Source organism: Oncorhynchus nerka, linkage group LG9b, assembly GCF_034236695.1.
Source record: "Oncorhynchus nerka isolate Pitt River linkage group LG9b, Oner_Uvic_2.0, whole genome shotgun sequence".
Classification (NCBI taxonomy): Eukaryota; Metazoa; Chordata; class Actinopteri; order Salmoniformes; family Salmonidae; genus Oncorhynchus; species Oncorhynchus nerka.
The window spans coordinates 53,540,681-53,601,628 of NC_088424.1; the positions used below are offsets into that span (position 1 = coordinate 53,540,681).

At 49.3% G+C, this 60,948-nt stretch overlaps 2 protein-coding genes across 2 annotated transcripts in view; one reads left to right on the forward strand and one right to left on the reverse strand.

The window, feature by feature from the left end:
• Positions 1–1,303, forward strand: part of zgc:162816 (uncharacterized protein LOC571260 homolog) — a 43,560-nt gene extending 42,257 nt beyond the window's left edge. Inside the window, exon 10 of the mRNA XM_065013856.1 lies at positions 79–1,303. Within this exon, the coding sequence (XP_064869928.1) occupies positions 79–168 (90 nt within the window). The 3' untranslated portion in view covers positions 169–1,303. The remainder of the gene's footprint in view (positions 1–78) is intronic.
• A 21,641-nt stretch (positions 1,304–22,944) lies between these two features.
• orc2 (origin recognition complex, subunit 2) lies at positions 22,945–60,650 on the reverse strand. Its single transcript, XM_065013857.1, has 16 exons — positions 60,481–60,650; positions 60,003–60,073; positions 58,995–59,114; positions 57,277–57,360; positions 52,707–52,735; positions 52,540–52,597; positions 50,876–51,114; positions 43,302–43,400; positions 42,900–43,009; positions 38,048–38,180; positions 37,532–37,628; positions 36,665–36,811; positions 27,024–27,195; positions 26,553–26,614; positions 23,237–23,355; positions 22,945–23,155 (listed from the first exon to the last, which is right to left on the reverse strand). Exons 2-16 carry the CDS (start codon positions 60,070–60,072, stop codon positions 23,075–23,077), a joined length of 1,620 nt encoding a protein of 539 aa, XP_064869929.1. The 5' UTR covers position 60,073; positions 60,481–60,650; the 3' UTR covers positions 22,945–23,074.
• Positions 60,651–60,948: the final 298 nt, after the last annotated feature.

Below are 60,948 nucleotides of genomic sequence, written 5' to 3' on the forward strand. Positions count from 1 at the left end.
CACGTTAGTATCTTTAAGTTGTCATTGTACACTACCTGTTCTGCATGTCAGAGGTCTAATAGAGGTGTGTTCATCCAGGCTTGTGCAACAGCCATGATGCATTCTGTGTACTACGTCCACTCTGGAGGTCGGCTGGTGGGAAAGTGGACACCCACACGCGGCTGGTGATCAAAGGAGCATCATGGGAAATGTAGTACTGTGTGGGTGTGTAGTCCTGGAGGGAATCAGCCTGAGCAAAGAGCTGGACAGAATCACTAATCACCTTGAAGCTCAAATTACTTATTATGTGATGTTGGGAAATGTCCTTCCTATCTTTCGTGATGTCATGGTTTCTACTGTTGTCCGTCCTGCATTGGGGCGGCACTATACAGCCGTCACTGACACTAAACCATGTTTTACACTAATAAATTAACCACTTTCCTTAAACCTTTTGTATTCTCCAAAACTGGATGGTCATTGTTAGTAATAGCAAATATACACTGTACAAAACATTAGGAACACCTGCTCCTTCCATGACAGACTGACCAGGTGAAAGACATGATCCCTTATTGATGTCACTTGTTAAATCCTCTTCTATCAGTGTAGATGAAGGGGAGGAGACGGGTTAAATAAGGATTTAAGCCTTGAGATGATTCTGTGTGCCATTGAGGGAGAATTGGCAAAACAAAAGATTGAAGTGCCTTTGAACCACAGCAGACTGGTGATTGGAGGACGCCTCATAATGGCTGGAACGGCATGAAAACCACGTGTTTGATACCTTTCCCCTCTAGCCATTACCACGAGCCTCCCCAGTTCTAGGCGCACCAGTTTGAGTCAAGAACTGCAATGCTGCTGGGTTTTTCACGCTCAACAGTTTCCGGTGTGTATCCAGAATGGTCCACCACCCAAAGGACATCCAGCCAACTTGACACAACTGTGGGGAAGCATTGGAGTCGACATGGACCAGCATCCCTGTGGAGTCCATGTCCTGATGAATGGAGGCTGGCATGAGGACAAAAGTTAGTGCAACTCAATATTAGGAAGGTGTTCTTAATGTTTTGTACACTCCGTGTGTGTTTTCCCCTAATGTTATGTTAGTTCTGGGCTCCCAAGTGGCACAGCAGTCTAAGGCACTGTATCTCAGTGCTAGAGGCATCACTACAGACACCCTGGTTCGATTCCAGGCTGTATCACTACCGGCTGTGATTGGGAGTCCCATAAGGCGGCGTACAATTGGCCCAGCATCGTCTAGGCCGTCATTGTAAATATGAATGTGTTCTTAACAGACTTGACTAGTTAAATTTAAATAAAAATAGTTGATTAATTTGTTTGGTATTCATGTTCTTGGTTGGTCCGCCATGATTGACAGTCGAAAGCCTTGGCCAGATCGATGAAGACGGCTGCACAGAACTGTCTTTTATCGATGGCGGTTATGATGTCGTTTAGGACCTTGAACGTGGCTGAGGTGCACCCATGACCAGCTCAGAAACCCGGATTCCACAGCGGAGAAGGTACGGTGAGATACGAAATGTTCAGTGATCTGTTTATTAACTTGGCTTTTGAAGACTTTAGAAAGACAGAGCAGGATGGATATAGGTCTGGAACAGTTTGGGTCTAGAGGCAGGATGGATATAGGTCTGTAACAGTTTGGGTCTAGAGGCAGGGCAGGATGGATATAGGTCTGTAACAGTTTGGGTCTAGAGGCAGGGCAGGATGGATATAGGTCTGTAACAGTTTGGGTCTAGAGGCAGGGCAGGATGGATATAGGTCTGTAACAGTTTGGGTCTAGAGGCAGGGCAGGATGGATATAGGTCTGTAACAGTTTGGGTCTAGAGGCAGGATGGATATAGATCTGTAACAGTTTGGGTCTAGAGGCAGGATGGATATAGGTCTGTAACAGTTTGGGTCTAGAGGCAGAGCAGGATGGATATAGGTCTGTAACAGTTTGGGTCTAGAGGCAGGGCAGGATGGATATAGGTCTGTAACAGTTTGGGTCTAGAGGCAGGGCAGGATGGATATAGGTCTATAACAGTTTGGGTCTAGAGGCAGGGCAGGGCAGGATGGATGTAGGTCTGTAACAGTTTGGGTCTAGAGGCAGGGCAGGGTAGGATGGATGTAGGTCTATAACAGTTTGGGTCTAGAGGCAGGGCAGGGCAGGATGGATGTAGGTCTGTAACAGTTTGGGTCTAGAGGCAGAGCAGGATGGATATAGGTCTGTAACAGTTTGGGTCTAGAGGCAGGATGGATATAGATCTGTAACAGTTTGGGTCTAGAGGCAGGATGGATATAGGTCTGTAACAGTTTGGGTCTAGAGGCAGAGCAGGATGGATATAGGTCTGTAACAGTTTGGGTCTAGAGGCAGGGCAGGATGGATATAGGTCTATAACAGTTTGGGTCTAGAGGCAGGGCAGGATGGATATAGGTCTATAACAGTTTGGGTCTAGAGGCAGGGCAGGGCAGGATGGATGTAGGTCTGTAACAGTTTGGGTCTAGAGGCAGGGCAGGGTAGGATGGATGTAGGTCTATAACAGTTTGGGTCTAGAGGCAGGGCAGGGCAGGATGGATGTAGGTCTGTAACAGTTTGGGTCTAGAGGCAGAGCAGGATGGATATAGGTCTGTAACAGTTTGGGTCTAGAGGCAGGATGGATATAGGTCTGTAACAGTTTGGGTCTAGAGGCAGGATGGATATAGGTCTGTAACAGTTTGGGTCTAGAGGCAGGATGGATATAGATCTGTAACAGTTTGGGTCTAGAGGCAGGATGGATATAGGTCTGTAACAGTTTGGGTCTAGAGGCAGAGCAGGATGGATATAGGTCTGTAACAGTTTGGGTCTAGAGGCAGGGCAGGATGGATATAGGTCTATAACAGTTTGGGTCTAGAGGCAGGGCAGGATGGATATAGGTCTGTAACAGTTTGGGTCTAGAGGCAGGATGGATATAGATCTGTAACAGTTTGGGGAGGCAGGATGGATATAGGTCTGTAACAGTTTGGGTCTAGAGGCAGAGCAGGATGGATATAGGTCTGTAACAGTTTGGGTCTAGAGGCAGGGCAGGATGGATATAGGTCTATAACAGTTTGGGTCTAGAGGCAGGGCAGGATGGATTAGGTCTATAACAGTTTGGGTCTAGAGGCAGGGCAGGATGGATATAGGTCTATAACAGTTTGGGTCTAGAGGCAGGGCAGGGCAGGATGGATATAGGTCTATAACAGTTTGGGTCTAGAGGCAGGGCAGGGCAGGATGGATATAGGTCTGTAACAGTTTGGGTCTAGAGGCAGAGCAGGATGGATATAGGTCTATAACAGTTTGGGTCTAGAGGCAGGGCAGGATGGATATAGGTCTGTAACAGTTTGGGTCTAGAGGCAGGGCAGGATGGATATAGGTCTGTAACAGTTTGGGTCTAGAGGCAGGGCAGGATGGATATAGGTCTGTAACAGTTTGGGTCTAGAGGCAGGGCAGGATGGATATAGGTCTGTAACAGTTAGGGTCTAGAGGCAGGGCAGGATGGATATAGGTCTGTAACAGTTTGGGTCTAGAGGCAGGGCAGGGCAGGATGGATATAGGTCTGTAACAGTTTGGGTCTAGAGGCAGGGCAGGATGGATATAGGTCTGTAACAGTTTGGGTCTAGAGGCAGAGCAGGATGGATATAGGTCTGTAACAGTTTGGGTCTAGAGGCAGGGCAGGATGGATATAGATCTGTAACAGTTTGGGTCTAGAGGCAGGATGGATATAGGTCTGTAACAGTTTGGGTCTAGAGGCAGGGCAGGATGGATATAGATCTGTAACAGTTTGGGTCTAGAGGCAGGACAGGGCAGGATGGATATAGATCTGTAACAGTTTGGGTCTAGAGGCAGGGCAGGATGGATATAGGTCTGTAACAGTTTGGGTCTAGAGGCAGGGCAGGGCAGGATGGATATAGGTCTGTAACAGTTTGGGTCTAGAGGCAGGGCAGGATGGATATAGATCTGTAACAGTTTGGGTCTAGAGGCAGGGCAGGATGGATATAGGTCTGTAACAGTTTGGGTCTAGAGGCAGGGCAGGATGGATATAGGTCTGTAGCAGTTTGGGTCTAGAGGCAGGGCAGGATGGATATAGGTCTATAACAGTTTGGGTCTAGAGACAGGGCAGGATGGATATAGGTCTGTAACAGTTTGGGTCTAGAGGCAGGGCAGGATGGATATAGGTCTGTAACAGTTTGGGTCTAGAGGCAGGGCAGGATGGATATAGGTCTGTAACAGTTTGGGTCTAGAGGCAGGGCAGGATGGATATAGGTCTGTAACAGTTTGGGTCTAGAGGCAGGGCAGGGCAGGATGGATATAGGTCTGTAACAGTTTGGGTCTAGAGGCAGGGCAGGATGGATATAGGTCTGTAACAGTTTGGGTCTAGAGGCAGGGCAGGATGGATATAGGTCTGTAACAGTTTGGGTCTAGAGGCAGGGCAGGGCAGGATGGATATAGGTCTGTAACAGTTTGGGTCTAGAGGCAGGGCAGGATGGATATAGGTCTGTAACAGTTTGGGTCTAGAGGCAGGGCAGGATGGATATAGGTCTATAACAGTTTGGGTCTAGAGGCAGGGCAGGATGGATATAGGTCTGTAACAGTTTGGGTCTAGAGGCAGGGCAGGGTAGGATGGATATAGATCTGTAACAGTTTGGGTCTAGAGGCAGGGCAGGGCAGGATGGATATAGGTCTGTAACAGTTTGGGTCTAGAGGCAGGGCAGGATGGATATAGGTCTGTAACAGTTTGGGTCTAGAGGCAGGGCAGGATGGATATAGGTCTGTAGCAGTTTGGGTCTAGAGGCAGGGCAGGATGGATATAGGTCTGTAACAGTTAGGGTCTAGAGGCAGGGCAGGATGGATATAGGTCTGTAACAGTTTGGGTCTAGAGGCAGGGCAGGGCAGGATGGATATAGGTCTGTAACAGTTTGGGTCTAGAGGCAGGGCAGGATGGATATAGGTCTGTAACAGTTTGGGTCTAGAGGCAGGGCAGGATGGATATAGGTCTGTAACAGTTTGGGTCTAGAGGCAGGGCAGGATGGATATAGGTCTGTAACAGTTTGGGTCTAGAGGCAGGGCAGGATGGATATAGGTCTGTAACAGTTGGGTCTAGAGGCAGGGCAGGATGGATATAGGTCTGTAACAGTTTGGGTCTAGAGGCAGGGCAGGGCAGGATGGATATAGGTCTGTAACAGTTTGGGTCTAGAGGCAGGGCAGGATGGATATAGGTCTGTAACAGTTTGGGTCTAGAGGCAGAGCAGGATGGATATAGGTCTGTAACAGTTTGGGTCTAGAGGCAGGGCAGGATGGATATAGATCTGTAACAGTTTGGGTCTAGAGGCAGGATGGATATAGGTCTGTAACAGTTTGGGTCTAGAGGCAGGGCAGGATGGATATAGATCTGTAACAGTTTGGGTCTAGAGGCAGGACAGGGCAGGATGGATATAGATCTGTAACAGTTTGGGTCTAGAGGCAGGGCAGGGCAGGATGGATATAGGTCTGTAATAGTTTGGGTCTAGAGGCAGGGCAGGGTAGGATGGATATAGGTCTGTAACAGTTTGGGTCTAGAGGCAGGGCAGGATGGATATAGATCTGTAACAGTTTGGGTCTAGAGGCAGGGCAGGATGGATATAGGTCTGTAACAGTTTGGGTCTAGAGGCAGGGCAGGGTAGGATGGATATAGGTCTGTAGCAGTTTGGGTCTAGAGGCAGGGCAGGATGGATATAGGTCTATAACAGTTTGGGTCTAGAGACAGGGCAGGATGGATATAGGTCTGTAACAGTTTGGGTCTAGAGGCAGGGCAGGATGGATATAGGTCTGTAACAGTTTGGGTCTAGAGGCAGGGCAGGATGGATATAGGTCTGTAACAGTTTGGGTCTAGAGGCAGGGCAGGATGGATATAGGTCTGTAACAGTTTGGGTCTAGAGGCAGGGCAGGGCAGGATGGATATAGGTCTGTAACAGTTTGGGTCTAGAGGCAGGGCAGGATGGATATAGGTCTGTAACAGTTTGGGTCTAGAGGCAGGGCAGGATGGATATAGGTCTGTAACAGTTTGGGTCTAGAGGCAGGGCAGGGCAGGATGGATATAGGTCTGTAACAGTTTGGGTCTAGAGGCAGGGCAGGATGGATATAGGTCTGTAACAGTTTGGGTCTAGAGGCAGGGCAGGATGGATATAGGTCTATAACAGTTTGGGTCTAGAGGCAGGGCAGGATGGATATAGGTCTGTAACAGTTTGGGTCTAGAGGCAGGGCAGGGTAGGATGGATATAGATCTGTAACAGTTTGGGTCTAGAGGCAGGGCAGGGCAGGATGGATATAGGTCTGTAACAGTTTGGGTCTAGAGGCAGGGCAGGATGGATATAGGTCTGTAACAGTTTGGGTCTAGAGGCAGGGCAGGGCAGGATGGATATAGGTCTGTAACAGTTTGGGTCTAGAGGCAGGGCAGGGCAGGATGGATATAGGTCTGTAACAGTTTGGGTCTAGAGGCAGGGCAGGATGGATATAGGTCTGTAACAGTTTGGGTCTAGAGGCAGGGCAGGGCAGGATGGATATAGGTCTATAACAGTTTGGGTCTAGAGGCAGGGCAGGGCAGGATGGATATAGATCTGTAACAGTTTGGGTCTAGAGGCAGGGCAGGATGGATATAGGTCTGTAACAGTTTGGGTCTAGAGGCAGGACAGGGCAGGATGGATACAGGTCTGTAACAGTTTGGGTCTAGAGGCAGGGCAGGATGGATATAGGTCTATAACAGTTTGGGTCTAGAGGCAGGCAGGGCAGGATGGATGTAGGTCTGTAACAGTTTGGGTCTAGAGGCAGGGCAGGGTAGGATGGATGTAGGTCTATAACAGTTTGGGTCTAGAGGCAGGGCAGGGCAGGATGGATGTAGGTCTGTAACAGTTTGGGTCTAGAGGCAGAGCAGGATGGATATAGGTCTGTAACAGTTTGGGTCTAGAGGCAGGGCAGGATGGATATAGGTCTGTAACAGTTTGGGTCTAGAGGCAGGATGGATATAGATCTGTAACAGTTTGGGTCTAGAGACAGGATGGATATAGGTCTGTAACAGTTTGGGTCTAGAGGCAGGGCAGGATGGATATAGGTCTGTAACAGTTTGGGTCTAGAGGCAGGGCAGGATGGATATAGGTCTGTAACAGTTTGGGTCTAGAGGCAGGGCAGGATGGATATAGGTCTGTAACAGTTTGGGTCTAGAGGCAGGGCAGGATGGATACAGGTCTGTAACAGTTTGGGTCTAGAGGCAGGGCAGGATGGATATAGGTCTGTAACAGTTTGGGTCTAGAGGCAGGGCAGGATGGATATAGGTCTGTAACAGTTTGGGTCTAGAGGCAGGGCAGGATGGATATAGGTCTGTAACAGTTTGGGTCTAGAGGCAGGGCAGGATGGATATAGGTCTGTAACAGTTTGGGTCTAGAGGCAGGGCAGGATGGATATAGGTCTGTAACAGTTTGGGTCTAGAGGCAGGATGGATATAGATCTGTAACAGTTTGGGTCTAGAGGCAGGATGGATATAGGTCTGTAACAGTTTGGGTCTAGAGGCAGAGCAGGATGGATATAGGTCTGTAACAGTTTGGGTCTAGAGGCAGGGCAGGATGGATATAGGTCTATAACAGTTTGGGTCTAGAGGCAGGGCAGGATGGATATAGGTCTATAACAGTTTGGGTCTAGAGGCAGGGCAGGGCAGGATGGATGTAGGTCTGTAACAGTTTGGGTCTAGAGGCAGGGCAGGGTAGGATGGATGTAGGTCTATAACAGTTTGGGTCTAGAGGCAGGGCAGGGCAGGATGGATGTAGGTCTGTAACAGTTTGGGTCTAGAGGCAGAGCAGGATGGATATAGGTCTGTAACAGTTTGGGTCTAGAGGCAGGGCAGGATGGATATAGGTCTGTAACAGTTTGGGTCTAGAGGCAGGATGGATATAGATCTGTAACAGTTTGGGTCTAGAGGCAGGATGGATATAGGTCTGTAACAGTTTGGGTCTAGAGGCAGAGCAGGATGGATATAGGTCTGTAACAGTTTGGGTCTAGAGGCAGAGCAGGATGGATATAGGTCTGTAACAGTTTGGGTCTAGAGGCAGGGCAGGATGGATATAGGTCTATAACAGTTTGGGTCTAGAGGCAGGGCAGGATGGATATAGGTCTATAACAGTTTGGGTCTAGAGGCAGGGCAGGATGGATGTAGGTCTGTAACAGTTTGGGTCTAGAGGCAGGGCAGGGTAGGATGGATGTAGGTCTATAACAGTTTGGGTCTAGAGGCAGGGCAGGATGGATGTAGGTCTGTAACAGTTTGGGTCTAGAGGCAGAGCAGGATGGATATAGGTCTGTAACAGTTTGGGTCTAGAGGCAGGGCAGGATGGATATAGGTCTGTAACAGTTTGGGTCTAGAGGCAGGGCAGGATGGATATAGGTCTGTAACAGTTTGGGTCTAGAGGCAGGGCAGGATGGATATAGGTCTGTAGCAGTTTGGGTCTAGAGGCAGGGCAGGATGGATATAGGTCTGTAACAGTTAGGGTCTAGAGGCAGGGCAGGATGGATATAGGTCTGTAACAGTTTGGGTCTAGAGGCAGGGCAGGGCAGGATGGATATAGGTCTGTAACAGTTTGGGTCTAGAGGCAGGGCAGGATGGATATAGGTCTGTAACAGTTTGGGTCTAGAGGCAGAGCAGGATGGATATAGGTCTGTAACAGTTTGGGTCTAGAGGCAGGGCAGGATGGATATAGATCTGTAACAGTTTGGGTCTAGAGGCAGGATGGATATAGGTCTGTAACAGTTTGGGTCTAGAGGCAGGGCAGGATGGATATAGATCTGTAACAGTTTGGGTCTAGAGGCAGGACAGGGCAGGATGGATATAGATCTGTAACAGTTTGGGTCTAGAGGCAGGGCAGGATGGATATAGGTCTGTAACAGTTTGGGTCTAGAGGCAGGGCAGGGTAGGATGGATATAGGTCTGTAACAGTTTGGGTCTAGAGGCAGGGCAGGATGGATATAGGTCTATAACAGTTTGGGTCTAGAGGCAGGGCAGGATGGATATAGGTCTGTAACAGTTTGGGTCTAGAGGCAGGGCAGGGTAGGATGGATATAGATCTGTAACAGTTTGGGTCTAGAGGCAGGGCAGGGCAGGATGGATATAGGTCTGTAACAGTTTGGGTCTAGAGGCAGGGCAGGATGGATATAGGTCTGTAACAGTTTGGGTCTAGAGGCAGGGCAGGGCAGGATGGATATAGGTCTGTAACAGTTTGGGTCTAGAGGCAGGGCAGGGCAGGATGGATATAGGTCTGTAACAGTTTGGGTCTAGAGGCAGGGCAGGATGGATATAGGTCTGTAACAGTTTGGGTCTAGAGGCAGGGCAGGGCAGGATGGATATAGGTCTATAACAGTTTGGGTCTAGAGGCAGGGCAGGGCAGGATGGATATAGATCTGTAACAGTTTGGGTCTAGAGGCAGGGCAGGATGGATATAGGTCTGTAACAGTTTGGGTCTAGAGGCAGGACAGGGCAGGATGGATACAGGTCTGTAACAGTTTGGGTCTAGAGGCAGGGCAGGATGGATATAGGTCTATAACAGTTTGGGTCTAGAGGCAGGGCAGGGCAGGATGGATGTAGGTCTGTAACAGTTTGGGTCTAGAGGCAGGGCAGGGTAGGATGGATGTAGGTCTATAACAGTTTGGGTCTAGAGGCAGGGCAGGGCAGGATGGATGTAGGTCTGTAACAGTTTGGGTCTAGAGGCAGAGCAGGATGGATATAGGTCTGTAACAGTTTGGGTCTAGAGGCAGGGCAGGATGGATATAGGTCTGTAACAGTTTGGGTCTAGAGGCAGGATGGATATAGATCTGTAACAGTTTGGGTCTAGAGACAGGATGGATATAGGTCTGTAACAGTTTGGGTCTAGAGGCAGGGCAGGATGGATATAGGTCTGTAACAGTTTGGGTCTAGAGGCAGGGCAGGATGGATATAGGTCTGTAACAGTTTGGGTCTAGAGGCAGGGCAGGATGGATATAGGTCTGTAACAGTTTGGGTCTAGAGGCAGGGCAGGATGGATACAGGTCTGTAACAGTTTGGGTCTAGAGGCAGGGCAGGATGGATATAGGTCTGTAACAGTTTGGGTCTAGAGGCAGGGCAGGATGGATATAGGTCTGTAACAGTTTGGGTCTAGAGGCAGGGCAGGATGGATATAGGTCTGTAACAGTTTGGGTCTAGAGGCAGGGCAGGATGGATATAGGTCTGTAACAGTTTGGGTCTAGAGGCAGGGCAGGATGGATATAGGTCTGTAACAGTTTGGGTCTAGAGGCAGGATGGATATAGATCTGTAACAGTTTGGGTCTAGAGGCAGGATGGATATAGGTCTGTAACAGTTTGGGTCTAGAGGCAGAGCAGGATGGATATAGGTCTGTAACAGTTTGGGTCTAGAGGCAGGGCAGGATGGATATAGGTCTATAACAGTTTGGGTCTAGAGGCAGGGCAGGATGGATATAGGTCTATAACAGTTTGGGTCTAGAGGCAGGGCAGGGCAGGATGGATGTAGGTCTGTAACAGTTTGGGTCTAGAGGCAGGGCAGGGTAGGATGGATGTAGGTCTATAACAGTTTGGGTCTAGAGGCAGGGCAGGGCAGGATGGATGTAGGTCTGTAACAGTTTGGGTCTAGAGGCAGAGCAGGATGGATATAGGTCTGTAACAGTTTGGGTCTAGAGGCAGGGCAGGATGGATATAGGTCTGTAACAGTTTGGGTCTAGAGGCAGGATGGATATAGATCTGTAACAGTTTGGGTCTAGAGGCAGGATGGATATAGGTCTGTAACAGTTTGGGTCTAGAGGCAGAGCAGGATGGATATAGGTCTGTAACAGTTTGGGTCTAGAGGCAGAGCAGGATGGATATAGGTCTGTAACAGTTTGGGTCTAGAGGCAGGGCAGGATGGATATAGGTCTGTAGCAGTTTGGGTCTAGAGGCAGGGCAGGATGGATATAGGTCTGTAACAGTTAGGGTCTAGAGGCAGGGCAGGATGGATATAGGTCTGTAACAGTTTGGGTCTAGAGGCAGGGCAGGGCAGGATGGATATAGGTCTGTAACAGTTTGGGTCTAGAGGCAGGGCAGGATGGATATAGGTCTGTAACAGTTTGGGTCTAGAGGCAGAGCAGGATGGATATAGGTCTGTAACAGTTTGGGTCTAGAGGCAGGGCAGGATGGATATAGATCTGTAACAGTTTGGGTCTAGAGGCAGGATGGATATAGGTCTGTAACAGTTTGGGTCTAGAGGCAGGGCAGGATGGATATAGATCTGTAACAGTTTGGGTCTAGAGGCAGGACAGGGCAGGATGGATATAGATCTGTAACAGTTTGGGTCTAGAGGCAGGGCAGGATGGATATAGGTCTGTAACAGTTTGGGTCTAGAGGCAGGGCAGGGTAGGATGGATATAGGTCTGTAACAGTTTGGGTCTAGAGGCAGGGCAGGATGGATATAGGTCTATAACAGTTTGGGTCTAGAGGCAGGGCAGGATGGATATAGGTCTGTAACAGTTTGGGTCTAGAGGCAGGGCAGGGTAGGATGGATATAGATCTGTAACAGTTTGGGTCTAGAGGCAGGGCAGGGCAGGATGGATATAGGTCTGTAACAGTTTGGGTCTAGAGGCAGGGCAGGATGGATATAGGTCTGTAACAGTTTGGGTCTAGAGGCAGGGCAGGGCAGGATGGATATAGGTCTGTAACAGTTTGGGTCTAGAGGCAGGGCAGGGCAGGATGGATATAGGTCTGTAACAGTTTGGGTCTAGAGGCAGGGCAGGATGGATATAGGTCTGTAACAGTTTGGGTCTAGAGGCAGGGCAGGGCAGGATGGATATAGGTCTATAACAGTTTGGGTCTAGAGGCAGGGCAGGGCAGGATGGATATAGATCTGTAACAGTTTGGGTCTAGAGGCAGGGCAGGATGGATATAGGTCTGTAACAGTTTGGGTCTAGAGGCAGGACAGGGCAGGATGGATACAGGTCTGTAACAGTTTGGGTCTAGAGGCAGGGCAGGATGGATATAGGTCTATAACAGTTTGGGTCTAGAGGCAGGGCAGGGCAGGATGGATGTAGGTCTGTAACAGTTTGGGTCTAGAGGCAGGGCAGGGTAGGATGGATGTAGGTCTATAACAGTTTGGGTCTAGAGGCAGGGCAGGGCAGGATGGATGTAGGTCTGTAACAGTTTGGGTCTAGAGGCAGAGCAGGATGGATATAGGTCTGTAACAGTTTGGGTCTAGAGGCAGGGCAGGATGGATATAGGTCTGTAACAGTTTGGGTCTAGAGGCAGGATGGATATAGATCTGTAACAGTTTGGGTCTAGAGACAGGATGGATATAGGTCTGTAACAGTTTGGGTCTAGAGGCAGGGCAGGATGGATATAGGTCTGTAACAGTTTGGGTCTAGAGGCAGGGCAGGATGGATATAGGTCTGTAACAGTTTGGGTCTAGAGGCAGGGCAGGATGGATATAGGTCTGTAACAGTTTGGGTCTAGAGGCAGGGCAGGATGGATACAGGTCTGTAACAGTTTGGGTCTAGAGGCAGGGCAGGATGGATATAGGTCTGTAACAGTTTGGGTCTAGAGGCAGGGCAGGATGGATATAGGTCTGTAACAGTTTGGGTCTAGAGGCAGGGCAGGATGGATATAGGTCTGTAACAGTTTGGGTCTAGAGGCAGGGCAGGATGGATATAGGTCTGTAACAGTTTGGGTCTAGAGGCAGGGCAGGATGGATATAGGTCTGTAACAGTTTGGGTCTAGAGGCAGGATGGATATAGATCTGTAACAGTTTGGGTCTAGAGGCAGGATGGATATAGGTCTGTAACAGTTTGGGTCTAGAGGCAGAGCAGGATGGATATAGGTCTGTAACAGTTTGGGTCTAGAGGCAGGGCAGGATGGATATAGGTCTATAACAGTTTGGGTCTAGAGGCAGGGCAGGATGGATACAGGTCTATAACAGTTTGGGTCTAGAGGCAGGGCAGGGCAGGATGGATGTAGGTCTGTAACAGTTTGGGTCTAGAGGCAGGGCAGGGTAGGATGGATAGGTCTATAACAGTTTGGGTCTAGAGGCAGGGCAGGGCAGGATGGATGTAGGTCTGTAACAGTTTGGGTCTAGAGGCAGAGCAGGATGGATATAGGTCTGTAACAGTTTGGGTCTAGAGGCAGGGCAGGATGGATATAGGTCTGTAACAGTTTGGGTCTAGAGGCAGGATGGATATAGATCTGTAACAGTTTGGGTCTAGAGGCAGGATGGATATAGGTCTGTAACAGTTTGGGTCTAGAGGCAGAGCAGGATGGATATAGGTCTGTAACAGTTTGGGTCTAGAGGCAGAGCAGGATGGATATAGGTCTGTAACAGTTTGGGTCTAGAGGCAGGGCAGGATGGATATAGGTCTATAACAGTTTGGGTCTAGAGGCAGGGCAGGATGGATATAGGTCTATAACAGTTTGGGTCTAGAGGCAGGGCAGGATGGATGTAGGTCTGTAACAGTTTGGGTCTAGAGGCAGGGCAGGGTAGGATGGATGTAGGTCTATAACAGTTTGGGTCTAGAGGCAGGGCAGGATGGATGTAGGTCTGTAACAGTTTGGGTCTAGAGGCAGAGCAGGATGGATATAGGTCTGTAACAGTTTGGGTCTAGAGGCAGGGCAGGATGGATATAGGTCTGTAACAGTTTGGGTCTAGAGGCAGGGCAGGATGGATATAGGTCTGTAACAGTTTGGGTCTAGAGGCAGGGCAGGATGGATATAGGTCTGTAGCAGTTTGGGTCTAGAGGCAGGGCAGGATGGATATAGGTCTGTAACAGTTAGGGTCTAGAGGCAGGGCAGGATGGATATAGGTCTGTAACAGTTTGGGTCTAGAGGCAGGGCAGGGCAGGATGGATATAGGTCTGTAACAGTTTGGGTCTAGAGGCAGGGCAGGAGGATGGATATAGGTCTGTAACAGTTTGGGTCTAGAGGCAGAGCAGGATGGATATAGGTCTGTAACAGTTTGGGTCTAGAGGCAGGGCAGGATGGATATAGATCTGTAACAGTTTGGGTCTAGAGGCAGGATGGATATAGGTCTGTAACAGTTTGGGTCTAGAGGCAGGGCAGGATGGATATAGATCTGTAACAGTTTGGGTCTAGAGGCAGGACAGGGCAGGATGGATATAGATCTGTAACAGTTTGGGTCTAGAGGCAGGGCAGGATGGATATAGGTCTGTAACAGTTTGGGTCTAGAGGCAGGGCAGGGTAGGATGGATATAGGTCTGTAACAGTTTGGGTCTAGAGGCAGGGCAGGATGGATATAGATCTGTAACAGTTTGGGTCTAGAGGCAGGGCAGGATGGATATAGGTCTGTAACAGTTTGGGTCTAGAGGCAGGGTAGGATGGATATAGGTCTGTAGCAGTTTGGGTCTAGAGGCAGGGCAGGATGGATATAGGTCTATAACAGTTTGGGTCTAGAGACAGGGCAGGATGGATATAGGTCTGTAACAGTTTGGGTCTAGAGGCAGGGCAGGATGGATATAGGTCTGTAACAGTTTGGGTCTAGAGGCAGGGCAGGATGGATATAGGTCTGTAACAGTTTGGGTCTAGAGGCAGGGCAGGATGGATATAGGTCTGTAACAGTTTGGGTCTAGAGGCAGGGCAGGGCAGGATGGATATAGGTCTGTAACAGTTTGGGTCTAGAGGCAGGGCAGGATGGATATAGGTCTGTAACAGTTTGGGTCTAGAGGCAGGGCAGGATGGATATAGGTCTGTAACAGTTTGGGTCTAGAGGCAGGGCAGGGCAGGATGGATATAGGTCTGTAACAGTTTGGGTCTAGAGGCAGGGCAGGATGGATATAGGTCTGTAACAGTTTGGGTCTAGAGGCAGGGCAGGGCAGGATGGATATAGGTCTATAACAGTTTGGGTCTAGAGGCAGGGCAGGATGGATATAGGTCTGTAACAGTTTGGGTCTAGAGGCAGGGCAGGGTAGGATGGATATAGATCTGTAACAGTTTGGGTCTAGAGGCAGGGCAGGGCAGGATGGATATAGGTCTGTAACAGTTTGGGTCTAGAGGCAGGGCAGGATGGATATAGGTCTGTAACAGTTTGGGTCTAGAGGCAGGGCAGGATGGATATAGGTCTGTAGCAGTTTGGGTCTAGAGGCAGGGCAGGATGGATATAGGTCTGTAACAGTTAGGGTCTAGAGGCAGGGCAGGATGGATATAGGTCTGTAACAGTTTGGGTCTAGAGGCAGGGCAGGGCAGGGCAGGATGGATATAGGTCTGTAACAGTTTGGGTCTAGAGGCAGGGCAGGATGGATATAGGTCTGTAACAGTTTGGGTCTAGAGGCAGGGCAGGATGGATATAGGTCTGTAACAGTTTGGGTCTAGAGGCAGGGCAGGATGGATATAGGTCTGTAACAGTTTGGGTCTAGAGGCAGGGCAGGATGGATATAGGTCTGTAGCAGTTTGGGTCTAGAGGCAGGGCAGGATGGATATAGGTCTGTAACAGTTAGGGTCTAGAGGCAGGGCAGGATGGATATAGGTCTGTAACAGTTTGGGTCTAGAGGCAGGGCAGGGCAGGATGGATATAGGTCTGTAACAGTTTGGGTCTAGAGGCAGGGCAGGATGGATATAGGTCTGTAACAGTTTGGGTCTAGAGGCAGAGCAGGATGGATATAGGTCTGTAACAGTTTGGGTCTAGAGGCAGAGCAGGATGGATATAGGTCTGTAACAGTTTGGGTCTAGAGGCAGGGCAGGATGGATATAGATCTGTAACAGTTTGGGTCTAGAGGCAGGATGGATATAGGTCTGTAACAGTTTGGGTCTAGAGGCAGGGCAGGATGGATATAGATCTGTAACAGTTTGGGTCTAGAGGCAGGACAGGGCAGGATGGATATAGATCTGTAACAGTTTGGGTCTAGAGGCAGGGCAGGGCAGGATGGATATAGGTCTGTAATAGTTTGGGTCTAGAGGCAGGGCAGGGTAGGATGGATATAGGTCTGTAACAGTTTGGGTCTAGAGGCAGGGCAGGATGGATATAGATCTGTAACAGTTTGGGTCTAGAGGCAGGGCAGGATGGATATAGGTCTGTAACAGTTTGGGTCTAGAGGCAGGGCAGGGTAGGATGGATATAGGTCTGTAGCAGTTTGGGTCAGAGGCAGGGCAGGATGGATATAGGTCTATAACAGTTTGGGTCTAGAGACAGGGCAGGATGGATATAGGTCTGTAACAGTTTGGGTCTAGAGGCAGGGCAGGATGGATATAGGTCTGTAACAGTTTGGGTCTAGAGGCAGGGCAGGATGGATATAGGTCTGTAACAGTTTGGGTCTAGAGGCAGGGCAGGATGGATATAGGTCTGTAACAGTTTGGGTCTAGAGGCAGGGCAGGGCAGGATGGATATAGGTCTGTAACAGTTTGGGTCTAGAGGCAGGGCAGGATGGATATAGGTCTGTAACAGTTTGGGTCTAGAGGCAGGGCAGGATGGATATAGGTCTGTAACAGTTTGGGTCTAGAGGCAGGGCAGGGCAGGATGGATATAGGTCTGTAACAGTTTGGGTCTAGAGGCAGGGCAGGATGGATATAGGTCTGTAACAGTTTGGGTCTAGAGGCAGGGCAGGATGGATATAGGTCTATAACAGTTTGGGTCTAGAGGCAGGGCAGGATGGATATAGGTCTGTAACAGTTTGGGTCTAGAGGCAGGGCAGGGTAGGATGGATATAGATCTGTAACAGTTTGGGTCTAGAGGCAGGGCAGGGCAGGATGGATATAGGTCTGTAACAGTTTGGGTCTAGAGGCAGGGCAGGATGGATATAGGTCTGTAACAGTTTGGGTCTAGAGGCAGGGCAGGGCAGGATGGATATAGGTCTGTAACAGTTTGGGTCTAGAGGCAGGGCAGGGCAGGATGGATATAGGTCTGTAACAGTTTGGGTCTAGAGGCAGGGCAGGGCAGGATGGATATAGGTCTGTAACAGTTTGGGTCTAGAGGCAGGGCAGGATGGATATAGGTCTATAACAGTTTGGGTCTAGAGGCAGGGCAGGGCAGGATGGATATAGATCTGTAACAGTTTGGGTCTAGAGGCAGGACAGGATGGTTATAGGTCTGTAACAGTTTGGGTCTAGAGGCAGGGCAGGATGGATATAGGTCTATAACAGTTTGGGTCTAGAGGCAGGGCAGGGCAGGATGGATATAGATCTGTAACAGTTTGGGTCTAGAGGCAGGGCAGGATGGATATAGGTCTGTAACAGTTTGGGTCTAGAGGCAGGACAGGGCAGGATGGATACAGGTCTATAACAGTTTGGGTCTAGAGGCAGGGCAGGGTAGGATGGATATAGATCTGTAACAGTTTGGGTCTAGAGGCAGGGCAGGATGGATATAGGTCTGTAACAGTTTGGGTCTAGAGGCAGGGCAGGATGGATATAGGTCTGTAACAGTTTGGGTCTAGAGGCAGGGCAGGATGGATATAGGTCTGTAACAGATAGGGTCTAGAGGCAGGGCAGGATGGTTATAGGTCTATAACAGTTTGGGTCTAGAGGCAGGGCAGGATGGATATAGGTCTGTAACAGTTTGGGTCTAGAGGCAGGGCAGGATGGATATAGGTCTGTAACAGTTTGGGTCTAGAGGCAGGGCAGGATGGATATAGGTCTGTAACAGTTTGGGTCTAGAGGCAGGGCAGGATGGATATAGGTCTGTAACAGTTTGGGTCTAGAGGCAGGGCAGGATGGATATAGGTCTGTAACAGTTTGGGTCTAGAGGCAGGGCAGGGCAGGATGGATATAGGTCTGTAACAGTTTGGGTCTAGAGGCAGGGCAGGGCAGGATGGATATAGGTCTATAACAGTTTGGGTCTAGAGGCAGGGCAGGATGGATATAGGTCTGTAACAGTTTGGGTCTAGAGGCAGGGCAGGGTAGGATGGATATAGATCTGTAACAGTTTGGGTCTAGAGGCAGGGCAGGATGGATATAGGTCTGTAACAGTTTGGGTCTAGAGGCAGGGCAGGATGGATATAGGTCTGTAACAGTTTGGGTCTAGAGGCAGGGCAGGGCAGGATGGATATAGGTCTGTAACAGTTTGGGTCTAGAGGCAGGGCAGGATGGATATAGGTCTATAACAGTTTGGGTCTAGAGGCAGGGCAGGGCAGGATGGATATAGATCTGTAACAGTTTGGGTCTAGAGGCAGGACAGGATGGTTATAGGTCTGTAACAGTTTGGGTCTAGAGGCAGGGCAGGATGGATATAGGTCTGTAACAGTTTGGGTCTAGAGGCAGGGCAGGATGGATATAGGTCTATAGCAGTTTGGGTCTAGAGGCAGGGCAGGGCAGGATGGATATAGATCTGTAACAGTTTGGGTCTAGAGGCAGGACAGGGCAGGATGGATACAGGTCTATAACAGTTTGGGTCTAGAGGCAGGGCAGGGTAGGATGGATATAGATCTGTAACAGTTTGGGTCTAGAGGCAGGGCAGGATGGATATAGGTCTGTAACAGTTTGGGTCTAGAGGCAGGGCAGGATGGATATAGGTCTGTAACAGTTTGGGTCTAGAGGCAGGGCAGGATGGATATAGGTCTGTAACAGATAGGGTCTAGAGGCAGGGCAGGATGGATATAGGTCTGTAACAGTTTGGGTCTAGAGGCAGGGCAGGATGGATATAGGTCTGTAACAGTTTGGGTCTAGAGGCAGGGCAGGATGGTTATAGGTCTAACAGTTTGGGTCTAGAGGCAGGACAGGGCAGGATGGATATAGGTCTGTAGCAGTTTGGGTCTAGAGGCAGGGTAGGGCAGGATGGATATAGGTCTGTAACAGTTTGGGTCTAGAGGCAGGGCAGGGTAGGATGGATATAGGTCTGTAGCAGTTTGGGTCTAGAGGCAGGGCAGGGCAGGATGGATATAGGTCTGTAACAGTTTGGGTCTAGAGGCAGGGCAGGGTAGGATGGATATAGGTCTGTAACAGTTTGGGTCTAGAGGCAGGGCAGGATGGTTATAGGTCTGTAGCAGTTTGGGTCTAGAGGCAGGGCAGGGCAGGATGGATATAGGTCTGTAGCAGTTTGGGTCTAGAGGCAGGGCAGGATGGATATAGGTCTGTAACAGTTTGGGTCTAGAGGCAGGGCAGGATGGATATAGGTCTGTAACAGTTTGGGTCTAGAGGCAGGGCAGGATGGTTATAGGTCTGTAACAGTTTGGGTCTAGAGGCAGGACAGGGCAGGATGGATACAGGTCTGTAGCAGTTTGGGTCTAGAGGCAGGGCAGGGCAGGATGGATATAGGTCTGTAACAGTTTGGGTCTAGAGGCAGGGCAGGGTAGGATGGATATGGGTCTGTAACAGTTTGGGTCTAGAGGCAGGATGGATATGGGTCTGTAACAGTTTGGGTCTAGAGGCAGGACAGGGCAGGATAGATATAGGTCTGTAACAGTTTGGGTCTAGAGGCAGGGCAGGATGGGTTTAGGTCTGTAACAGTATGGGTCTAGAGGCAGGGCAGGATGGGTATAGGTCTGTAACAGTTTGGGTCTAGAGGCAGGACAGGATGGATATAGGTCTAACAGTTTGGGTCTAAAGGCAGGGTAGGATGGATATAGGTCTGTAACAGTTTGGGTCTAGAGGCAGGGCAGGATGGATATAGGTCTGGAACAGTTTGGGTCTAGAGGCAGGACAGGATGGATATAGGTCTGTAACAGTTTGGGTCTAGAGGCAGGGCAGGATGGATATAGTCCCTCCTGTCTCAGCCTCCAGTATTTATGCTGCATTAGTTTATGTGTCGGGGGGCTAGGGTCAGTTTGTTATATCTGGAGTACTTCTCCTGTCCTATTCGGTGTCCTGTGTGAATCTAAGTGTGCGTTCTCTAATTCTCTCCTTCTCTCTTTCTTTCTCTCTCTCGGAGGACCTGAGCCCTAGGACCATGCCCCAGGACTACCTGACATGATGACTCCTTGCTGTCCCCAGTCCACCTGGCCATGCTGCTGCTCCAGTTTCAACTGGCCTGGGCCCTAGGACCATGTCCCAGGACTACCTGACATGATGACTCCTTGCTGTCCCCAGTCCACCTGGCCATGCTGCTGCTCCAGTTTCAACTGTTCTGCCTTACTATTATTCAACCATGCTGGTCATTTATGAACATTTGAACATCTTGGCCACGTTCTGTTATAATCTCCACCCGGCACAGCCAGAAGAGGACTGGCCACCCCACATATGCTCTCTCTAATTCTCTCTTTCTTTCTCTCTCTCGGAGGACCTGAGCCCTAGGACCGTGCCCCAGGACTACCTGACATGATGACTCCTTGCTGTCCCCAGTCCACCTGACTGTGCTGCTGCTCCAGTTTCAACTGTTCTGCCTTATTATTATTCGACCATGCTGGTCATTTATGAACATTTGAACATCTTGGTCATGTTCTGTTATAATCTCTACCCGGCACAGCCAGAAGAGGACTGGCCACCCCACATAGCCTGGTTTCTTCCTAGGTTTTGGCCTTTCTAGGGAGTTTTTCCTAGCCACCGTGCTTTTACACCTGCATTGTTTGCTGTTTGGGGTTTTAGGCTGGGTTTCTGTACAGCACTTTGAGATATCAGCTGATGTACGAAGGGCTATATAAATAAATTTGATTTGATATAGGTCTGGAACAGTTTGGGTCTAGAGGCAGGACAGGATGGATATAGGTCTGTAACAGTTTGGGTCTAGAGGCAGGGCAGGATGGTTATAGGTCTGTAACAGTTTGGGTCTAGAGGCAGGGCAGGATAGATATAGGTCTGTAACAGATAGGGTCTAGAGGCAGGGCAGGATGGATATAGGTCTGTAACAGTTTGGGTCTAGAGTGTCTCCCCCTTTGAAGAGGGGTATAACCGCGGCAGCTTCCCAATCTTTAGGGATCTCAGACGATACGAAAGAGATGTTGAACAGACTAGCGGCGGATCATTTTAGAAAGTGTCCAGACGAGTGCATGGCCATTAAGGCCTCAAGATGAGCAAATATTAAATCAGAGGACGCAACAGGTCAGCACAAACTGTCAGTTGGCTTTTCATAGCTGAGTATTCAGATGCGGGAGGGAGATGGTCGAAAACAGCAGGTCAAGGACAAGGCAGCACAACTGGTGAACAGGTCCAGGACAAGGCAGCACATCTGGTGAACAGGTCCAGGACAAGGCAGCCCATCTGGTGAACAGGTCCAGGACAAGGCAGCCCATCTGGTGAACAGGTCCAGGACAAGGCAGCCCATTTGGTGAACAGGTCCAGGACAAGGCAGCACATCTGGTGAACAGGTCCAGGACAAGGCAGCCCATCTGGTGAACAGGTCCAGGACAAGGTAGCCCATCTGGTGAACAGGTCCAGGACAAGGCAGCCCATTTGGTGAACAGGTCCAGGACAAGGCAGCACATCTGGTGAACAGGTCCAGGACAAGGCAGCACATCTGGTGAACAGGTCATTAAAACAGCAGGTCCAGGGACAAGGCAGCACATCTGGTGAACAGGTCCAGGGACAAGGCAGCACATCTGGTGAACAGGTCCAGGTCAAGGCAGCACATCTGGTGAACAGGTCTAGGACAAGGCAGCACAACTGGTGAACAGGTCCAGGTCAAGGCAGCACATCTGGTGAACAGGTCCAGGACAAGGCAGCACAACTGGTGAACAGGTCCAGGACAAGGCAGCACATCTGGTGAACAGGTCATTAAAACAGCAGGTCCAGGACAAGGCAGCACATCTGGTGAACAGGTCCGGGTTCAAGAGCCAGAAACTGGTTCAGCAAATATAAAAGGTACTCCTTAAATATAAAGTTGACCTTTGACACAAATTAAAACGTGTCAGTTTCATGGGAGGTTGGAGCAACAACGTTCAGCTACGTCAGACATTGGCTCCCATCTAGATAGTGCCTTTTAGATGAACCAAGGTAGATTTTATTCACAAATCTCATCGACTTCTGAAACCCCAAACCTGGTCTGTTGGTTCCGTTTCACAGAGAGATCCTGGAAGTCTCACGATGTTGAGCCTCTGAGAAACTCTCTGGTCTGAAGCTGTAAAACCAGCACGTATTCAGTCTGCCTTTTCGATAACTGCTGTGTAAATAAAGATGATGAAATACATTTTTTTGAATGTTTTTTTTTATTGAATGTGAAGAGTTGACAACAGTGCTACAGATTTCCAAAGAGGTGGTCAAATAAGACTAAACAAATGTCATCAAAAACACGAACAGGGAATGTGTACATCCTCTGCACTGAGAAGGCCAGGTCAAGGCAACATAGTGGAAATTGACTTTGGCCTAAAGAGCAGATGAGGCTAACTACAGGCAGTGTTTCTGAACCCACACTGGGCCCTCTGGTAATTAGTTAATGTGATCACGGCCCGTATTCTTAACTCGTCTCAGAGCTGATCTAGGATCAGGTCGTCCCTGTAATCATTATGATCTAAAAGGAAAAACGACTCCGAGACCTGTTATCAATACCGCCCAGTTCTCTGACCCTACGAGACCTGTTATCAATACCGCCCAGTTCTCTGACCCTACGAGACCAGTTATCAATACCGCCCAGTTATCTGACCCTACGAGACCTGTAATCAATACCGCCCAGTTATCAATACCGACCAGTTATCAATACCGACCAGTTATCAATACCGACCAGTTATCAATACCGCCCAGTTATCTGACCCTACGAGACCTGTTATCAATACCGCCCAGTTATCTGACCCTACGAGACCTGTTATCAATACCGCCCAGTTCTCTGACCCTACGAGACCTGTTATCAATACCGCCCAGTTATCTGACCCTACGAGACCTGTTATCAATACCGCCCAGTTATCTGACCCTACGAGACCTGTTATCAATACCGCCCAGTTATCTGACCCTACGAGACCAGTTATCAATACCGCCCAGTTATCTGACCCTACGAGACCAGTTATCAATACCGCCCAGTTATCTGACCCTACGAGACCTGTAATCAATACCGCCCAGTTATCAATACCGCCCAGTTATCAATACCGACCAGTTATCAATACCGACCAGTTATCAATACCGACCAGTTATCAATACCGACCAGTTATCAATACCGCCCAGTTATCTGACCCTACGAGACCTGTTATCAATACCGCCCAGTTATCTGACCCTACGAGACCTGTTATCAATACCGCCCAGTTGTCTGACCCAGTAAGGCCCAGTTCTCCTCACTCTACTTCTTTCTCCAGGAAGTCAGTCAGCGTGCTGGTCTCCACAGCAACCAGCAGGTACTCCACTCCATCAGCACCCTGAGGGATCATGGGAAAAATTTGTCAATTTCAGGTTGAAGCTGTGTGTGTGCGCGCCCGTGCGTGTGTGCGTGAGTGTACCTTGCGTGTGCGGATGAGTTTGTGGTCTCTGAACTCTGTGAGCTGGGTACGCAGGGTGAGGTCAGAGTTCACCAGGAAGGCTTCTCGACAACGCTGGTAGAAGTCCTGGAATGACAAGCCTACACACACACACACACACACACACTTTATAACAATCACTGTGAAGGGTTGGAGGGGTAGTGGGTGTGTGTACCTGTGTAGGAGGGGTAGTGGGTGGGTACCTGTGTAGGAGGGGTAGTGGGTGTGTACCTGTGTAGGAGGGGTAGTGGGTGGGTGTGTACCTGTGTAGGAGGGGTAGTGGGTGTGTGTGTACCTGTGTAGGAGGGGTAGTGGGTGGGTGTGTACCTGTGTAGGAGGGGTAGTGGGTGTGTGTGTACCTGTGTAGGAGGGGTAGTGGGTGTGTACCTGTGTAGGAGGGGTAGTGGGTGGGTACCTGTGTAGGAGGGTAGTGGGTGTGTACCTGTGTAGGAGGGGTAGTGGGTGGGTGGTACCTGTGTAGGAGGGGTAGTGGGGTGTGTACCTGTGTAGGAGGGGTAGTGGGTGGGTGTGTACCTGTGTAGGAGGGGTAGTGGGTGTGTGTGTACCTGTGTAGGAGGGGTAGTGGGTGTGTACCTGTGTAGGAGGGGTAGTGGGTGTGTGTACCTGTGTAGGAGGGGTAGTGTGTGTGTACCTGTGTAGGAGGGGTAGTGGGTGTGTACCTGTGTAGGAGGGGTAGTGTGTGTGTACCTGTGTAGGAGGGGTAGTGGGTGTGTGTACCTGTGTAGGAGGGGTAGTGTGTGTGTGTACCTGTGTAGGAGGGGTAGTGTGGTGTGTACCTGTGTAGGAGGGGGTAGTGGGTGTGTGTACCTGTGTAGGAGGGGTAGTGTGTGTGTGTACCTGTGTAGGAGGGGTAGTGGGTGTGTACCTGTGTAGGAGGGGTAGTGGTGTGTGTACCTGTGTAGGAGGGGTAGTGGGTGTGTACCTGTGTAGGAGGGGTAGTGGGGTGTACCTGTGTAGGAGGGTAGTGGGTGTGTGTACCTGTGTAGGAGGGGTAGTGGTGTGTGTACCTGTGTAGGAGGGGTAGGAGGGGTACCTGTGTAGGAGGGGTGTGTGTACCTGTGTAGGAGGGGTAGTGTGTGTGTACCTGTGTAGGAGGGGTAGTGGTGTGTGTACCTGTGTAGGAGGGGTAGTGGGTGTGTGTACCTGTGTAGGAGGGGTAGTGGTGTGTGTACCTGTGTAGGAGGGGTAGTGGGTGTGTGTACCTGTGTAGGAGGGGTAGTGTGTGTGTGTACCTGTGTAGGAGGGGTAGTGTGGTGTGTGTACCTGTGTAGGAGGGGTAGTGGGTGTGTGTACCTGTGTAGGAGGGGTAGTGTGTGTGTGTGTACCTGTGTAGGAGGGGTAGTGGGAGGGGTAGTGGGTGTGTGTACCTGTGTAGGAGGGGTAGTGGGTGTGTGTGTACCTGTGTAGGAGGGGTAGTGGGTGTGTGTGTACCTGTGTAGGAGGGGTAGTGGGTGTGTACCTGTGTAGGAGGGGTAGTGGGTGTGTACCTGTGTAGGAGGGGTAGTGGGGGGTGTGTACCTGTGTAGGAGGGTAGTGGGTGTGTACCTGTGTAGGAGGGGTAGTGGGTGTGTACCTGTGTAGGAGGGGTAGTGGGTGTGTACCTGTTGTAGGAGGGGTAGTGGGTGTGTACCTGTGTAGGAGGGGTAGTGGGTGGGAGGGGTAGGAGGGGGTGTGTACCTGTGTAGGAGGGGTAGTGGGTGTGTGTGTACCTGTTGTAGGAGGGGTAGTGGGTGTGTGTGTACCTGTGTAGGAGGGGTAGTGGGTGTGTACCTGTGTAGGAGGGGTAGTGGGTGTGTACCTGTGTAGGAGGGGTAGTGGGTGTGTGTGTGTATGAAGGGTTGTAGGAGGGGTAGTGGGTGTGTACCTGTGTAGGAGGGGTAGTGGGTGTGTACCTGTGTAGGAGGGGTAGTGTGTGTGTGTACCCTGTGTAGGAGGGGTAGTGTGTGTGTACCTGTGTAGGAGGGGGGGAGTAGTGGTGTGTGTACCTGTGTAGGAGGGGTAGTGGGTGTGTACCTGTGTAGGAGGGGTAGGGTGGGTGTGTACCTGTGTAGGAGGGGTAGTGGGTGTGTACCTGTGTAGGAGGGGTAGTGGGTGTGTACCTGTGTAGGAGGGGTAGTGGGTGTGTGTGTGTATGAAGGGTTGTAGGAGGGGTAGTGGGTGTGTACCTGTGTAGGAGGGGTAGTGGGTGTGTACCTGTGTAGGAGGGGTAGTGGGTGTGTACCTGTGTAGGAGGGGTAGTGGGTGTGTACCTGTGTAGGAGGGGTAGTGGGTGTGTACCTGTGTAGGAGGGGTAGTGGGTGTGTACCTGTGTAGGAGGGGTAGTGGGTGTGTACCTGTGTAGGAGGGGTAGTGGGTGTGTACCTGTGTAGGAGGGGTAGTGGGTGTGTACCTGTGTAGGAGGGGTAGTGGGTGGGTGTGTACCTGTGTAGGAGGGGTAGTGTGTGTGTACCTGTGTAGGAGGGGTAGTGGGTGGGTGTGTACCTGTGTAGGAGGGGTAGTGGGTGTGTACCTGTGTAGGAGGGGTAGTGGGTGTGTGTGTGTGTATGAAGGGTTGTAGGAGGGGTAGTGGGTGTGTACCTGTGTAGGAGGGGTAGTGGGTGTGTACCTGTGTAGGAGGGGTAGTGGGTGGGTGTGTACCTGTGTAGGAGGGGTAGTGGGTGGGTGTGTACCTGTGTAGGAGGGGTAGTGGGTGTGTACCTGTGTAGGAGGGGTAGTGGGTGGGTGTGTACCTGTGTAGGAGGGGTAGTGGGTGTGTACCTGTGTAGGAGGGGTAGTGGGTGTGTACCTGTGTGTGTAGGAGGGGTAGTGTGTGTGTAGGTAGGAGGGGTAGTGGGTGTGTACCTGTGTAGGAGGGGTAGTGGGTGTGTACCTGTGTAGGAGGGGTAGTGTGTGTGTACCTGTGTATGAAGGGTTGTAGGAGGGGTAGTGTGTGTGTGTGTGTGTACTTGTGTATGAAGGGGTAGTGGGTGTGTGTGTGTACTTGTGTATGAAGGGGTAGTGGGTGTGTGTGTGTACTTGTGTATGAAGGGTTGTAGGAGGTGGGTGTGTGTGTGTGGTGTGTGTGTGTGTGTGTGTACCTGTGTATGAAGGGTTGTAGGAGGGGTAGTGTGTGTGTGTGTGTGTGTGTGTGTACCTGTGTATGAAGGGTTGTAGGAGGGGTAGTGTGTGTGTGTGTACCTGTGTATGAAGGGTTGTAGGAGGGGTAGTGTGTGTGTGTGTGTGTGTACCTGTGTATGAAGGGTTGTAGGAGGGGTAGTGTGTGTGTGTGTGTGTGTACCTGTGTATGAAGGGTTGTCTTTGTTCTCCAGTTGAAACTCCACCAGCAGTTTAAAGATGCCCCTGTAGACCAATCACACACCACCATTACACAACCAAATCAAACCTTCTCCAAACAGGTGTGCACCTGGCGTTAGCCGTAGCGTGTGTACCTGGCGTTAGCCGTAGCGTGTGTACCTGGCGTTAGCCGTAGTGTGTGTACCTGGCGTTAGCCGTAGCGTGTGTACCTGGCGTTAGCCGTAAGGCGTTAGCCGTAGCGTGTGTACCTGGCGTTAGCTGTAAGGCGTTAGCCGTAGCGTGTGTACCTGGCGTTAGCCGTAGCGTGTGTACCTGGCGTTAGCTGTAAGGCGTTAGCCGTAGTGTGTGTACCTGGCGTTAGCTGTAGTGTGTGTACCTGGCGTTAGCTGTAAGGCGTTAGCCGTAGTGTGTGTACCTGGCGTTAGCCGTAAGGCGTTAGCCGTAGCGTGCGTACCTGGCGTTAGCCGTAAGGCTGCGCAGGACGTGTGTCAGGGAGGAGAGGGCGAGGGCTCCAGTCTGTTGAACTAGTAGAGAGTTCTCATAGGACGTCTCCTCCACATAACGCTGGAAACACACGCACTCCCACCACAACCAGTTAAACTGACTCAGTTTACACTGGTCCCACACTGCAGGGAGAGACACACCTTCATCAACATCTGTGGTAAGACCAAGTAATACAGGACGAATAGACTGTACCGTACCGAGTAATACAGGACGAATAGACTGTACCGTACCGAGTAATACAGGACGAATAGACTGTACCGTACCGAGTAATACAGGACGAATAGACTGTACCGTACCGAGTAATACAGGACGAATAGACTGCTCCGTACCGAGTAATACAGGACGAATAGACTGCTCCGTACCGAGTAATACAGGACGAATAGACACACTGTACCGTACCGAGTAATACAGGACGAATAGACAAACTGTACCGTACCGAGTAATACAGGACGAATGGACAAACTGTTCCGTACCGAGTAATACAGGACGAATAGACTGTACCGTACCGAGTAATACAGGACGAATGGACAAACTGTACCGAGTAATACAGGACGAATAGACAAACTGTTCCGTACCGAGTAATACAGGACGAATAGACTGTACCGTACCGAGTAATACAGGACGAATAGACTGTACCGTACCGAGTAATACAGGACGAATGGACAAACTGTACCGTACCGAGTAATACAGGACGAATAGACAAACTGTACCGTACCGAGGAATACAGGACGAATAGACTGTACCGTACCGAGTAATACAGGACGAATAGACAAACTCTACCGTACCGAGTAATACAGGACGAATAGACTGTACCGTACCGAGTAATACAGGACGAATAGACAAACTGTACCGTACTGAGTAATACAGGACGAATAGACAAACTGTACCGTACCGAGTAATACAGGACGAATAGACAAACTGTACCGTACCGAGTAATACAGGACGAATAGACAAACTGTACCGTACCGAGTAATACAGGACGAATAGACAAACTGTACCGTACCGAGTAATACAGGACGAATAGACAAACTGTACCGTACCGAGTAATACAGGACGAATAGACAAACTGTACCGTACCGAGGAATACAGGACGAATAGACTGTACCGAGTAATACAGGACGAATAGACTGTACCGTACCGAGTAATACAGGACGAATGGACTGTACCGTACCGAGTAATACAGGACGAATAGACTGTACCGTACCGAGTAATACAGGACGAATAGACTGTACCGTACCGAGTAATACAGGACGAATAGACTGTACCGTACCGAGTAATACAGGACGAATGGACAAACTGTACCGTACCGAGTAATACAGGACGAATGGACAAACTGTACCGTACCGAGGAATACAGGACGAATGGACAAACTGTACCGTACCGAGTAATACAGGACGAATAGACTGTACCGTACCGAGTAATACAGGACGAATAGACTGTACCGTACCGAGTAATACACGACGAATAGACTGTACCGTACCGAGTAATACAGGACGAATAGACTGTACCGTACCGAGTAATACAGGACGAATGGACAAACTGTACCGTACCGAGTAATACAGGACGAATAGACTGTACCGTACCGAGTAATACAGGACAAATAGACTGTACCGTACCGAGGAATACAGGACGAATAGACTGTACCGTACCGAGTAATACAGGACGAATAGACAAACTGTACCGAGTAATACAGGACGAATGGACAAACTGTACCGAGTAATACAGGACGAATAGACAAACTGTTCCGTACCGAGTAATACAGGACGAATAGACTGTACCGTACCGAGTAATACAGGACGAATAGACTGTACCGTACCGAGTAATACAGGACGAATAGAGACTAATACCGTAATACAGGACGAATACCACCGAGAGACGAATAATACAGGACAAATAGACAAACAGGACGAATAGACAAACTGTACCGTACCGAGTAATACAGGACGAATAGACAAACTGTACCGACGAATGGACCGAGTAATACAGGACGAATAGACAAACTGTACCGTACCGAGTAATACAGGACGAATAGACAAACCGAGTAATACAGGACGAATAGCAATACTGAATAGACTGTACCGTACCGAGAATAATACAGGACGAATAGACAAACTGTACCGTACCGAGTAATACAGGACGAATAGACAAACTGTACCGTGCCGAGTAATACAGGACAAATAGACTGTAACGCATCGAGTAACAATAGGACGAAAGACAAACTGTACCATACCGAGGAATACAGGACGAATAGACTGTACCGACCGAGTAATACAGGACGAATAGACTGTACCGTACCGAGTAATACAGGACAAACGAATGGAATAGACCGTACCGAGTAATACAGGACGAATAGACAAACTGTACCGCACCGAGTAATACAGGACGAATAGACAGACTGTACCGTACCGAGTAATACAGGACGAATAGACTGTACCGCACCGAGTAATACAGGACTGAATAGACAACTGACTGTACCATACCGAGTAATACAGGACGAATGGACAAACTGTACAGGACGAATGGACAAACCGTGCATCGAGTAATACAGGACGAATAGACAAACTGTACCGTACCGAGTAATACAGGACGAATAGACAAACTGTACCGACCGAGTAATACAGGACGAATAGACTGTACCGTGCCGAGTAATACAGGACGACGATAGACTGTACCGTACCGAGTAATACAGGACGAATAGACTGTACCGTACCGAGTAATACAGGACGAATGGACAAACTGTACCGTACCGAGTAATACAGGACGAATAGACTGTACCGTACCGAGTAATACAGGACAAATAGACTGTACCGTACCGAGGAATACAGGACGAATAGACTGTACCGTACCGAGTAATACAGGACGAATAGACAAACTGTACCGAGTAATACAGGACGAATGGACAAACTGTACCGAGTAATACAGGACGAATAGACAAACTGTTCCGTACCGAGTAATACAGGACGAATAGACTGTACCGTACCGAGTAATACAGGACGAATAGACTGTACCGTACCGAGTAATACAGGACGAATAGACTGTACCGTACCAAGTAATACAGGACGAATAGACTGTACCGTACCGAGTAATACAGGACGAATAGACAAACTGTACCGAGTAATACAGGACGAATAGACAAACTGTACCGTACCGAGTAATACAGGACGAATAGACAAACTGTACCGTACCGAGTAATACAGGACGAATAGACAAACTGTACCGAGTAATACAGGACGAATAGACAAACTGTACCGTACCGAGGAATACAGGACGAATAGACTGTACCGTACCGAGTAATACAGGACGAATAGACTGTACCGTACCGAGTAATACAGGACGAATGGACTGTACCGTACCGAGTAATACAGGACGAATAGACTGTACCGTACCGAGTAATACAGGACGAATAGACTGTACCGTACCGAGTAATACAGGACGAATAGACTGTACCGTACCGAGTAATACAGGACGAATAGACTGTACCGTACCGAGTAATACAGGACGAATGGACAAACTGTTCCGTACCGAGTAATACAGGACGAATAGACTGTACCGTACCGAGTAATACAGGACGAATAGACAAACTGTACCGAGTAATACAGGACAAATGGACAAACTGTACCGAGTAATACAGGACGAATAGACAAACTGTTCCGTACCGAGTAATACAGGACGAATAGACTGTACCGTACCGAGTAATACAGGACGAATAGACTGTACCGTACCGAGTAATACAGGACGAATAGACTGTACCGTACCGAGGAATACAGGACGAATAGACAAACTGTACCGTACCGAGTAATACAGGACGAATAGACAAACTGTACCGTACCGAGTAATACAGGACGAATAGACAAACTGTTCCGTACCGAGGAATACAGGACGAATAGACTGTACCGTACCGAGGAATACAGGACAAATAGACTGTACCGTACCGAGGAATACAGGACAAATAGACTGTAACGTACCGAGTAATACAGGACGAATAGACAAACTGTACCATACCGAGGAATACAGGACGAATAGACTGTACCGTACCGAGTAATACAGGACGAATAGACTGTACCGTACCGAGTAATACAGGACGAATGGACTGTACCGTACCGAGTAATACAGGACGAATAGACTGTACCGTACCGAGTAATACAGGACGAATAGACTGTACCGTACCGAGTAATACAGGACGAATGGACAAACTGTTCCGTACCGAGTAATACAGGACGAATGGACAAACTGTTCCGTACCGAGTAATACAGGACGAATAGACTGTACCGTACCGAGTAATACAGGACGAATAGACAAACTGTACCGTACCGAGTAATACAGGACGAATAGACAAACTGTACCGTACCGAGTAATACAGGACGAATAGACAAACTGTACCGTACCGAGTAATACAGGACAAATAGACAAACTGTACCGTACCGAGTAATACAGGACGAAGACTGTTCCGTACCGAGTAATACAGGACGAATAGACTGTTCCGTACCGAGTAATACAGGACGAATAGACTGTTCCGTACCGAGTAATACAGGACGAATAGACTGTTCCGTACCGAATAATACAGGACGAATAGACTGTACCGTACCGAGTAATACAGGACGAATGGACAAACTGTACCGTACCGAGTAATACAGGACGAATAGACTGTTCCGTACAGAGTAATACAGGACGAATAGACTGTTCCGTACCGAGTAATACAGGACGAATAGACTGTTCCGTACCGAGTAATACAGGACGAATAGACTGTACCGTACCGAGGAATACAGGACGAATAGACTGTACCGTACCGAGTAATACAGGACGAATGGACTGTACCGTACCGAGTAATACAGGACGAATGGACTGTACCGTACCGAGGAATACAGGACGAATAGACTGTACCGTACCGAGTAATACAGGACGAATAGACTGTACCGTACCGAGTAATACAGGACGAATAGACTGTACCGTACCGAGTAATACAGGACGAATAGACAAACTGTACCGTACCGAGTAATACAGGACGAATAGACAAACTGTTCCGTACCGAGTAATACAGGACGAATAGACAAACTGTTCCGTACCGAGGAATACAGGACGAATAGACTGTACCGTACCGAGGAATACAGGACAAATAATAGACTGTACCGTACCGAGGAATACAGGACAAATAGACTGTACCGTACCGAGGAATACAGGACAAATAGACTGTACCGTACCGAGGAATACAGGACAAATAGACTGTACCGTACCGAGGAATACAGGACAAATAGACTGTACCGTACTGAGTAATACAGGACGAATAGACTGTACCGTACCGAGTAATACAGGACGAATAGACTGTACCGTACCAAGTAATACAGGACGAATGGACAAACTGTAATACAGGACGAATGGACAAACTGTTCCGTACCGGTAATACAGGACGACTAGACTGTACCGTACCGAGTAATACAGGACGAATAGACAAACTGTTCCGTACCGAGTAATACAGGACGAATAGACAAACTGTTCCGTACCGAGTAATACAGGACGAATGGACAAACTGTTCCGTACCGAGTAATACAGGACGAATAGACTGTACCGTACCGAGTAATACAGGACGAATAGACTGTACCGTACCGAGTAATACAGGACGAATAGACTGTACCGTACCGAGTAATACAGGACGAATAGACTGTACCGTACCGAGTAATACAGGACGAATAGACAAACTGTACCGTACCGAGTAATACAGGACGAATAGACAAACTGTACCGTACCGAGTAATACAGGACGAATAGACAAACTGTTCCGTACCGAGTAATACAGGACGAATAGACAAACTGTACCGTACCGAGTAATACAGGACGAATAGACAAACTGTTCCGTACCGAGGAATACAGGACGAATAGACTGTACCGTACCGAGGAATACAGGACAAATAGACTGTACCGTACCGAGGAATACAGGACAAATAGACTGTACCGTACCGAGTAATACAGGACGAATAGACAAACTGTACCGTACCGAGGAATACAGGACGAATAGACTGTACCGTACCGAGTAATACAGGACGAATAGACTGTACCGTACCGAGTAATACAGGACGAATGGACTGTACCGTACCGAGTAATACAGGACGAATAGACTGTACCGTACCGAGTAATACAGGACGAATAGACTGTACCGTACCGAGTAATACAGGACGAATGGACAAACTGTACCGTACCGAGTAATACAGGACGAATAGACTGTACCGTACCGAGTAATACAGGACGAATAGACAAACTGTACCGTACCGAGTAATACAGGACGAATAGACAAACTGTACCGTACTGAGTAATACAGGACGAATAGACTGTACCGTACCGAGTAATACAGGACGAATAGACAAACTGTACCGTACCGAGTAATACAGGACGAATAGACAAACTGTACCGTACCGAGTAATACAGGACGAATAGACAAAACCTGTAATACCGAATAGACTGTACCGTACCGAGTAATACAGGACGAATAGACTGTACCGTACCGAGTAATACAGGACGAATAGACAAACTGTACCGTACCGAGTAATACAGGACGAATAGACAAACTGTACCGTACCGAGTAATACAGGACGAATAGACAAACTGTACCGTACCGAGTAATACAGGACGAATGGACAAACTGTTCCGTACCGAGTAATACAGGACGAATGGACAAACTGTACCGTACCGAGTAATACAGGACGAATGGACAAACTGTACCGTACCGAGTAATACAGGACGAATAGACAAACTGTACCGTACCGAGTAATACAGGACGAATAGACAAACTGTACCGTACCGAGTAATACAGGACGAATAGACTGTACCGTACCGAGTAATACAGGACGAATAGACTGTACCGTACCGAGTAATACAGGACGAATAGACAAACTGTACCGTACCGAGTAATACAGGACGAATAGACAAACTGTACCGTACCGAGTAATACAGGACGAATGGACAAACTGTTCCGTACCGAGTAATACAGGACGAATGGACAAACTGTACCGTACCGAGTAATACAGGACGAATGGACAAACTGTACCGTACCGAGTAATACAGGACGAATGGACTGTACCGTACCGAGTAATACAGGACGAATAGACTGTACCGTACCGAGTAATACAGGACGAATAGACTGTACCGTACCGAGTAATACAGGACGAATGGACAAACTGTTCCGTACCGAGTAATACAGGACGAATGGACAAACTGTACCGTACAGAGTAATACAGGACGAATAGACTGTACCGTACCGAGTAATACAGGACGAATAGACTGTACCGTACCAAGTAATACAGGACGAATAGACTGTACCGTACCGAGTAATACAGGACGAATGGACAAACTGTTCCGTACCGAGTAATACAGGACGAATAGACTGTACCGTACCGAGTAATACAGGACGAATAGACAAACTGTACCGTACCGAGTAATACAGGACGAATAGACAAACTGTTCCGTACCGAGTAATACAGGACGAATAGACAAACTGTTCCGTACCGAGTAATACAGGACGAATGGACAAACTGTTCCGTACCGAGGAATACAGGACGAATGGACAAACTGTACCGTACCGAGTAATACAGGACGAATGGACAAACTGTACCGTACCGAGTAATACAGGACGAATGGACAAACTGTTCCGTACCGAGGAATACAGGACGAATAAACAAACTGTTCCGTACCGAGGAATACAGGACGAATAGACAAACTGTACCGTACCGAGTAATACAGGACGAATAGACAAACTGTACCGTACCGAGTAATACAGGACGAATAGACAAACTGTACCGTACCGAGGAATACAGGACGAATAGACTGTTCCGTACCGAGTAATACAGGACGAATAGACTGTACCGTACCGAGGAATACAGGACGAATGGACAAACTGTACCGTACCGAGTAATACAGGACGAATAGACTGTACCGTACCGAGTAATACAGGACAAATAGACAAACTGTACCGTACCGAGTAATACAGGACGAAGACTGTTCCGTACCGAGTAATACAGGACGAATAGACTGTTCCGTACCGAGTAATACAGGTAATAGACTGGACCGAATAATACAGGACGAATAGACTGTACCGAGTAATACAGGACGAATGGACAAACTGTTCCGTACCGAGTAATACAGGACGAATGGACAAACTGTACCGTACCGAGTAATACAGGACGAATGGACTGTTCCGTACCGAGTAATACAGGACGAATAGACTGTTCCGTACCGAGTAATACAGGACGAATAGACTGTTCCGTACCGAGTAATACAGGACGAATAGACTGTACCGTACCGAGTAATACAGGACGAATGGACAAACTGTACCGTACCGAGTAATACAGGACGAATAGACTGTTCCGTACCGAGTAATACAGGACGAATAGACTGTACCGTACCGAGGAATACAGGACGAATGGACAAACTGTACCGTACCGAGTAATACAGGACGAATAGACTGTACCGTACCGAGTAATACAGGACAAATAGACAAACTGTACCGTACCGAGTAATACAGGACGAAGACTGTTCCGTACCGAGTAATACAGGACGAATAGACTGTTCCGTACCGAGTAATACAGGACGAATAGACTGTACCGTACCGAGTAATACAGGACGAATGGACAAACTGTACCGTACCGAGTAATACAGGACGAATAGACTGTTCCGTACCGAGTAATACAGGACGAATAGACTGTTCCGTACCGAGTAATACAGGACGAATAGACTGTTCCGTACCGAGTAATACAGGACGAATAGACTACCGTACCGAGGAATACAGGACGAATAGACTGTACCGTACCGAGGAATACAGGACGAATAGACTGTACCGTACCGAGGAATACAGGACGAATAGACTGTACCGTACCGAGTAATACAGGACGAATGGACTGTACCGTACCGAGGAATACAGGACGAATAGACTGTACCGTACCGAGTAATACAGGACGAATAGACTGTACCGTACCGAGTAATACAGGACGAATAGACTGTACCGTACCGAGTAATACAGGACGAATAGACAAACTGTACCGTACCGAGTAATACAGGACGAATAGACAAACTGTTCCGTACCGAGTAATACAGGACGAATAGACAAACTGTACCGTACCGAGTAATACAGGACGAATAGACAAACTGTTCCGTACCGAGGAATACAGGACGAATAGACTGTACCGTACCGAGGAATACAGGACAAATAATAGACTGTACCGTACCGAGGAATACAGGACAAATAGACTGTACCGTACCGAGGAATACAGGACAAATAGACTGTACCGTACCAAGTAATACAGGACGAATGGACAAACTGTTCCGTACCGAGTAATACAGGACGACTAGACTGTACCGTACCGAGTAATACAGGACGAATAGACAAACTGTTCCGTACCGAGTAATACAGGACGAATAGACAAACTGTACCGTACCGAGTAATACAGGACGAATAGACAAACTGTACCGTACCGAGTAATACAGGACGAATAGACAAACTGTACCGTACCGAGTAATACAGGACGAATAGACTGTACCGTACCGAGTAATACAGGACGAATAGACTGTACCGTACCGAGTAATACAGGACGAATAGACTGTACCGTACCGAGCGGTGCGTTGATGTGGTCGATGGAGGCGACAAGGTGCAGGTTGGGTAGTGAGGCCAGTTGGCCCAGTGCATTCTGGGTCTTCCCTCCACGGAGCATGGGACCGTCAATGTTGTGGATCAACAGGTACACATGGAGGTCCGGCTCTGATGAGATACACACACAGGTCAAAGTTCACAAACACAGGTCCGTGTATGCTACGGGTCAAGGTCACTGAATGCTACGGGTCAAGGTCACACTGGTCCCTGTATGCTACGGGTCAAGGTCACTGAATGCTACGGGTCAAGGTCACTGAATGCTACGGGTCAAGGTCACTGAATGCTACGGGTCAAGGTCACTGTATGCTACGGGTCAAGGTCACTGAATGCTACGGGTCAAGGTCACTGAATGCTACGGGTCAAGGTCACTGAATGCTACGGGTCAAGGTCACTGAATGCTACGGGTCAAGGTCACTGAATGCTACGGGTCAAGGTCACTGAATGCTACGGCTCAAGGTCACTGTATGCTACGGGTCAAGGTCACACTGGTCCCTGTATGCTAGGGGTCAAGGTCACTGTATGCTAGGGGTCAAGGTCCCTGTATGCTAGGGGTCAAGGTCACACTGGTCCCTGTATGCTAGGGGTCAAGGTCACACTGGTCCCTGTATGCTACGGGTCAAGGTCACACTGGTCCCTGTATGCTAGGGGTCAAGGTCACTGTATGCTACGGGTCAAGGTCACACTGGTCCCTGTATGCTAGGGGTCAAGGTCACTGAATGCTACGGGTCAAGGTCACACTGGTCCCTGTATGCTAGGGGTCAAGGTCACTGAATGCTACGGGTCAAGGTCACACTGGTCCCTGTATGCTAGGGGTCAGGGTCTACCCACGTTCTCTGAGGGTGGTGGTGATGTACTGTAGTTGGTCAGCAGGGTTCCGGAACGTTCCTTGGTGTTCTAGAATCTCTGCAGACAGAGCAGTCAGGATCTACAGGACAGGAGGAGAACAGAGGGTTGTGTACAGGTGTGTGTGTACAGGTGAGTGTGTGTGTGTGTGTACAGGTGAGTGTGTGTGTGTGTGTACAGGTGAGTGTGTGTGTGTGTACAGGTGAGTGTGTGTGTGTGTACAGGTGAGTGTGTGCGTGTGTACAGGTGAGTGCGTGCGTGTGTACAGGTGAGTGCGTGTGTACAGGTGAGTGCGTGCGTGTGTACAGGTGAGTGCGTGTGTGTGTGTGTACAGGTGAGTGCATGTGTACAGGTGTGTGTGTGTGTACAGGTGAGTGCGTGTGTACAGGTGAGTGCGTGTGTACAGGTGAGTGTGTGTGTGTGTGTACAGGTGAGTGCATGTGTACAGGTGAGTGCATGTGTACAGGTGAGTGTGTGTGTACAGGTGTGTGTTATACTGACTGATTTGAGAGAGATGGAAGGGAAGAATCCGTTGACAACCAGGTGTATCTCCTGACAGAGCAGAGACACTCGGAACTCCTCGAGTAAGGCCTTCTTACTGCCCAGCCCGTACAGCAACACACTGTAACCCAGCCTACACACACACACACACACACACACATTTAGAACTCCACTCAGAGGGGTTGATACGGTCTAGTGACCTCACTGTGACCTCCACTCAGAGGGGGTTTTGATACGGTCTAGTGACCTCACTGTGACCTCCACTCAGAGGGGGGTTATGATACGGTCTAGTGACCTCACTGTGACCTCCACTCAAAGGGGGGTTATGATACGGTCTAGTGACCTCACTGTGACCTCCACTCAGAGAGGGGTTATGATACGGTCTAGTGACCTCACTGTGACCTCCACTCAGAGAGGGGTTATGATACGGTCTAGTGACCTCACTAGTGAGATGGGGCCTGCATAGTGAGATGGGGCCTGCATGGTGAGATGGGGCCTGCATGGTGAGATGGGGCCTGCATAGTGAGATGGGGCCTGATTAGTGAGAGGGGGCCTGCATAGTGAGATGGGGCCTGATTAGTGAGATGGGGCCTGCATAGTGAGATGGGGCCTGATTAGTGAGATGGGGCCTGATTAGTGAGATGGGGCCTGATTAGTGAGATGGGGCCTGATTAGTGAGATGGGGCCTGCATAGTGAGATGGGGCCTGATTAGTGAGATGGGGCCTGATTAGTGAGATGGGGCCTGATTAGTGAGATGGGGCCTGCATAGTGAGAGGGGGCCTGCATAGTGAGATGGGGCCTGATTAGTGAGAGGGGGCCTGCATAGTGAGATGGGGCCTGATTAGTGAGGGGGCCTGCATAGTGAGAGGGGGCCTGCATAGTGAGATGGGGCCTGCATAGTGAGAGGGGGCCTGCATAGTGAGAGGGGGCCTGCATAGTGAGATGGGGCCTGATTAGTGAGATGGGCCTGCATAGTGAGATGGGGCCTGATTAGTGAGATGGGGCCTGCATAGTGAGAGGGGGCCTGCATAGTGAGGTCCTGCATAGGGAGAGGTCCTGCATAGTGAGATGGGGCCTGATTAGTGAGATGGGCCTGCATAGTGAGAGGGGGCCTGCATAGTGAGATGGGGCCTGATTAGTGAGATGGGCCTGCATAGTGAGATGGGGCCTGATTAGTGAGATGGGGCCTGCATAGTGAGATGGGGCCTGCATAGTGAGATGGGGCCTGCATAGTGAGATGGGGCCTGCATAGTGAGATGGGACCTGCATAGTGAGGTCCTGCATAGGGAGAGGTCCTGCATAGGGAGAGGTCCTGCATAGGGAGAGGTCCTGCATAGGGAGAGAGGTCCTGCATAGGGAGAGAGGTCCTGCATAGGGAGAGAGGTCCTGCATAGGGAGAGAGGTCCTGCATAGGGAGAGAGGTCCTGCATAGGGAGAGAGGTCCTGCATAGGGAGAGAGGTCCTGCATAGGGAGAGAGGTCCTGCATAGAGAGAGGTCCTGTATAGAGAGAGGTCCTGCATAGGGAGAGAGGTCCTGCATAGGGAGAGAGGTCCTGCATAGGGAGAGAGGTCCTGCATAGGGAGAGGTCCTGCATAGGGAGAGAGGTCCTGCATAGAGAGAGGTCCTGTATAGAGAGAGGTCCTGCATAGGGAGAGAGGTCCTGTATAGAGAGAGGTCCTGCATAGGGAGAGAGGTCCTGCATAGAGAGAGGTCCTGCATAGGGAGAGAGGTCCTGCATAGGGAGAGGTCCTGCATAGGGAGAGGTCCTGCATAGGGAGAGAGGTCCTGCATAGGGAGAGGTCCTGCATAGAGAGAGGTCCTGCATAGGGAGAGAGGTCCTGCATAGGGAGAGAGGTCCTGCATAGAGAGAGGTCCTGTATAGAGAGAGGTCCTGTATAGAGAGAGGTCCTGTATAGAGAGAGGTCCTATAGAGGGAGAGGTCCTGTATAGAGGGAGAGGTCCTGCATAGAGAGAGAGGTCCTGTATAGAGAGAGGTCCTGTATAGAGAGAGGTCCTGTATAGAGAGAGGTCCTGTATAGAGAGAGGTCCTGTATAGAGAGAGGTCCTGTATAGAGAGAGGTCCTGCATAGGGAGAGGTCCTGCATAGAGAGAGGTCCTGCATAGGGAGAGGTCCTGCATAGAGAGAGGTCCTGCATAGGGAGAGAGGTCCTGTATAGAGAGAGGTCCTGCATAGGGAGAGGTCCTGCATGGAGAGAGGTCCTGTATAGGGAGAGAGGTCCTGCATAGAGAGAGGTCCTGCATAGGGAGAGGTCCTGTATAGAGAGAGGTCCTGTATAGAGAGAGGTCCTGTATAGGGAGAGGTCCTGTATAGGGAGAGAGGTCCTGCATAGAGAGAGGTCCTGTATAGGGAGAGAGGTCCTGCATAGGGAGAGGTCCTGTATAGAGAGAGGTCCTGTATAGGGAGAGGTCCTGTATAGAGAGAGGTCCTGTATAGAGAGAGGTCCTATAGAGGGAGAGGTCCTGTATAGAGGGAGAGGTCCTGCATAGAGAGAGAGGTCCTGTATAGAGAGAGGTCCTGTATAGAGAGAGGTCCTGTATAGAGAGAGGTCCTGTATAGAGAGAGGTCCTGTATAGAGAGAGGTCCTGTATAGAGAGAGGTCCTGCATAGGGAGAGGTCCTGCATAGAGAGAGGTCCTGCATAGAGAGAGGTCCTGCATAGAGAGAGGTCCTGCATAGGGAGAGAGGTCCTGTATAGAGAGAGGTCCTGCATAGGGAGAGGTCCTGCATGGAGAGAGGTCCTGTATAGGGAGAGAGGTCCTGCATAGAGAGAGGTCCTGCATAGGGAGAGGTCCTGCATAGGGAGAGGTCCTGTATAGAGAGAGGTCCTGTATAGAGAGAGGTCCTGTATAGGGAGAGGTCCTGTATAGGGAGAGAGGTCCTGCATAGAGAGAGGTCCTGTATAGGGAGAGAGGTCCTGCATAGGGAGAGGTCCTGTATAGAGAGAGGTCCTGTATAGGGAGAGGTCCTGTATAGGGAGAGGTCCTGTATAGAGAGAGGTCCTGTATAGGGAGAGGTCCTGTATAGGGAGAGAGGTCCTGCATAGAGAGAGGTCCTGTATAGGGAGAGGTCCTGTATAGGGAGAGGTCCTGTATAGAGAGAGGTCCTGTATAGGGAGAGGTCCTGTATAGGGAGAGAGGTCCTGCATAGAGAGAGGTCCTGTATAGGGAGAGGTCCTGTATAGGGAGAGAGGTCCTGTATAGGGAGAGAGGTCCTGCATAGAGAGAGGTCCTGTATAGGGAGAGGTCCTGTATAGAGAGAGGTCCTGTATAGGGAGAGAGGTCCTGTATAGGGAGAGAGGTCCTGTATAGAGAGAGGTCCTGTATAGAGAGAGGTCCTGTATAGGGAGAGAGGTCCTGTATAGGGAGAGAGGTCCTGTATAGGGAGAGAGGTCCTGTATAGGGAGAGAGGTCCTGTATAGGGAGAGAGGTCCTGTATAGGGAGAGAGGTCCTGTATAGGGAGAGAGGTCCTGTATAGAGAGAGGTCCTGCATAGGGAGAGGTCCTGTATAGGGAGAGAGGTCCTGGTGCCAGGTTTCCTCCAGACGTGACACTGCCACCACCATGCTTCACCATAGGGATGGTGCCAGGTTTCCTCCAGACGTGACCCTGCCACCACCATGCTTCACCATAGGGATGGTGCCAGGTTTCCTCCAGACGTGACACTTGGCATTCAGGCCAAAGAGTTTAATCTTGGTTTCATGATTGACAGCGGAGTCAATCACCACCTTCCGGAGACACCTGAAACCCCACCTCTTTAAGGAATACCTAGGATAGGATAAAGTAATCCTTCTCACCCCCCTTAAAAGACTTAGATGCACTATTGTAAAGTGGCTGTTCCACTGGATGTCATAAGGTGAAAGCACCAATTTGTAAGTCGCTCTGGATAAGAGCGTCTGCTAAATGACTTAAATGTAAATGTATAGAGAGAGGTCCTGCATAGGGAGAGGTCCTGCATAGGGAGAGGTCCTGCATAGAGAGAGGTCCTGCATAGGGAGAGGTCCTGCATAGGGAGAGGTCCTGCATAGGGAGAGGTCCTGCATAGGGAGAGGTCCTGCATAGAGAGAGGTCCTGCATAGGGAGAGGTCCTGCATAGGGAGAGGTCCTGCATAGAGAGAGGTCCTGCATAGAGAGAGGTCCTGCATAGAGAGAGGTCCTGCATAGAGAGAGGTCCTGCATAGAGAGAGGTCCTGCATAGGGAGAGGTCCTGCATAGAGAGAGATCCTGCATAGAGAGAGAGGTCCTGCATAGGGAGAGGTCCTGTATAGAGAGAGGTCCTGTATAGAGAGAGGTCCTGTATAGGGAGAGGTCCTGCATAGAGGGAGAGGTCCTGTATAGAGGGAGAGGTCCTGTATAGGGAGAGGTCCTGCATAGAGAGAGAGGTCCTGCATAGAGAGAGAGGTCCTGCATAGGGAGAGGTCCTGCATAGGGAGAGGTCCTGCATAGAGAGAGAGGTCCTGCATAGAGAGAGAGGTCCTGCATAGAGAGAGGTCCTGTATAGGGAGAGGTCCTGCATAGAGGGAGAGGTCCTGTATAGAGAGAGAGGTCCTGCATAGAGAGAGGTCCTGTATAGAGAGAGGTCCTGTATAGAGAGAGGTCCTGTAGAGGGAGAGGTCCTGCATAGAGGGAGAGGTCCTGTATAGGGAGAGGTCCTGTATAGAGAGGTCCTGTATAGAGAGAGGTCCTGCATAGAGAGAGGTCCTGTATAGGGGGAGAGGTCCTGCATAGAGGGAGAGGTCCTGTATAGAGGGAGAGGTCCTGTATAGGGAGAGGTCCTGTATAGAGAGAGGTCCTGTATAGAGAGAGGTCCTGTATAGGGGGAGAGGTCCTTACTGTAGCTGCAGCATCCACTTGTTGAAGTGTTCATGATGACTGGAGTGGAGCTTCTCAATCTCTGAAGAATAACACGCCGGTTTCCCTTCTAACAGACGGAACAATGTCTCCTGCACACAACAAACATGAATCACGGGGTTTACTTCCATACATCTCCTAGGTGTGTACTCACCTGGTCTAGTTTAGGTGTGTGTGTGTGTGTGTGTGTGTGTGTACTCACCCGGTCTAGTTTAGGTGTGTGTGTGTGTGTACTCACCCGGTCTAGTTTAGGTGTGTGTGTGTACTCACCCAGTCTAGTTTAGGTGTGTGTGTGTGTGTGTGTGTGTGTGTGTGTGTACTCACCCGGTCTAGTTTAGGTGTGTGTGTGTGTGTGTGTGTGTGTGTGTGTGTGTGTGTACTCACCCGGTCTAGTTTAGGTGTGTGTAGGCGCTGCAGGGTCCGGTCTGATGTCAGGAATTTAGAACTGCCGTGAGCCTCAAAGTATTCCTCGACCAGACTGGCCTAAAACAGAAAGAACTAAGTCATACCAAGACATGCCACCAGAGGTCTCTTCACGGTCCCCACGTCCAGAACAGACTCTGGGAGGCACACGGTGCTACAGAGCCGGTACTACACAGAGCCGGTACTACACAGAGCCGGTACTACACAGAGCCGGTACTACACAGAACCGGTACTACACAGAGCCGGTACTACACAGAGCCGGTACTACACAGAGCCGGTACTACACAGAGCCAGTACTACACAGAGCCAGTACTACACAGAGCCAGTACTACACAGAGCCAGTACTACACAGAGCCGGTACTACACAGAGCCGGTACTACACAGAACCAGTACTACACAGAACCAGTACTACAGAACCAGTACTACACAGAGCCAGTACTACAGAACCAGTACTACACAGAGCCAGTACTACACAGAGCCAGTACTACAGAACCAGTACTACACAGAGCCAGTACTACAGAACCAGTACTACACAGAGCCAGTACTACACAGAACCAGTACTACACAGAGCCAGTACTACAGAACCAGTACTACAGAACCGGTACTACAGAACCGGTACTACAGAACCGGTACTACACAGAGCCGGTACTACACAGAGCCGGTACTACACAGAACCGGTACTACACAGAACCGGTACTACACAGAGCCAGTACTACACAGAGCCGGTACTACACAGAGCCGGTACTACACAGAGCCGGTACTACACAGAACCGGTACTACACAGAACCGGTACTACACAGAACCAGTACTACACAGAACCAGTACTACACAGAGCCAGTACTACACAGAGCCAGTACTACACAGAACCAGTACTACACAGAACCAGTACTGCACAGAACCAGTACTGCACAGAACCAGTACTGCACAGAGCCAGTACTACACAGAGCCAGTACTACACAGAGCCAGTACTACACAGAACCAGTACTACACAGAGCCAGTACTACAGAACCAGTACTACACAGAGCCAGTACTACACAGAACCAGTACTACAGAACCAGTACTGCACAGAACCAGTACTGCACAGAACCAGTACTACACAGAGCCAGTACTACACAGAGCCAGTACTACACAGAGCCAGTACTACACAGAACCAGTACTACACAGAGCCAGTACTACACAGAGCCAGTACTACACAGAACCAGTACTACACAGAACCAGTACTACACAGAACCAGAACTGAACCAGCTGAAATTAAAGATTGTAGAAATGTTCCACCAACACAAACAGCTTCTTTCACTCACATGTTGGGCACAAATGTGTTTCCATCCCTGTTAGTGAGCATTTCTCCTTTTGCCAAGATAATCCATCCACCTCACAGGTGTGGCAGATCAAGAAGCTGATTAAACAGCATGATCATCATGGGCTCCCGAGTGGCACAGCGGTCTAAGGCACTGCATCTCAGTGTAAGAGGTGTCACTACAGTCCCTGGTTCAATTCCAGGCTGTTTCACATTTTACCGTGATTGAGAGTCCCATAGGGCAGCGCGCAATTGGCCCAGCGTTGGCTGGGGTAGATCGTCATTGTAAATAACAATTTGTTCTAAACCGACTTGCCTAGTCAAATAAAACAAAAAAATAAAGGGAAATTACACAGGTGCACCTTGTGCTGGGGACAATAAAAGGCCACTCTAAAATGTGCAGTTTTGTCAGACAACACAATGCCACAGATGTCTCAAGTTGAGAGACTTGCTGACTGCAGGAATGTCCACCAGAGCTGTTGCCATAGAACTTAATGTTAATTTAGAGAATTTGGTAGTACGTCCAACCGACCCCACAACCGCAGAACACGTGCATGGCGTCGTGTAGGTGAGCAGTTTACTGATGTCAACGTTGGGAACAGAGTGCCCCAATGTATGGGCAGGCATAAATTACAGACAAACACAATTGCATTTTATCAATGGCAATTTGAATGCACAGAGATACCGTGATGAGATCCTGAGGTCCAATGTCGTGCCATTCATCCACCGCCATCACCTCATATTTCAGACCCTTTGCTGTGAGACTGTAAACGGAGCTCAGGTGCATCATGTTTCCATTGATCATCCTTGAGATGTTTCTACAACTTGGAGGTCCACCAGTGGCCTCCATCATTCTTAAATGGAAGAAGTTTGGAACCACCAAGACTCTTCCTGGAGCTGGCCGACCAGCCAAACTGAGTAATCGGGGGAGAAGGGCCTTGGTCAGGGAGGTGACCAAGAACCCGATGGTCACTCTGACAGAGCTCCAGAGTTCCTCTGTGGAGATGGGAGAACCTTCCAGAAGGACAACCATCTCTGCAGCCCTCCACCAATCAGGCCTTTATGGTAGAGTGGCCAGACGGAAGCCACTCCTCAGTAAAAGGCACATGACAGCCTGCTTGGAGTTTGACAAAAGGAACCTAAAGGACGCTCAGACCATGAGAAACAAGATTCTCTGGTCTGATGAAACATTACATTTACATTTAAGTCATTTAGCAGACGCTCTTATCCAGAGCGACTTACAAATTGGTGCATTCACCTTATGACATCCAGTGGAACAGCCACTTTACAATAGTGCATCTAAGTCTTTTAAGGGGGGTGAGAAGGATTACTTTATCCTATCCTAGGTATTCCTTAAAGAGGTGGGGTTTCAGGTGTCTCCGGAAGGTGGTGATTGACTCCGCTGTCAATCATGAAACCAAGATTAAACTCTTTGGCCTGAATGCCAAGTGTCACGTCTGGAGGAAACCTGGCACCATCCCTATGGTGAAGCATGGTGGTGGCAGGGTCACGTCTGGAGGAAACCTGGCACCATCCCTACAGTGAAGCAGCATCATGCTGTGGGGATGTTTTCCAGAGGCAGGGACTGGGAAACTAGTCAGGATCGAGGGAAAGATGAGGAGGAAAGTACAGAGAGATCCTTGAGATCATTGATAAAAATCTGCTCTAGAGCGCTCAGGACCTCAGACTGGGGTCAAGGTTCACCTTCCAACAGGACAACGACCCTAAACAGCCAAAACGATGCAGGAGTGGTTGCGCGACAAGTCTCTGAATGTCCTTGAGGCCCTGCCAGAGCCCGGACTTGAACCCGATCGAACATCTCTGGAGAGAGCTGAAAATACCTGTACAGAAACCCTCCCCATCCAACCTGACAGAGCTTGAGAGGATCTGCAGAGAAGAATGGGAGAAACTCCCAAATACAGGTGTGCCAAGCTTGTAGCGTCATACCCAAGAAGACTTGAGGCTGTAAGTACTGAGTAAAGATTCTGAATACGTATATGAATGTGATATTATTGCTTGTGTGTAGATTGATGAGGGGAAAAAAAACAATTGAATCAATTTTAGAACAAGGTTGTAACTTAAAATGTGGAAAAAGTCAAAGGGTCTGAATCCTATCCGAATGCACTGTAATTGCCTTAATGTCTTTGGACCCCAGGAAGAGTAGCTGCTGCCTTGGCAGGAACTAATGGGGATCCATAATAAACCCCAGGAAGAGTAGCTGCTGCCTTGGCAGGAACTAATGGGGATCCATAATAAACCCCAGGAAGAGTAGCTGCTGCCTTGGCAGGAACTAATGGGGATCCATAATAAACCCCAGGAAGAGTAGCTGCTGCCTTGGCAGGAACTAATGGGGATCCATAATAAACACCAGGAAGAGTAGCTGCTGCCTTAGCAGGAACTAATGGGGATCCATAATAAACCCCAGGAAGAGTAGCTGCTGCCTTGACAGGAACTAATGGGGATCCATAATAAACCCCAGGAAGAGTAGCTGCTGCCTTGGCAGGAACTAATGGGGATCCATAATAAACCCCAGGAAGAGTAGCTGCTGCCTTGGCAGGACCTAATGGAGATCCATAATAAACCCCAGGAAGAGTAGCTGCTGCCTTGGCAGGACCTAATGGAGATCCATAATAAACCCCAGGAAGAGTAGCTGCTGCCTTGGCAGGAACTAATGGGGATCCATAATAAACCCCAGGAAGAGTAGCTGCTGCTTTGGCAGGAACTAATGGGGATCCATAATAAACCCCAGGAAGAGTAGCTGCTGCCTTGGCAGGAACTAATGGGGATCCATAATAAACCCCAGGAAGAGTAGCTGCTGCCTTGGCAGGAACTAATGGGGATCCATAATAAACCCCAGGAAGAGTAGCTGCTGCCTTGGCAGGAACTAATGGGGATCCATAATAAACCCCAGGAAGAGTAGCTGCTGCCTTGGCAGGAACTAATGGGGATCCATAATAAACCCCAGGAAGAGTAGCTGCTGCCTTGGCAGGAACTAATGGGGATCCATAATAAACACCAGGAAGAGTAGCTGCTGCCTTAGCAGGAACTAATGGGGATCCATAATAAACCCCAGGAAGAGTAGCTGCTGCCTTGACAGGAACTAATGGGGATCCATAATAAACCCCAGGAAGAGTAGCTGCTGCCTTGGCAGGAACTAATGGGGATCCATAATAAACCCCAGGAAGAGTAGCTGCTGCCTTGGCAGGAACTAATGGGGATCCATAATAAACCCCAGGAAGAGTAGCTGCTGCCTTGGCAGGAACTAATGGGGATCCATAATAAACCCCAGGAAGAGTAGCTGCTGCCTTGGCAGGAACTAATGGGGATCCATAATAAACACCAGGAAGAGTAGCTGCTGCCTTGGCAGGAACTAATGGGGATCCATAATAAACCCCAGGAAGAGTAGCTGCTGCCTTGGCAGGAACTAATGGGGATCCATAATAAACACCAGGAAGAGTAGCTGCTGCCTTAGCAGGAACTAATGGGGATCCATAATAAACCCCAGGAAGAGTAGCTGCTGCCTTGACAGGAACTAATGGGGATCCATAATAAACCCCAGGAAGAGTAGCTGCTGCCTTGGCAGGAACTAATGGGGATCCATAATAAACCCCAGGAAGAGTAGCTGCTGCCTTGGCAGGACCTAATGGAGATCCATAATAAACCCCAGGAAGAGTAGCTGCTGCCTTGGCAGGACCTAATGGAGATCCATAATAAACCCCAGGAAGAGTAGCTGCTGCCTTGGCAGGAACTAATGGGGATCCATAATAAACCCCAGGAAGAGTAGCTGCTGCTTTGGCAGGAACTAATGGGGATCCATAATAAACCCCAGGAAGAGTAGCTGCTGCCTTGGCAGGAACTAATGGGGATCCATAATAAACCCCAGGAAGAGTAGCTGCTGCCTTGGCAGGAACTAATGGGGATCCATAATAAACCCCAGGAAGAGTAGCTGCTGCCTTGGCAGGAACTAATGGGGATCCATAATAAACCCCAGGAAGAGTAGCTGCTGCCTTGGCAGGAACTAATGGGGATCCATAATAAACACCAGGAAGAGTAGCTGCTGCCTTAGCAGGAACTAATGGGGATCCATAATAAACCCCAGGAAGAGTAGCTGCTGCCTTGACAGGAACTAATGGGGATCCATAATAAACCCCAGGAAGAGTAGCTGCTGCCTTGGCAGGAACTAATGGGGATCCATAATAAACCCCAGGAAGAGTAGCTGCTGCCTTGGCAGGACCTAATGGAGATCCATAATAAACCCCAGGAAGAGTAGCTGCTGCCTTGGCAGGAACTAATGGGGATCCATAATAAACCCCAGGAAGAGTAGCTGCTGCTTTGGCAGGAACTAATGGGGATCCATAATAAACCCCAGGAAGAGTAGCTGCTGCCTTGGCAGGAACTAATGGGGATCCATAATAAACCCCAGGAAGACTAGCTGCTGCCTTGACAGGAACTAATGGGGATCCATAATAAACCCCAGGAAGAGTAGCTGCTGCCTTGGCAGGAACTAATGGGGATCCATAATAAACCCCAGGAAGAGTAGCAGCTGCCTTGGCAGGAACTAATGGGGATCCATAATAAACCCCAGGAAGAGTAGCTGCTGCCTTGGCAGGAACTAATGGGGATCCATAATAAACCCCAGGAAGAGTAGCTGCTGCCTTGGCAGGAACTAATGGGGATCCATAATAAACCACAGGAAGAGTAGCTGCTGCCTTGGCAGGAACTAATGGGGATCCATAATAAACCCCAGGAAGAGTAGCTGCTGCCTTGGCAGGAACTAATGGGGATCCATAATAAACCCCAGGAAGAGTAGCTGCTGCCTTGGCAGGAACTAATGGGGATCCATAATAAACCCCAGGAAGAGTAGCTGCTGCCTTGGCAGGAACTAATGGGGATCCATAATAAACCCCAGGAAGAGTAGCTGCTGCCTTGGCAGGAACTAATGGGGATCCATAATAAACCCCAGGAAGAGTAGCTGCTGCCTTGGCAGGAACTAATGGGGATCCATAATAAACCCCAGGAAGAGTAGCTGCTGCCTTGGCAGGAACTAATGGGGATCCATAATAAACCCCAGGAAGAGTAGCTGCTGCCTTGGCAGGAACTAATGGGGATCCATAATAAACCCCAGGAAGAGTAGCTGCTGCCTTGGCAGGAACTAATGGGGATCCATAATAAACCCCAGGAAGAGTAGCTGCTGCCTTGGCAGGAACTAATGGGGATCCATAATAAACCCCAGGAAGAGTAGCTGCTGCCTTGGCAGGAACTAATGGGGATCCATAATAAACCCCAGGAAGAGTAGCTGCTGCCTTGGCAGGAACTAATGGGGATCCATAATAAACCCCAGGAAGAGTAGCTGCTGCCTTGGCAGGACCTAATGGAGATCCATAATAAACCCCAGGAAGAGTAGCTGCTGCCTTGGCAGGAACTAATGGGGATCCATAATAAACCCCAGGAAGAGTAGCTGCTGCCTTGGCAGGAACTAATGGGGATCCATAATAAACCCCAGGAAGAGTAGCTGCCGACTTGGCAGGAACTAATGCGGATCCATAATAAACCCCAGGAAGAGTAGCTGCTGCCTTGGCAGGAACTAATAGGGATCCATAATAAACCCCAGGAAGAGTAGCTGCTGCCTTGGCAGGAACTAATGGGGATCCATAATAAACCCCAGGAAGAGTAGCTGCTGCCTTGGCAGGAACTAATGGGGATCCATAATAAACCCCAGGAAGAGTAGCTGCTGCCTTGGCAACAGGAACTAATGGGGATCCATAATAAACCCCAGGAAGAGTAGCTGCTGCCTTGGCAACAGGAACTAATGGGGATCCATAATAAACCCCAGGAAGAGTAGCTGCTGCCTTGGCAGGAACTAATGGGGATCCAAAATAAACCCCAGGAAGAGAAGCTGCTGCCTTGGCAGGAACTAATGGGGATCCATAATAAACCCCAGGAAGAGTAGCTGCTGCCTTGGCAGGAACTAATGGGGATCCATAATAAACCCCAGGAAGAGTAGCTGCTGCCTTGGCAGGAACTAATGGGGATCCATAATAAACCCCAGGAAGAGTAGCTGCTGCCTTGGCAGGAACTACTATTATTATTCTGGGGGACTAACCTGGCAGGGTGGTTCTGGGTGATTAACCTGGCAGGGTGGATCTGGAGGACTAACCTGGCAGGGTGGATCTGGAGGACTAACCTGGCAGGGTGGTTCTGGGTGATTAACCTGGCAGGGTGGATCTGGAGGACTAACCTGGCAGGGTGGTTCTGGGTGATTAACCTGGCAGGGTGGATCTGGGGCAGTCTTGCTCTTCTTAGCAGGTGTCTTATAGAGAGCTGTGGCTGAAGGCTTACTGGGTGTGCTGGACTGATTCACTCTGTCCTCCTCTCTCTTCCCCTTATCATCTTCATCATCCTCCTCCTCCTCCTCCTCCTCCTCTCCAGAGTCCGAGGGAGAGAGCTCGCTGTCGCTGTCGGATCTCAGGCTGGGAGCTAACAGACGGACAGACAGACCTTAGTTTAATATACTAAACAGAAACGCAACAATTTCAGAGAGTTCATATGAGGAAAGTCCATTTAAATGCATGAGGCCCTAATCTATGGATTCCACATGACTGGGAATACAGATCTGCATCTCGTAGTCACAGATACCTTAATAAAGAGGTAGGGTTTGGATCAGAACCAGTCAGTATCTGGTGTGGATCAGAACCCGTCAGTATCTGGTGTGGATCAGAACCCGTCAGTATCTGGTGTGGATCAGAACCAGTCAGTATCTGGTGTGGATCAGAACCAGTCAGTATCTGGTGTGGATCAGAACCAGTCAGTATCTGGTGTGGATCAGAACCAGTCAGTATCTGGTGTGGATCAGAACCAGTCAGTATCTGGTGTGGATCAGAACCAGTCAGTATCTGGTGTGACCATTTGCCTCATGCAGCACATCTCCTTCACATAGAGTTGATCAGGCTGCTGATTGTGGCCTGTGGAATGTTGCCCCACTCCTCTTCAATGGCTGTAATGTTGTTGGATATTGGCGGGAACTGGAACACGCTGTCGTACACGTCAATCCAGAGCATCCCAAACATGCTCAATGGGTGACATGTCAGGTGAATATGCAGGTCATGGAAGAACTGGGACATTTTCATCTTCCAGGAATTGTGTCCAGATCCTTGTGACATGGGGCCGTGTATTATCATGCTGAAACATGAGGTGGTGGCTGTGGATGAATGGCACAGCGATGGGATCTCATCACGATATCTCTAACATTCAAATTGCCATCAATAAAATGCAGTTGTGTTAGTTGTCCGTAGCTTATGCCTGCCCATACCATAACCCCATAGTGGGGCACTCTGTTCAGTGTTGACATCAGCAAACATACGGTTGTGTGGCCGGTTGGATGTACTGCCAAATTCTCTAAAACGATGTTGGAGGCGGCTTATAGTAGAGAAATTTATATTAAATTCTCTGGCAACAGCTCTGGTGGACATTTCTGCAGTCAGCATGCCAACAGCTCTGGTGGACATTCCTAGAGTCAGCATGCCAAATGCACGCTCCCTCAACTTGACACATCTGCGGCATTGTTTTATGGGACGTTGTTTTACTGTCCCCAGCACAAGGTGCACCTGTGTAATGATCATGTTTAATCAGCTTCTTGATATGACAAACCTGTGAGGTAGATGGATTATCTTGGCAAAGGAGAAATGCTCACTGACAGGGAATGTAAACAAATGTGTGCACAAAATGTGAGAGTAAGAAGGTTTGGAAAATTTCTGGGATCTTTTATTTCAGCTCATGAAACATGGGACCAACACTTAACATGTTGTGTTTATATTTTTGTTCTGTGTAGTTACGGTTAAAAGAGTTTATTGAATGTCCCAAACATTTAGTTACAACGTCAGTAGCCGATTGTTTGTTTCCCACCTGAGAGTCTCTTCCTGAGTCTGTGGGGCGTTGTGGAAACAAACTGCACCTTCCTGCCCTGAGAGGAAACAGGAAGTAACACAGGTCACACCTCAGCACTGGGCACCAATATAGTCTATGAAAGGTCAAGGTGACAACTGGCTACATCGGTTCTCTCCAATACTCACCTTCTGAGGAGTCCTGTTCTCACTCACATCTAGAGATGGGGAGAACACAGAGAAAATGGACAGCATCCACCTGATCACACATTAGTTATCACATTATACTCATTCAAGCAATTCTTTTCTACATTGTAGAATAATAGTGAAAACATCAAAACTATGAAATAACACATGTAGTAACCAAAAAAAAAAAAGAGTTAAATCAAAATATATTGTATATTTGAGGTTCTTCAAAGTAGACACCCTTTGCCTTTGACAACTTTGCACACTCTTGCCATTCTCTCAACCAGCTTCATGAGGTAGTCACCTGGAATGCATTTCAATTAAAAGGTGTGCCTTATTAAAAGTTAATTTGTGGAATTTCTTTCCTTCTTAATGTGTTTGAGCAGATCAGTGACAAGGTAGGGGTGGTATATAGAAACAGGGATAATATTATGTCAAGAACAGCTAAAATAAGCAAAGAAAAACGACAGTTCATAAGTCAGTCAAGACGGAAAATTTCAAGAATCTTTAAAGTTTCTTCAAGTGCAGTCGCAAAAACCACCAAGCGCTATGATAAAACTGGCTCTCATGAGGACCACCACAGGAAAGGAAGACCCAGAGTTATCTCTGCTGCAGAGGTTAAGTTCAGAAATTGCAGCCCAAATAAATTCTTCAGAGTTCAAGTAACAGACACATCTCAGCATCAACTTTTCAGATGAGACTGCGTGAATCAGGCCTTCATGGTCAAATTGCTGCAAAGAAACCACTACTAAAGGACCCCGATAAGAAGAAGAGACTTTCTTGGGCCAAGAAACACGAGCAATGGACGAATTAGAACGGTGGAAATCTGTCCTTTGGTCTGATGAGTCCAAATTTGAGATTTTTGGTTCCAACCGCAGTGTCGAATCGCATCTCTGCATGTCTGGCAGACATATCAGTGTGGATGACGGATCACCACCTCAAGCTGAACCTCGGCAAGACGGAGCTGCTCTTCCTCCCAGGGAAGGACTGCCCGTTCCATGATCTCGCCATCACGGTTGACAACTCCATTGTGTCCTCCTCCCAGAGCGCTAAGAACCTTGGCGTGATCCTGGACAACACCCTGTCGTTCTCAACTAACATCAAGGCGGTGGCCCGTTCCTGTAGGTTCATGCTCTACAACATCCGCAGAGTACGACCCTGCCTCACACAGGAAGCGGCGCAGGTCCTAATCCAGGCACTTGTCATCTCCCGTCTGGATTACTGCAACTCGCTGTTGGCTGGGCTCCCTGCCTGTGCCATTAAACCCCTACAACTCATCCAGAACGCCGCAGCCCGTCTGGTGTTCAACCTTCCCAAGTTCTCTCACGTCACCCCGCTCCTCCGCTCTGTCCACTGGCTTCCAGTTGAAGCTCGCATCCGCTACAAGACCATGGTGCTTGCCTACGGAGCTGTGAGGGGAACGGCACCTCAGTACCTCCAGGCTCTGATCAGGCCCTACACCCAAACAAGGGCACTGCGTTCATCCACCTCTGGCCTGCTCGCCTCCCTACCACTGAGGAAGTACAGTTCCCGCTCAGCCCAGTCAAAACTGTTCGCTGCTCTGGCCCCCCAATGGTGGAACAAACTCCCTCACGACGCCAGGACAGCGGAGTCAATCACCACCTTCCGGAGACACCTGAAACCCCACCTCTTTAAGGAATACCTAGGATAGGATAAAGTAATCCCTCACCCCCCTTAAAAGATTTAGATGCACTACTGTTCCACTGGATGTCATAAGGTGAATGCACCAATTTGTAAGTCGCTCTGGATAAGAGCGTCTGCTAAATGACTTAAATGTAAATGTAAATGATGTCTCTGTGAGACGCAGAGTAGGTGAACGGATGGTCTCCGTATGTGTGGTTCCCACAGTGAAGCATGGAGGAGGAGGTGTGATGGTGAGCGGGTGCTTTGCTGGTGACACAGTCAGTGATTTATTTAGAATTCAAGGCACACTTAACCAGCATGACTACCACAGCATTCTGCAGCAATACACCATCCTATCTAGTTTGGGCTTATTGGAACTATCATTTGTTTTTCAACAGGACAATGACCCATCACACCTCCAGACTGTGTAAGGACTATTTGACCAAGAAGGAGTGATGAGTGCTGCATCAGATGACCTGGCCTCCACAATCACCTGACCTCAAATGAATTGAGATGGTTTGGGATGAGTTGGACAACAGTGAAGGAAAAGCAGGCAACAAGTGCTCAGCATATGTGGGAACTACTTGAAGACTGTTGAAATAGCATTCCTCATGAAGCTGGTTGAGAGAATGCCAAGAGTGTGCAAAGCTGCAATCAAAGGCAAACGGTGGCTACTTTGAAGAATCTCAAATATAAAATATATTTTGATTTGTTTAACACTGTGTTGGTTACTACATGATTCCATATGTGTTATTTCATAGTTTTGATGTCTTCATTATTATTCTACAATGTAGAAAAGAATAAAAAATAAAGGAAAACCCTGGAATGAGTCTGTGTGTCCAAACTGTTGTCTGGTACTGTATATCAAATCCAATTGTGTTGGTCACATCCAGAGATATAGAGATGGACGAGAGAACGGGAAGGAAGAGATGGACGAGAACGAGGATGAGAGAACGGGAAGGAAGAGATGGACGAGGACGAGAGAACGGGAAGGAAGAGATGGACGAGGACGAGAGAACGGGAAGGAAGAGATGGACGAGGACGAGAGAACGGGAAGGAAGAGATGGACGAGGATGAGAGAACGGGAAGGAAGAGATGGACGAGGATGAGAGAACGGGAAGGAAGAGATGGACGAGGATGAGAGAACGGGAAGGAAGAGATGGACGAGGATGAGAGAACGGGAAGGAAGAGATGGACGAGGATGAGAGAACGGGAAGGAAGAGATGGACGAGAACGAGGATGAGAGAACGGGAAGGAAGAGATGGACGAGGATGAGAGAACGGGAAGGAAGAGATGGACGAGGATGAGAGAACGGGAAGAAGATGACGAGGATGAGAGAACGGGAAGGAAGAGATGGACGAGGATGAGAGAACGGGAAGGAAGAGATGGACGAGAACGAGGATGAGAGAACGGGAAGGAAGAGATGGACGAGAACGAGGATGAGAGAACGGGAAGGAAGAGATGGACGAGAACGAGGATGAGAGAACGGGAAGGAAGAGATGGACGAAAGAGGGACTCACTGCAGCCATTGTGGGCGGGGCCAGAAGTGTCAGGTGTTGTTCTGAAGGTCACAAAATCTGGGGTCCGAGCCACAGAAAATAAGATAACACACACACACACACACACAGAGAGAGAGTGATTACTCTACGAGCCAGAGAGACCAGACAGGAAGAGGCGAAGCGAGCGGCTTCACACTGCCCAAAATCTGCCAACAAAAATAAGATAACTATGAGTGTTGAATTTGGTGAACAAAAAATGTGCTGCGTTATCTGACCTCAGAGTTTGGTAATGGGTCGGTTGTTACCAGTGAACTGATATCTGACCTCAGAGTTTGGTAATGGGTAGGTTGTTACCAGTGAACTGATATCTGACCTCATAGAGTTTGGTAATGGGTCGGTTGTTACCAGTGAACTGATATCTGACCTCAGAGTTTGGTAATGGGTCGGTTGTTACCAGTGAACTGATATCTGACCTCAGAGTTTGGTAATGGGTCGGTTGTTACCAGTGAACTGATATCTGACCTCATAGAGTTTGGTAATGGGTAGGTTGTTACCAGTGAACTGATATCTGACCTCATAGAGTTTGGTAATGGGTCGGTTGTTACCAGTGAACTGATATCTGACCTCATAGAGTTTGGTAATGGGTCGGTTGTTACCAGTGAACTGATATCTGACCTCATAGAGTTTGGTAATGGGTCGGTTGTTACCAGTGAACTGATATCTGACCTCATAGAGTTTGGTAATGGGTCGGTTGTTACCAGTGAACTGATATCTGACCTCATAGAGTTTGGTAATGGGTCGGTTGTTACCAGTGAACTGATATCTGACCTCATAGAGTTTGGTAATGGGTCGGTTGTTACCAGTGAACTGATATCTGACCTCATAGAGTTTGGTAATGGGTCGGTTGTTACCAGTGAACTGATATCTGACCTCATAGAGTTTGGTAATGGGTAGGTTGTTACCAGTGTACTGATATAAATGGACATGGGCCTTTCGGTCACTTTGGAGGAAAAAAACAACGTTATATTGGAGTTGTGCCTGTTGTTCACACACCTGACCTCATTGGCTAGAATGGTCCCACCTGACCTCATTGGCTAGAATGGTCCCACCTGACCTCATTGGCTAGAATGGTCCCACCTGACCTCATTGGCTAGAATGGTCCCACCTGACCTCATTGGCTAGAATGGTCCCACCTGACCTCATTGGCTAGAATGGTCCCACCTGACCTCATTGGCTAGAATGGTCCCACCTGACCTCATTGGCTAGAATGGTCCCACCTGACCTCATTGGCTAGAATGGTCCCACCTGACCTCATTGGCTAGAATGGTCCCACCTGACCTGGCCTGGCTTCCATCTCTGAGGTCATGTATTTCCTGTTAAAGCAGGGACTCAACTATGTTGTCAATATGATAAGGTTTGGAGAGACGTACCAATCTGGGCCATCCTGTTGGAGCGTTTGACCGTCTGAAAGGTGAACACTGATGCCCCTCCTCCTCCTACACACTCCTCCCCCTCTTCAGACAGGACACAGTCAGACAGGACACAGTCAGAGACTCCCCACACACAGTCAGAGACTCCCCACACACAGTCAGACAGGACACAGTCAGAGACTCCCCACACACAGTCAGAGACTCCCCACACACAGTCAGACAGGACACAGTCAGAGACTCCCCACACACAGTCAGAGACTCCCCACACACAGTCAGACAGGACACAGTCAGACAGGACACAGTCAGACAGGACACAGTCAGAGACTCCCCACACACAGTCAGAGACTCCCCACACACAGTCAGACAGGACACAGTCAGACAGGACACAGTCAGAGACTCCCCACACACAGTCAGAGACTCCCCACACACAGGACACAGTCAGACAGGACAAAGTCAGACAGGACACAGTCAGACAGGACACAGTCAGACAGGACAGTCTCCCCACACACACAGCCAGGCAGGACACACACAGCCAGGCAGGACACACACACACAGCCAAGCAGGACACACACACACACACACACACAGCCAAGCAGGACACACACACACACAGCCAAGCAGGACACACACACACAGCCAAGCAGGACACACACACACAGCCAAGCAGGACACACACACACAGCCAAGCAGGACACACACACACACAGCCAGGCAGGACACACACACACACACACAGCCAGGCAGGACACACACACACACACAGCCAGGCAGGACACACACACACACACAGCCAGGCAGGACACACACACACACACACACAGCCAGGCAGGACACACACACACACAGCCAGGCAGGACACACACACACACACACACAGCCAGGCAGGACACACACACACACACAGCCAGGCAGGACACACACACACACACACAGCCAGGCAGGACACACACACAGCCAGGCAGGACACACACACACAGCCAGGCAGGACACACACACACACACACACACACAGCCAGGCAGGACACACACACACAAACACAGCCAGGCAGGACACACACACACACACACACACAGCCAGGCAGGACACACACACACAAACACAGCCAGGCAGGACACACACACACACACACACACACAGCCAGGCAGGACACACACACACACACAGCCAGGCAGGACACACACACAGCCAGGCAGGACACACACACACACACAGCCAGGCAGGACACACACACACAGCCAGGCAGGACGCACACACACACACACAGCCAGGCAGGACACACACACACACACACAGCCAGGCAGTACAACACACACAGCCAGGCAGGACACACAGTCAGGCAGGACACACACAGCCAGGCAGGACACACACACAGCCAGGCAGGACACACACACAGCCAGGCAGGACACACACACAGCCAGGCAGGACACACACACAGCCAGGCAGGACACACACACAGCCAGGCAGGACACACACACACACACAGCCAGGCAGACACACACACACACACAGCCAGGCAGGACACACACACACACACAGCCAGGCAGGACACACACACACACACAGCCAGGCAGGACACACACACACACACAGCCAGGCAGGACACACACACACACACAGCCAGGCAGGACACACACACACAGCCAGGCAGGACACACAGTCAGGCAGGACACATATACACAGTCAGTAGGGCTGTTCGTCATGTCCGACCGACACACACCGTCTGTTCCGAGGACCTGGACATAGTGCTGCTCACTAAGGCCTGCCTCATCCTCTCTACCGCTCCTCTCCGCTTCACTCCTCTGAGTCACCAGCCTCTGCATACTGCTGCCCTGCACATCTACACACACAGCAAAACCAACACATCACTCAGCAGTAGTGTGTGTCTTTGTGATGGTGTGTGTGTGTCTTTGTGATGGTGTGTGTGTGTGGGTCTTTGTGATGGTGTGTGTGGGTCTTTGTGATGGTGTGTGTGTGGGTCTTTGTGATGGTGTGTGTGTGTGGGTCTTTGTGATGGTGTGTGTGTGGGTCTTTGTGATGGTGTGTGTGTGTGGGTCTTTGTGATGGTGTGTGATGTGTGTGTGGGTCTTTGTGATGGTGTGTGATGGTGTGTGTGGGTCTTTGTGATGGTGTGGGTCTTTGTGATGGTGTGTGATGGTGTGTGTGATGTGTGTGATGGTGTGTGTGGGTCTTTGTGATGGTGTGTGGGTCTTTGTGATGGTGTGATGTGTGTGTGTGTCTTTGTGATGGTGTGTGTGGGTCTTTGTGATGTGTGTGTGTGGGTCTTTGTGATGGTGTGTGTGTGTGGGTCTTTGTGATGGTGTGTGTGGGTCTTTGTGATGGTGTGTGTGGGTCTTTGTGATGGTGTGTGGGTCTTTGTGATGGTGTGTGTGGGTCTTTGTGATGGTGTGTGATGTGTGTGTGATGGTGTGTGATGGTGTGTGTGGGTCTTTGTGATGGGGTGTGTGATGGTGTGTGTGGGTCTTTGTGATGGTGTGTGATGGTGTGTGTGATGGTGTGTGTGATGGGGTGTGATGGTGTGTGTGATGGTGTGTGTGATGGTGTGTGATGGTGTGTGTGATGGTGTGTGTGATGGGGTGTGATGGTGTGTGTGGGTGTGTGTGATGGTGTGTGATGGTGTGTGTGATGGTGTGTGTGATGGGGTGTGATGGTGTGTGTGATGGTGTGTGTGATGGGGTGTGATGGTGTGTGTGGGTCTGACTCCTACCTTGTTGTTTGTCCACCATGTGTTCCAGTGCATCTGCGTCACCCACAAACCTCACCTCCAATATACTCATACTGCACAGAAACACACGTTCATCACCACACCACTTCCAACACACGGTCATGCTGAGCATCATCACTACTACCTACAACACTCATATGGAGATCGGAACTCTTATGATGCCGAGTTCAAAACAACTGGAAACTCGGAAATGGGAACTTGAAAATCTCCAACTTCCGTGCATTCCAGACAACTGGGAAAACAAGCTCAGACAGAGAAAAGTAATTTTGAACGGTCATCCAACTCGGAATCTCGGGCCTCTTTCTAGAGCTCCGAACCTGAAGATCACTGACCTAATGATTTGACCTCGTATTTTTCCGAGTTCCCAGATGTTTTGAACGAGGAAATATTACACAGAAACAAACATGCGCTATCGTTAGCTAGCTAATGAAAAAATATACCACGAAAAGTTGGGACTTGCCTGGCTGCTGTTTTAACTACCCGTTATAGCGCACGTTTGTAGAAGACACAATTATATATATATATTTTTTTTAAATGACAAATATTAACTACTACACTGAGTCAAGTTAGAAACGTCTACAAAAGTGCGCGCAGCTTGTCTTTGACAGATTTCCGCGGGCCAGCCTGCAAGTTTTTAAACCACGTGTTGAGTCAAAGGTCGTCGGTTTAGTTTAAACCAATCAGAAGGCATGATTCTGTAAAACATCACTTCCCAAGATGCTTGGCGCGCAGCTACACCAGAGATGCATTAGAAAGGAGGAGAAGGTGCTCTTTGAGGCACGGAGTTAAGATGGCGGAAGCCGATGTGTTGTTTTTGAAGATGAAAAAAGTAAATCGAGTACAGTTTTATTGACAACGATGAGTGGACAACAGTGAAGTCCAAGAAAGAAACAAAAAAGGCTCAAATTGTTGTGGCAAATTAAATGTC

Excerpts from the sequence above, each read along its gene's own strand:
- orc2 (XM_065013857.1), bottom strand. The coding sequence starts at position 60,072 with ATGAGTATATTGGAGGTGAGGTTTGTGGGTGACGCAGATGCACTGGAA. Across the intron at positions 57,361-58,994 it reads CCAGGTCCTCGGAACAGACG|AGGGGGAGGAGTGTGTAGGA; the intron begins GTGTGTGTCGGT and ends TCCTGTCTGAAG. Across the intron at positions 26,615-27,023 it reads AGCCTTACGGCTAACGCCAG|GGGCATCTTTAAACTGCTGG; the intron begins GTACGCACGCTA and ends ATTGGTCTACAG.